Source organism: Camelina sativa, chromosome 5 (assembly GCF_000633955.1).
Source record: "Camelina sativa cultivar DH55 chromosome 5, Cs, whole genome shotgun sequence".
NCBI lineage: Eukaryota > Viridiplantae > Streptophyta > Magnoliopsida > Brassicales > Brassicaceae > Camelina > Camelina sativa.
In genome coordinates this window covers 6,310,371-6,376,986 of record NC_025689.1, presented here as the reverse complement: position 1 = coordinate 6,376,986, position 66,616 = coordinate 6,310,371, and the positions used below count along the sequence as shown (strand labels likewise).

General features: G+C 35.8%; 15 protein-coding genes and 2 long non-coding RNA genes across 25 annotated transcripts in view; 10 read left to right on the top strand and 7 right to left on the bottom strand.

Annotated features, from left to right (window-relative positions):
* The window catches only part of LOC104785819 (translin-like), a 2,333-nt gene extending 22 nt beyond the window's left edge, over positions 1-2,311 (top strand). Inside the window, exons 1-7 of the mRNA XM_010511103.2 lie at positions 1-401; positions 568-664; positions 755-870; positions 1,456-1,500; positions 1,616-1,641; positions 1,746-1,881; positions 1,993-2,311. The exon at positions 1-401 is cut by the window's left edge and continues 22 nt beyond it. Of these exons, the coding sequence (XP_010509405.1) occupies positions 1-401; positions 568-664; positions 755-870; positions 1,456-1,500; positions 1,616-1,641; positions 1,746-1,881; positions 1,993-2,105 (934 nt within the window). The 3' untranslated portion in view covers positions 2,106-2,311. The remainder of the gene's footprint in view (positions 402-567; positions 665-754; positions 871-1,455; positions 1,501-1,615; positions 1,642-1,745; positions 1,882-1,992) is intronic.
* On the top strand, positions 2,535-5,624 carry LOC104785817. Of its 2 annotated transcripts, XM_010511102.2 has the most exons (11): positions 2,535-2,702; positions 2,894-2,931; positions 3,539-3,587; positions 3,694-3,880; positions 3,976-4,028; positions 4,111-4,201; positions 4,280-4,574; positions 4,665-4,746; positions 4,834-5,064; positions 5,149-5,193; positions 5,275-5,442. In XM_010511102.2, the coding sequence occupies exons 3-11, from the start codon at positions 3,540-3,542 to the stop codon at positions 5,440-5,442; spliced, it is 1,200 nt and encodes a 399-aa protein (XP_010509404.1). In that variant the 5' UTR covers positions 2,535-2,702; positions 2,894-2,931; position 3,539. The 2 variants fall into 2 exon arrangements, with proteins under 2 accessions (XP_010509404.1, XP_010509403.1); XM_010511101.2 differs by lacking the exon at positions 2,535-2,702 and having other exon boundaries at positions 2,712-2,931; positions 5,275-5,624.
* Positions 7,165-7,849, top strand: LOC104785816 (auxin-induced protein 15A-like). Its single transcript, XM_010511100.2, has one exon. The coding sequence runs from the start codon at positions 7,226-7,228 to the stop codon at positions 7,598-7,600; it is 375 nt and encodes a 124-aa protein (XP_010509402.1). The 5' UTR covers positions 7,165-7,225; the 3' UTR covers positions 7,601-7,849.
* LOC104785815 lies at positions 8,330-10,135 on the bottom strand. Its single transcript, XM_019245733.1, has one exon. The coding sequence runs from the start codon at positions 10,112-10,114 to the stop codon at positions 9,221-9,223; it is 894 nt and encodes a 297-aa protein (XP_019101278.1). The 5' UTR covers positions 10,115-10,135; the 3' UTR covers positions 8,330-9,220.
* Positions 10,937-13,923, bottom strand: LOC104785814 (phenylalanine ammonia-lyase 1-like). The gene is made up of 2 exons (XM_010511099.1): positions 13,340-13,923; positions 10,937-12,878 (listed from the first exon to the last, which is right to left on the bottom strand). The coding sequence occupies exons 1-2, from the start codon at positions 13,768-13,770 to the stop codon at positions 11,129-11,131; spliced, it is 2,181 nt and encodes a 726-aa protein (XP_010509401.1). The 5' UTR covers positions 13,771-13,923; the 3' UTR covers positions 10,937-11,128.
* Positions 22,025-26,143, top strand: LOC104788940. Its single transcript, XM_010514700.1, has 2 exons — positions 22,025-23,069; positions 23,145-26,143. The coding sequence occupies exons 1-2, from the start codon at positions 22,025-22,027 to the stop codon at positions 26,141-26,143; spliced, it is 4,044 nt and encodes a 1,347-aa protein (XP_010513002.1).
* LOC104785813 lies at positions 28,007-30,396 on the bottom strand. 4 transcript variants are annotated; one of them, XR_002037935.1, is made up of 5 exons: positions 30,108-30,396; positions 29,717-29,916; positions 29,076-29,152; positions 28,932-28,994; positions 28,007-28,497 (listed from the first exon to the last, which is right to left on the bottom strand). It is a non-coding gene; the product is annotated as an uncharacterized LOC104785813 (long non-coding RNA). The 4 variants fall into 4 exon arrangements; XR_767415.2 differs by having other exon boundaries at positions 29,717-29,781; XR_002037936.1 differs by having other exon boundaries at positions 30,112-30,396.
* LOC104785812 lies at positions 29,046-29,710 on the top strand. Its single transcript, XR_767414.1, has 3 exons — positions 29,046-29,138; positions 29,215-29,401; positions 29,499-29,710. It is a non-coding gene; the product is annotated as an uncharacterized LOC104785812 (long non-coding RNA).
* On the top strand, positions 32,077-36,927 carry LOC104785811 (probable LRR receptor-like serine/threonine-protein kinase At1g67720). The gene is made up of 15 exons (XM_010511097.2): positions 32,077-32,529; positions 32,761-33,295; positions 33,391-33,896; positions 33,977-34,109; positions 34,194-34,265; positions 34,353-34,421; positions 34,500-34,571; positions 34,657-34,722; positions 34,844-35,007; positions 35,107-35,351; positions 35,433-35,559; positions 35,644-35,712; positions 35,812-35,998; positions 36,096-36,231; positions 36,312-36,927. The coding sequence occupies exons 1-15, from the start codon at positions 32,448-32,450 to the stop codon at positions 36,651-36,653; spliced, it is 2,805 nt and encodes a 934-aa protein (XP_010509399.1). The 5' UTR covers positions 32,077-32,447; the 3' UTR covers positions 36,654-36,927.
* Positions 38,370-40,476, top strand: LOC104785809 (nuclear transcription factor Y subunit B-8). 3 transcript variants are annotated; one of them, XM_019245732.1, is made up of 7 exons: positions 38,370-38,509; positions 38,646-38,873; positions 39,189-39,318; positions 39,511-39,516; positions 39,669-39,743; positions 39,869-39,925; positions 40,248-40,476. In XM_019245732.1, exons 2-7 carry the CDS (start codon positions 38,647-38,649, stop codon positions 40,287-40,289), a joined length of 537 nt encoding a protein of 178 aa, XP_019101277.1. In that variant the 5' UTR covers positions 38,370-38,509; position 38,646; the 3' UTR covers positions 40,290-40,476. The 3 variants fall into 3 exon arrangements, with proteins under 3 accessions (XP_019101277.1, XP_010509397.1, XP_010509398.1); XM_010511095.2 differs by having other exon boundaries at positions 38,621-38,873; XM_010511096.2 differs by having other exon boundaries at positions 38,617-38,873.
* On the top strand, positions 40,974-43,784 carry LOC104785808 (TRIO and F-actin-binding protein-like). 2 transcript variants are annotated; one of them, XM_010511094.2, is made up of 8 exons: positions 40,974-41,186; positions 41,315-41,485; positions 41,591-41,836; positions 42,090-42,127; positions 42,216-42,284; positions 42,401-42,470; positions 42,615-43,243; positions 43,324-43,784. In XM_010511094.2, exons 1-8 carry the CDS (start codon positions 41,030-41,032, stop codon positions 43,570-43,572), a joined length of 1,629 nt encoding a protein of 542 aa, XP_010509396.1. In that variant the 5' UTR covers positions 40,974-41,029; the 3' UTR covers positions 43,573-43,784. The 2 variants fall into 2 exon arrangements, with proteins under 2 accessions (XP_010509396.1, XP_010509395.1); XM_010511093.2 differs by having other exon boundaries at positions 42,401-42,524.
* LOC104785807 (interactor of constitutive active ROPs 2, chloroplastic) lies at positions 43,940-47,610 on the bottom strand. 2 transcript variants are annotated; one of them, XM_010511091.1, is made up of 4 exons: positions 47,376-47,610; positions 46,357-46,436; positions 45,983-46,163; positions 43,940-45,708 (listed from the first exon to the last, which is right to left on the bottom strand). In XM_010511091.1, exons 2-4 carry the CDS (start codon positions 46,374-46,376, stop codon positions 44,158-44,160), a joined length of 1,752 nt encoding a protein of 583 aa, XP_010509393.1. In that variant the 5' UTR covers positions 46,377-46,436; positions 47,376-47,610; the 3' UTR covers positions 43,940-44,157. The 2 variants fall into 2 exon arrangements, with proteins under 2 accessions (XP_010509393.1, XP_010509394.1); XM_010511092.1 differs by having other exon boundaries at positions 43,940-45,702.
* On the bottom strand, positions 50,818-52,733 carry LOC104785806 (probable beta-1,4-xylosyltransferase IRX9). Its single transcript, XM_010511090.2, has 3 exons — positions 52,036-52,733; positions 51,727-51,955; positions 50,818-51,271 (listed from the first exon to the last, which is right to left on the bottom strand). Exons 1-3 carry the CDS (start codon positions 52,731-52,733, stop codon positions 51,140-51,142), a joined length of 1,059 nt encoding a protein of 352 aa, XP_010509392.1. The 3' UTR covers positions 50,818-51,139.
* Positions 55,139-56,588, top strand: LOC104785805. The gene has a single exon (XM_010511089.2). The coding sequence runs from the start codon at positions 55,407-55,409 to the stop codon at positions 56,334-56,336; it is 930 nt and encodes a 309-aa protein (XP_010509391.1). The 5' UTR covers positions 55,139-55,406; the 3' UTR covers positions 56,337-56,588.
* Positions 56,795-58,446, top strand: LOC104785804 (cell number regulator 8). Its single transcript, XM_010511087.2, has 3 exons — positions 56,795-57,238; positions 57,445-57,647; positions 57,965-58,446. The coding sequence occupies exons 1-3, from the start codon at positions 56,944-56,946 to the stop codon at positions 58,199-58,201; spliced, it is 735 nt and encodes a 244-aa protein (XP_010509389.1). The 5' UTR covers positions 56,795-56,943; the 3' UTR covers positions 58,202-58,446.
* Positions 58,585-59,515, bottom strand: LOC104785803 (DNA-binding protein S1FA2-like). The gene is made up of 2 exons (XM_010511086.2): positions 59,345-59,515; positions 58,585-58,955 (listed from the first exon to the last, which is right to left on the bottom strand). Exons 1-2 carry the CDS (start codon positions 59,369-59,371, stop codon positions 58,752-58,754), a joined length of 231 nt encoding a protein of 76 aa, XP_010509388.1. The 5' UTR covers positions 59,372-59,515; the 3' UTR covers positions 58,585-58,751.
* LOC104782135 (peroxidase 21) lies at positions 61,714-63,678 on the bottom strand. Its single transcript, XM_010511085.1, has 5 exons — positions 63,530-63,678; positions 63,253-63,401; positions 62,970-63,158; positions 62,699-62,867; positions 61,714-62,268 (listed from the first exon to the last, which is right to left on the bottom strand). Exons 1-5 carry the CDS (start codon positions 63,603-63,605, stop codon positions 61,868-61,870), a joined length of 984 nt encoding a protein of 327 aa, XP_010509387.1. The 5' UTR covers positions 63,606-63,678; the 3' UTR covers positions 61,714-61,867.

Sequence of the window (66,616 nt, the reverse complement as noted above, 5' to 3'; positions counted from 1 at the left end):
TTCAGCGTTTCGAAACGTTCACTTGACTGCGTCTCGTTTGATAAACCCTAACCCCTTTTCTTCTTCGATTCTCCATTTCCTTCCTCTCTTCTCCGGCGACGCTGCTCCTCGGCGTTCCAATCCCCTCCGTCATCGAATCGTAGTTTCCCCTTTCTACTCCACTTCACCTTCTTCTTCTTCTTCTTCTTCCTTCCACATTCCTATGGAGGGAGGAGATGATCAGGTGCCTCCTCCACCTGCTTCTCAGTTGCTTGAGAAACAGTTCGAGAGCTTCCGTGTTCAGTTGGAAGAATCTGCAGCTTTGAGGGAGCAGATTCGTGCTGTGGTTATGGAGATTGAGTCCGCTACGAGGCTAATCCAAGCTAATCTTCTTCTCGTTCATCAGTCTCGACCTATTCCTGGTAAATCATTAGCCTTTACACAATTCTTAGCTAAATGTTTGAAATGGCTTCCTGGGTTTAACTTCTCTTTCAAGAGAAGCAACTAAAAGTGAAGAACTTGTGTACTCGTTCTTTAAAAATTTGATTTTTACTTACGAGAATGCTTATGTTTTGTGGATGGATTCAGAGGTTATCGAGAAATCTAAGGAAAAACTCAATGATTTGAAGAAGTTTTACGGCCGGCTTGCTGAGATTCTTCGGGAGTGTCCTGGACAGTACTATAGGTAAATTTTGATAGCCAGATGTAGTAAGTTTTTGTATTTGCAATGCACTTTCTGCAATGGTTTAGTGATTAAAAAGGTTTTGTAATTTAGGTACCATGGAGACTGGAGAAGTGAAACTCAAGCAGTGGTCTCCCAGCTTGCTTTTATGCACTGGCTTGAAACTGGTTCTCTTCTTGTGCATACGGAAGCTGAAGAAAAACTTGGGTGTATGTCTCTTGATCTCAGTTTTACTCTTTTTTTTTTCCTTGCTTCCAATATCATATCATGGCCTAGTTGTTGTACTAAGAACAGAACCTGATTCTTGCTGGTTCTCTCACATACTTTGGAAAAAGTACATAAACTTTGAACCTTTTGCCTGACCTGTCTCAGTTGAAAAATTGAATGAATCAGTCTAGTCTTCTCAATAATCAAATTCAGTTTGCCACTAGTCTCCTTCTTTTCGTAGTTAATTGACTCTCCTATGATTCTTTATCAGTTTGTTGATTTCTCTACCTTGGTCTTACTCATTGTTATTGATTTTATCCTAAGGCTTTGTTTCATCCTGCATTTTATCCTAAGGCTTGATCTTTCACCTCAATTGAGTGATTTGTTGCTGTTTTCCACAAACTCAGTTATTCTCTCTTAGGATGGATGATGATGCTATGGTTGATTTTACATTACTTTGGTGTAGAATAGACAGTTTCCCAAGTGTTGTTTTGTTTAAAATCTGGAATTGTAATTTTTGCCAAAATACTTCTCTTTGATGAAACTAAGCAGAATATTTCTTCTAATTCCACTTCATTGTATTTCAGTGAACAGTCTGGAGTTTGGATTGGAGACTGAAGATTATCTGACTGGTATGTTTCTGAGAAATAACTTTCTAATTCTATAGATCAAATAAGCCCCTGACCATTTTATGAATCACAAGATTACTTATAGTATTTGATCTTCCGCTTTTTCAACATTTTGCAGGAATCTGTTTCATGTCAAACGACTTGGTATGATCAATTTTTCACCCTTAATTCTTACTGTCCATCTTATCCCCTTAGCATCCCACTCGATAGTAAATCATTTATTCGGGTATGATGCAATGTTTGAACAGCCTAGGTACGTGGTTAACCGAGTGACAGCAGGAGACTACGACTGCCCGAGAAAAGTGATGAATTTCTTGACGGATCTTCATGCAGCTTTCCGTATGCTGAATCTCAGGAACGATTTTCTGCGCAAGAAATTCGACAGTACGTCTATATAAACCTCTCTGACTGCTCTTTTCTCCATATGCATTAACGAGTGTGAGATTGTATAACATAAAACATTTTGATCGTATGATTGAACTGTGTGACTGACAGGTATGAAGTATGACCTAAGAAGAGTGGAAGAAGTTTACTATGATGTCAAGATCCGAGGTTTAATATCCGGTGGAGATCTTCCTGGCGTCCAAGGAACCCAAGGCCAACCTTAACAAGTCTATCTATGTTTTTTTAGCTCCAGCAATGAAAACGGCAAGAAGTGTTGTAGTTTCAATCCCTGAAAACGACACGTATTTTTTCTTCTTCTTTTTTTTGTACCTTTTACGTTAACATCTGAATTGTGTGGGCCTATTGAGTAACAAACCAGAAGCCCATGTTTTAATCGTTTAGAATGTTAGTGTATGTGTGTGAATCGAAATGAGAGAGTCACTAAACGGCGTGAAAAGGAATCGCAACTTTTGCCGTTATCCGAGTCAGCAGCAGAGGGACCCTTTTGTGCAATATAACAGTAGATAGATTGATGAACAAACATAACATCTGTCATCGTTGCGGACTTGAAACGCACGTTATATTTAACATTAGACGGTGCCTTTGCCTTACGTGTCATTGTTTTGGATTTCAAAACTAAAATAAAATCTGCTTTTGGAATCCGGGGCAACAAAAACAAATCACATAAAACAAAAAGAAATAATAATATTCTTTAACTCCAAACAGCAGTCGTCGCCAGTCGCCATTAACCTCCTCCGTCAGTCAGTGTGTTGTGTTCCTTCTTCTTCTTCTTCTTCTTCTCCTCTCGAAGTCTCTGTTTGGTACTTTTTTTTTAGAGCTTTGTTTATGTTTCTCTGACATTGTATTTATCCCATATCTACAATGGATGTCTAATGTCTTTTTAAAGTTCAGATTTTTTTTTTTTTTTGTTTGAAATAGATCGTAATGTGTATGTATAATCTCCTTCGATTTTTTTTTTTTTTTTGTAATCTCGGATTGTTCAAAACTCCAGGTGTGTTCGTTTTAAGGAAGATTAAGCGAAGCAAGCAGGTAGATTTTTTATTTTAATTTTGTGGTGTAATGTAACAGATGTAACTCTCTGGCCCACTTTATACTACGTCGTATTTGCATTTGATTTGGTGATCTGTGTAAAAACAATAGTAGTATAGTATACATACGCTTCTCTCTGAAAGTTTTGATTTTTCTTTTTGGGTTTATTTTATTTTATGGAACTATCTATCTTCTTCTGATATCATCCGACACAAGTATATATATTTTGTTTTCTTTTTTTTTATAATCTGTATATTATTTGCCTGACTTTAGAATGTCTGTCCTTTGCTCTTCTCTCAAGTAGATTTATGGAGTCTTATTTTATTTATGCTTTTTTTTTTTCTAGACTACAGAGGCATGTTCAATGTTGACTTGTAAGAATGTATGATGAATGAATCTATTAACTGGGGAACACATGCCTGATTGATTTTTTTTTTTATTTTTTTTTTTTCCAATTTAGAAAATGAGGTCTAGTTTTTGTGAATCTAGCATGTAAGTTAAGATTGGGTTTTATGGGCAACATTGTTGTCTGGTTCTGTTCAATTATTTTGACGTACCTTTTAATTTCTAGTAGTGGACTTGACTTGAATCATTGTGGACCTTTTAGGATGGACAGGACACCCGGTTTTCCTGCTTCTGGATTCAAGTGTGACACTGTGAGATTCTTCTTCTTCACTTGTGTTCCTTTGGTTTTGGTTGTATATTAGGATGAATTTTCCTTATGATTTTTACTTAAATCTTTTTCTTTTTTTATCTTGATAGGTTGATGAGAATGTTTGCCATTCAAACGAGTACAAAATGAGTGACATGAAGCGTTTTCTAATGGAACCTACACATGACAATACCGCGGTAGACAGTTTCTTAGGTCTCGGTATGGAGACTATGGGCTTAAGCTCCACCATGGATGAATTTTCTCATGCATTTGACTTTAGCTTTCTCCCAGATTATGGTAATATTGAGTCAATTGAATGTTTTGTAACATTTTGTAAATCGGAGTATCGTTAATGGCTTAATGCTAGAGTTCTCTTTCACTCTGTTTATAAGGTGGACTAGACTCTTGTACCACTCAAGATGTGGAAGCTGGTTTAAAGTTCCAAGTATGTGTTCTCTCTTTTATAATCTCTAGTCTCTCTATCACATGGTTTCTTTCTTGAACTGAAGTTTCTTATCATCTCCTAGATTCTTGATGGCTTTCTTGATGAAGTTGAGGAAGTGGAAGATATCTACGCATCACATGATCTTTCTTCTACTAGTAACCATATCCTTCCAGGTAAGTTTATGTACGTGATTCTATCATCCTAGTGGATCTCTGTGCAATATATGGTTTATAATCCAATCTTACCTGCAGAAACTGAAGACATGAAGAAAGTATCTGAATTAGAAGATGGTGGCCCCTATGGTAATATAAGCTTCCATTCAGAATCTTATTCTCCTGGAATAAGTGGAAGCACCGGACTTTCAGAGTGGTCAAAAGAAACCGTTCCACATGCTGAATCCCAAAACGTATCCAGAGAAAAACTTAAAGATAGTTTGGATTCAAATGAGTCAGAAGATGACAAGAAACCACTATCCACTTTTATAGGCTCTTGGGCTAAACGAAGCAGGAATCGGAAGAAGAATTTTCCCAACACCGCTTACAGAAGGTAATAGTTCAGTGATTAAAGTCTTATTCTGAATATATAATCACAGACATCAGATTTCCTAGTGAAGCTCTCTCATTTTTAATGTTGCAGATTAGATTCTTCTGGTGAAAGAATGTCTTATGACTTTAGGCCCCGGAAAGGACCTATAAAGAAATACATGCATACTTCAACGGTTTGTCTTACTAGCTCGTTAAGACTACAGAGTTTCCCCATTTTTTTCCTTCTAAATTATGTAAACCAAACCCATTTCATATTGCAGGAGAATACATTTCCTGATGATCAACTAACTTCATCTGAAAGTGAGGATGACATCTCTGTGAGAAAGACATCCAGAACCAGAAGTGACAGGAGAAAGCATCAGAGAATGTGGACTGTTGATGAAGTTATGACGTTGGTTGATGGTATTTCTCACTTTGGTGTTGGAAAATGGACCGATATAAAGAACAACTTCTTTCAATCTGCGACGCACCGCACACCCGTCGATATCAGAGTAATTTACCGTTCACCTTAATATCAAACTCATCAATTAGTAGTGCTTAGTGTCTCAGTTCTTCTACTCCTTGAACCTATGCAGGACAAATGGCGTAATCTACTGAAAGCAAGTTATAATGCTGGAGAGGTTTGTTTTTTCTCTTCTTTTGTCAACAAAAATAAATCATATTATGAGAAATCCTCTGTAACACAACTCTGAAATATACAGGCTGAAGAAAGACGAAAGTCATCGTCTCGCCCTATGCCGAAGGATATTCTACATCGTGTAAGAGAACTTGCATCACGCCATCCATCTCCGTTCTCCAGATCATCGTGTTTGGTTTATGATTCCTCAAGAAGCCAAAGCACTTCAAAGAAGAAGAAGAAGAGAAGTTGATATAGAGAAAGTCTAGAGAAGCTGTAGAGATACTAAACTAAAATCGATTTTTATCTGTCTTGGAAAGTAAAAGTTCTCTTTAGGATATCATCACTATTATCTGCAACATCTAAGTCCTTCCATGTGAAGTTTCTGTTACTGAAACCGAGAACGACTTCGATTCACAAAAGCTTTTGCTTACTTCCTTTATATTCTCCATCCTCCAATGTGAATAAACTAACAAACAGCAGCGACACAATCCAATATTTTTGTCTGAAAATACATGTTCACTCACTCACACACACCTGTTTCTTGCAGTGTCTATGTAACTGTTTTAAGTAGCTTCTCATCTGGGAAAGAGCAGATGGAAAACAAGTAAAAGATTTGAGTGATTAGCTTTAACACTTGATGTATTTGATTAACCTTTAAAAGTTGAGTGTGTACATTGACATCAAATTAGATAGCAAGTCACTTTATTAAAAAAATTCCAATAATATATAACACACATAATATAATACTATTGAAAGGTTTTGGGATGCTAATAATAAAAGTACAAACATGAAACAAATGTCCGAGTCTGAGAGGTCAGTTTCGACATGTTCAATGGCCAAGATAAGATGATGATTAAAAATATATATTTTTTCTATACTCCATGAAAAAGGGAGAAGAAAGAGAAGTATAGAGATAACATCATAAGAGTTGCACATGCACGCAATAAATTCTAAAGTCAGAAGAAGCCAGCTTAGTTCAGAGTGGCAGTCCTTGTTAATTTACTTGACAGACCAAAACCAACTTCAAAACACACACACAACACAAACATAACAGATAGATAGATCTGAGAGAGACATTTTTAGAAGAGAAATGGTGTAAGAATGAGGATCTCTTACTCAATTGAAGGGAACATTTTTGTGAATCCTTAGGGGGATGAATCCTAATCAATGATACTCGTTTCTCTTCTATAATGGACCCTCCAACATTGACACTTCTCCATCTATGTACCCCTCCTAGAGACAATAGGCCTTTCACCATCCCTATCTCAACTTTGTGAACCACATTCATCCCCGCGTACTTTCACTGCACTATCTATGCGCTTTTGGTTGGTAAAAAGTTAAAAGCTCACTTGTTAAAGCTAGGCTACCTAATTATACTGCTAATGCTGATCATACTTAGCTAACATCATCGTAGGTTTCTACATTAGCCCATGTGTAGATAGTTCAAAAAGTCACCTGAGCTAGAGCACTGAGCTGTTTAGAACCAACATAACTCTAGGAAAATTCAAGAGATCTGGAGGCTGAGCATTTTCTGCAGATCAAACTGAAAGTGCCCATGCATGAATCATTAACCAATATCACACTATCTCCAAGAAGATTTAGACCCATCCCTGGACCCTGTTCCTTCAGATCTTATCTCCTCTCTATCTCTGTTCATCTTGTCTTGTGGGGTCTTAATTCCCCGTGAAACTTCAAGAACTCTGACACCAATGTGAACTAGGCAATTTTTTTAATCACATCTAACCATAGAGTATATGTTCGTACAGTTTCAGCAATGCAACTCTATCAACACAAGTAACAGAACCGCACGGTTGAATAAAGTACTGTATCATTTAAAAGTTGCCCATCTCACCCCCTTTGGCTAACTGTCATGTCCCAACATTTATTGGGGACCTCTGATATTTCTACTTCGGCATATATATATAGACTTGTCCTTCACCTTGTACTACTCATCAAAAAACATATTATCTCATCAAAACATTTTTTTTATCAATCTATCTTATACTAGATATTAATCGTCTCCTCCTACTAAAATGAAGAGCAAGTTCATTAAGTCCTGTGAAAAGAAACTGAAAAAGATGACAAGCAAAGTCATAATACCTTGTACGTCTTGCGAGGCATGCTACGAGAGAATTTGCTGGGCATTCAAGAAGGAAGCTGAGGTGACACCAAAAGATGTCCCTAAGGGACACTTGGTTGTATATGTGGGTGAGGAGTACAGGAGGTTTGTGATAAAGATCACCTTGCTTAAACACCCACTCTTCCGAGCATTGCTGGATCAAGCAGAGGATGCTTACGGTTTCAGTGCTGACTCCAGACTATGGATTCCATGCAATGAGAGTACCTTCCTCAATGTTGTCCGTTGCGCTGGTGCTCCCCAGCATCAGAATAACTGCATATGTATCTAGGAAGGTTCTTGTACAGGGAACTCAAGACAGTCATTGATTTCTCCGGCTCCACGTTTACAAAAAGAATATTGTTTAATGCTAAGCTATCAGGGTACACTAATAATGTAAGACTTTTTGTATTAAATGTGTCTTTAAATTCAGTGGGGAATGAATTATTAGCTACAAGGAAAGCAATAAAATACGATTGAAGTTCTGTGTCACACTTCTCCAGCTCCAAAGAAATACATAAGCCACAAAAGCAGAGCTTGTTTCTGAATAAGAGACACTAAAACATGAAAAATTACTCAGAAACATGGCAGAGCTCCATTGTTTTCAATTAAACTGAACCAACAAACAACTTTACCTTCCCTTTGTTTCTAGTGAGGGCAGAGGGAGAGAGCATATAAGCCGTGTTGAAACAGCTTTACTTTCTCACACATCTCAAGACAAAGGCTAAGCCGTGTTGAAAGCAATATTTCTGAAACCAGATGGCTTAGTTCTGCAATACATTTCAAATTAAAGAACAAACTGAAACTCTCCTCTGATGCAGCTGTTATACAGTCACTGATTAATAGGAACAACCTCCAAATTGGGAATACTCTTTCCTGCTGTTATATCCTATCACTACAAGAACGTAGAAGTAAAAAACCACGGAAGAGTTCTTGAAAGAATCAGTCAAAAAGAATTATGACCAAGAGTTAGGTCTTTCATTGGAAGCTAAATATGTATGTTACCCATTGCATCAATCGATATAAAAATGTTGTATCCACATAAAGAAGGTCAAATGGCCAAAGTACATTTAAGCTTGATCTACTATTATCATTACCAAAATGAAAAAGAAAAAAAACTTGATCACCTCGTGGTATTGATATCAACAACTGCAGCAAGATATATACAAAGGAAAATCTTGCAAATGAGTATACACAGTAGTTGTATCATTCTTCCTCTTTCACAGCTCACAAGTAATCCTAAGTGCGTACATACATTGAATTGTTGGCAATCTTATCAATCAACATCACTTCTAAAACCAAAGGAACCTCAGTTCATGACACCTTCTGGCGCAGAGATTTAGCCACTCGCATTGAACATCGAAGCCAAGGTTTTCTCCTTTGACAACCCGAAAGATTTATCCTACAGATCCACAATTCATTATCATCTCAGCCCATCGATCAAGTTCTCCATTTCTCTTCTCCCAAACCTCCTACCGTCTGCGTGCGCATCTTTACACCTAGCTGCTAAGTAGAACACTAACCAAGCCGCCATGAAGTAAACTTCCAACGCAGATTGGACCACAGAAGCAAAGCTTTTCCCTAGGATACGAACCAGAAACCATCTGAAGAAAGACCCACAAAGAATAGCTTCAAGACACTTAAGCTGCACAGCCTGATGCAACAAAAGAGAAATCAAATAGAGACCTTCCTTCACTATCTCCCTGCCCCTCCTTCTTGAATCCACAATAGCAACAAAAGCATCAACAGCTAATATCAAACCAACAAGCGTATCAAGTAGAAACCAAGCGAACAAGAAACCAGATATCTCCTTCTCGAAACCTCTGATCCATGGAGGCATCACAGTGAAAGGCATCAGCTTTAACCTCACAAAGAGCTTAAAAAACGAGTACTGATCTTCAACCTCTCCAAATTACCATAAACCAAGAAGCTGTGTCAAAGCATCCTTCACGGCCCATCTCATCAAAACGAATCCTGTAACTCTCCTAAACCCCAATCTTGAACCAGTCCAAACAACACCAAGAAACGAAGGAAACCTACCGAGCAAATCGTTGATTACAGTAACGAATATAATCGCCAGCACCAATGAGTAAACAGTAGTAAACCCTATAATCACCCATCCATACGCAGCGGATAAAAAGCTCACAAGAAAGAACAGAGCCGCAGCATCATGACGACCTAACTCCAATCCTTTGAACAACATCTTCAGATCCACAAAACTCTCAAAGTCTTCACCTTTCTTCTTCTCAGAGTCATCCAATTCTATTTCTTTATCATCATCATCTTCCTTCTCAAGCTGCCGTAAAACGACGCCGGAGCGGATGATCTGAGGGAGGAGAAGACCATTATCGGCGATAGGGCGAGAGAAGCCAGAAATGGTCTCAAATCCGGAGAGAAACACAGTCGTCGCGTTGATAGGCGAAGGAAAAAAAGAACCTTGAAGAGATCGGCGATGAGGATCGTGTTCGTCCGTGGAGAAGAAGTCGTCGTCAAGGGTACCAAGGCGCGTGAGCTGAAGAAAAGGAGCACGTCGGTGATTGTGGAAGCGCGTAGGAGCGTGGGAGTGAGAGTTGAGAGGGAGACGAGAGAGGAGAGAGCGAAGGGAAGGGTCAGTGTCGACGAAAGAGGTTAAAAGGAGAGAGCAATGATCGACGAGGGAGTGGAAGGAGAAGAGGAGGAAAGTGAGGAAGATGAAAGTGAGTGGGTGGGTTGAGAAGGAAGCTGTGGTTTGACGGAGGAGCTGGGTTGTTGTACGGAGGCGGTTCAGCCGCGCGTGGTGGTTGTGGTGGTGGTGTTGATCGGTCATTGTTGTTGTTTCACTATTCGCTCCCGCTACTTTGGGGGTAGATCGAGAGAGAGAGAGAAGAAGAAGAGAGATTAACTCTGTTTTGTCTATTAACGTATTGGAGCTGTATTGTTTGTATTTGACTCTAATGGGCTTCTAATTGGGCCTTAATTGTATAATTTTGCTTCATTTATCTTTTTCTGGTTGGGCAATTTCACGCTATAGAATATATGTAGTTCCGGTCTTCCGAGTGCAAATAACATTGTGTTATTTTTTTGGTGATTTTAGATAATATAAACAAAAAAAGAGTTATCGGTGTGGGGTGTGATGATCATTAAAATTCGTATTTGATTGTGCATTTTTTATGTTTGTCAAACATACTTAAAATTAAGTTTTTGGCTTTGAAAACCAAAAAAAAAATACATAGGGAAAAAAGTTTACAAAACAAAAATCCTAAATGTTACATTTTAACATGATGCATCACTGTTAGTGCTACCAAACAAAAGATAGAAAAAAAAAAAACATTGAAGTGTTATGATTTTTCGTTTTATTTATGGTTTCTCTTATAAGAATTGTTTTATTTTAGTTTCAAAGTTCTATATAAGAAATCTTATAACCGTAGAACGTGTGATTAATCAATACTTTTTGGAAGATTACAATTTACATTAGACTGGTTAAGTTTTCATTTTTAGTTGGTAAACATTTTCTTGTTCAAGTCAAATCGATTTTTTTCCTTTATAGTAAAGAGAAAAAAACATTTTCCTAATTAATTTGTGGTGTTTTGTTATGGAGACTTCAATATAATGTGGAATTTGAGAAAGAAGAAAAAAAAAAGAAGTATGATTCACACTTTGTAACAGAAAAATTGTTTCTTCATCTGATGAGAACTTACAATGAGTTTTACAGCACAAATTTTAATTTAGACAAACATAAATCCACTTCACAGACAATCATTTGGTAAAATTATTCAGACATTTTTTTAAAAAGTAAAAAAACTTTTCAGTAAAGTAAAAAAACAGAGGAGTTTACTCTTAGTTAACAAATGGCAATGGGAGCTCCGTTCCACTCATTGAGACATTCCATCATCGGATCAATGATTTTGCCTTCACAAATAGCCGTGAAAACCTTGTCGAACTCTTCTCCAGGAGACGTCACTTTCTCACCAGTCAAAAGCTCTGTTCCAATCTCTTCCCTCACGAATCTGTACAAAGGATACGACCTACACTCCTTGATCCTGTTCGGGATAGCCGATGTTCCGTTATCGTAAGCCGCTCTCGCCGCCTCAACTTCTTTCGGTAGAACCGCCTTGAGCTCCTCCTCGAAAGCTCCAATCTTATGGAAGATCGAAGTCACTGCGTTCTTCTCACTCTCACCATTGATCAAAGCATGATCGACAATAACCTGTCTTAGCTTCTGGATCAACGGGTACGTCGCGCTACAAGGATCGTCAGCGTAAGTGTAGACTTGTTCACGGTCCACGACTTTGAGTAAATCTTTCTCGCAGAAACGAGAAGGATGAAGCTCACCGTTGACTCCAGTAGTAAGAACTTTCTTAGCCACTTGAGAGACAGTGTTCTTCACAGTCTGTCTTAGATTCTCTTCCAAGTGTCTCAAATCCACAGCTTGGCAAATCGCAACGAGGAACGTTGTTGACATAAGCTTGAGAATATCAACAGCTTCAGAAGTCTTGCGTGAAGAGATTAATCCAAGAGAGTTCACGTCTTGGTTATGTTGCTCTGCTGATTGAACATGAGTAGTCACAGGATTAGCCAAGTACTGAAGCTCTGAACAGTAAGAAGCCATAGCGATCTCAGCTCCTTTGAAACCGTAATCCAAACTAGGATTCCTCGAAGCGGTTAGATTCGAAGGTAAACCATTGTTGTAGAAGTCATTCACAAGCTCAGAGAACTGAGCAAACATGAGTTTACCAATCGCAGCAATAGCCAACCTCGTGTTGTCCATCGAAACACCGATCGGTGTTCCTTGGAAGTTACCACCGTGGATCGCCTTGTTCCTCGATACATCGATCAAAGGGTTATCGTTTACAGAGTTGATCTCACGCTCGATCGATTTAGTCGCGTAACGGATCACTTCGATCTGAGGACCTAACCATTGAGGAGATGTACGAAGAGCGTAACGATCTTGTTTAGGTTTCTGTAACGGATCCATCTCGTGAAGCTTCTGAGCTAACTTCATATACGAGCTTCCGTCGAGTATATGTTCCATGATCGCCGCAGCTTCGATCTGACCAGGATGATGCTTAAGCCTGTGAGTGAGATGATCGGTGAACTCAGGCTTACCACTCATCACCTCCGCGAACACCGCTGATAAAATCTCAGCTAAAACAGAGAGAACGTTAGTCTCGAACAACACCATCGACGCCATTCCTGATCCAACCGCCGTGCCATTGACAAGCGCAAGACCTTCCTTGGGCTGCAAGTCAAAGAATCCAGAACTGATTCCAGCTAATTTGAAGGCTTCTTCAGCTGTCAAAGCTTCACCGTTGGGACCGGTGGCTTTGGAGTTAGGACGTCCGGTTAAAATTCCGGCGATGTAGGAGAGAGGAACGAGGTCCCCTGAGGCGGTGATCGTACCGCGGAGTGGGAGTGATGGAGTGATGTTGCAGTTGAGGAAACTTGTGATTGCTTCGAGGATCTCGAATCTGATACCGGAAAAGCCTTGGAGGAGTGTGTTGATACGTACAAGCATGGCTGCTCTTGTGGCGGAGTGTGGCAATGTGTGGCTCGTTTCTTTCGTGCTTCCGAATATTCCGGCGTTCAGGAATCTGTAACGAACACATAAACATTCGAATTGTGTGTTAAATTAGTTAGTTATATAAATTTAAAAAACTCTTAATTAAAATATAACCCGACCCGACTTGACCCGGATATTTGACTCGACCTAACCCGGATATTTCCCATGCAACGTCATAATTAAGTGATTTATAAACCTTAACGGAGTTGTTGTTTCCCGTGATTTTAATAATTTGAAAGATTCATTATAAATTTATTTAAAATGTAGAAATATTTAATAAATTAATTAGAAGGTAAGAAAAATCTAGATTAGAAAGAAATTAAAAGCAAAAATCTTGAAAAAGAAATATATCAAAACAAACTAATTCCTAACATTTATAAATTTTCACTGCAACCAACTAGAAACTGCCACGTATATGCCTATATATGTTACCACTAAAAACTTAAATAATTTATGATAAGAGAAACAAAAAGGAAATGATTTATTATTTACCTAATAAGCTCCTTTTGAAGTGCGACACCATTTTTGGTCCTGCGATGAGAAGTAGCACCAAAACCAGTGGTAACACCGTAACTATCAGTGCCTTTGTTCATACTCTCCATAACCCAATCACTGCTAGCGTTCACACCGGCTCTAGCAGTCTCGGACAGCTCCACTTTCACACCGTTACCAATGGTTGAGATCGCAGCGACTTGTCCAATGGTCAGAGTCTCACCTCCAAGATTCACAACTGGCTTCCTAAACTCCTCAACCATTCTCTTCACTTCATCCAAATGGCTACCTTTCATTTGCTCAGCTGCAGCTCCCCAGTTGAGAGGATCAGCCGCGTTGATCACCATGTTCTTTGTCTTCATATCTCCACCGCATAACATAGCTTCGATCGATCCTCCTCCATTGATCTTGTGTGCTCCGTTAACCTCCATTTTAGACTTCTTAGTTTTACAAAAGAGGAGATTAAATTTTTAAAGGAGGAGGAGATTACAAAGATCTCTAAGGAAGAGAAGAGAGATATGTAATATTATGATCGATAATATATTGTGTTGGTTAAGGAATTGTATTTGTTCCTGAAGAAGATTAGATGAATGAAGGGTGGTTTAAATAAGGATGGTAGTGTTTGTTGGTAGGTAAGCGCATACAGAGCTAGTTTTTTTTTTTTTTTTTCCATATAATTTTGATTTTAATTTTTTTTTTTAAAATGAATATTAGTGAGAAAGAAGGAGTTGGTTGAGAATTAATGATGACCGTTAGATGGGAGAGTGAGTGGTAGAGATTATAATTCGTGGATTTGGTTTAAGTCGTATATAACTCAACGCGGTGGTGATTTTGTTATTTGGGGGGGGGTCAAACGTCACGGTGGTAAAAAGTGGTCGTGGCTGGTGGCTGACGATAGTTGCATTTCGCGGTTGGTGAGACTATGAGAGATTTTTGTTTTGTTTTTATGAAAGTTATTTTAGTTTTTATTTTTGGAGTAAAGCGTTTTCATTTGTGATGGGAGTAGGTGTGTGTAATGTATGAACGTAATTGAGTCCAATTTAACGTCCCCACCAAAACACTCTTTTAATTTCATTTTTGTTTTTCTTATTTTGATATTTTTCGATCTTGTTAAAACCTTTTATTTTTGTTTTTGTCATTTTGGATATCATTTTAAATTTGATAAGGAAGGGTTTTTTTTTTTGTATTCATTTTAATTATTGTGTTTCTTATTTGTACTTTTCCGAAGTTGTAATAATTCGATTGACTTTTTTAAGTATTGACTTTGTTTTAAAGTGACTCTTTTTACACATTTTCTTTTGTTTATTTTGAGTACAGTTTATATGCACATTTAAATGATTATTTAACTCGGGGAAAAAACTTAATTTTAATGGGTTTTTTTCTGCAAAATATCTCCAAAACAACTAATCTGTACTTTTACTTTTTATTTTTGAAAACCTGCATGCCAATCTCGTGTTTTCAAAAGTAATATATATGCAATGTAATTTTTTTTATCACCACCGTCAATTTTGTAAAATTCTGATAATTTGTCTCATTCTATTCATGACAAAGAATCAGATTTCATACTTGGAACTTTTTAAAAAAAAATTCTTAATGTATATAACCATAAAATTCTTCAAATATATATTCATATATGACATTTATATGTGTATTAATTTTGAGTGAGTCAGTCACACTGTATTTTTTAAGGTAGATAGTAAAATTGTAAATAAGAGCAATTTGAGAGTTTTTTTTTTTCTTTTCTCCCTTTGCAGACAGCCCTTTTTGATTAAATGCTATAGGTATTAGGTGCAAGCAATCATTAGGTGAAAACTGAGAAATTGGAAGTAAGAAGTAAATAAATATTTAAAGCATGCATATATAGCAAAGTTTGATACGTAAAAGTTTCATAATTAGTAATGTCTTGATAGATAGAAGAAATGTACATGTTTAGTTGATTTTGTAATTGAGAAAGATAGATAATTATTGCGTGGATAGCTAGATTGCAAACGATAATACTCACGCGATTATAAGATTCTCAATAGGAGCCGAGTGACGCAACACGCCGTTTGCATGACAAAAGCAAATGTCATTTATATATAATTAATTACAACCCCCATTTTCGTATCTTATCCTAAGTTCATGAAACTATAAATATAAGCACAGATTATTTTATAGTGGACTTTAATGACTTATAATCAGTTTACAAAAAAAAAAAACTTAGAGTTAAGTGTTTATGATTTTTTTATTTTTCTTTTATGATTTACTATTCAAGGAGTATATTGTTATCTTATGTCATTCTTGTCAAACCAAGCATGGAACCATAAGCTAATAATTAAAGTATGAATTCATCATCAAACTCCATTCTTTGAATTAAACGCGTTATATTAATCGAAATGAGAAAATGTAATAGTCATAATCAGTGTCGAAACAAAAGAATAATAGAAACCAATGACCCGAAGGGAGTGCATGGTTGGTCGCAATGATATGGGTGGAACAGGAGAAATGGTGGGTCGTTGTTTAGGCAAGGCAGGCGCCTTCATTGAAACATTTGCATGTGCATGTAAGTTTCCTCCATCGTAGCAGCCTACGCCTAGCAAGCGAAAGTCTCCTATTTATATATTTTTATTATCAAAGGTTAATTATAATTTCGTTGTTTTATACTATATTTTGTTCTGTGTTGACTTCTTCCTCGGGGGAATGACTCAAAACACTGAAGAGTTAACTTGTGGTTTCCTTTTATAATTGACTTTGAGTTTGATTTCGGTTTATAATTTGTAAACTGTTTTGTTTCAAAGATAAGGGTCCAAATGAAAGCAAGAGGAAAGGAGCTTAGCTTCAAAGTGGACGGACTGTATTATAATATACAAGTAAATTTATTTGAAAATGCAGGTGGATTTGGGTCAATGTGAAAGGGAAACTTATGTCAAATATCCGATTTTTGGGTTGGTCAATTTATCCGGTTTACTCTATCTCTCTCTTTCTAGGCTTCTAGCTTAACTTTTTAAGATTTTGCTGTATATCTCTAACTCTTTTAGTGTTGATAAGAGATTAATCGACGTTTCTTCAGTTTTTTTTTTTAGAATAACAAATCGATCATCAAACAAAGATGGATACACGGAGATAGAGTAAAAATGTATGTAGAGTCCACAAATGATTATGGTCGGACGTTTTCTATTCTCCTCCTTGGAACTCGTTAAGGAATAAACCATCATCTCCACTACCCATTTCCTTACCAATAAAGGTGACTGAACATTTCTTCTGGTCGTTGCTTTGCCACTCCCGATCACATGCCAAATTTGCATTATTGGAGAAAACCAGTATATAGAGTTCAAATACAATGATAATGCATGATTTCGTTTCTTAGCTGAAAATGACGAATCCAATACCTTAGCCTTTAGTTGATTATGGGGCAGGTGTCTAGAAAAATTAATGTTTCATTACTATAAGATAGAGAGAGTGCATTCCATGCATGAAAATTGGGATATTTTGCTTTTCACTGTTGAAAACAAATGTGTGGGAGCGTTTGATCAGAGAGCTGTTGTCATTACGATTCACGACTCAACTAGTGTTTTAGAAATTTTCATAAATGCAGTTTCCTATTCTATTATTCATATTTTCTAAGAAACCAGATAAATCAAATAAAAAATTATATGACTTATGTCTTTATGTGTCTTCATTAAAATTAATTAATGATTCAAAGGAGTTTTTTATTTATTTGAAAAGGTTATTTTATTTGTTTATTAAACTGTATCGTTTCTACGTTATGTTTGTGGATTTTACAATCTTTTAAGCTATAATATGTAAGTCCTATGGGCTATGGTGAATTCTATCATAGGCTTTTCAGAACAAATATTTTTTCTAGTGCTAAGTTTGAAAAAAGCTGGAGTCGATCTTTGTCTTCGGTTTTAATGTTAAAGGTCTTTTAATGAACATATTGGTTTCTGTACAGGTTTCATTAATTTTTTTTTTTTTTTTTGAATATTTAAGAAGGTGGTAAGTACAATATATATAAGCAAAACATTTATTATAGAACATGGCGGGCCGATATAATTAAATACGTTATTTATCAGACTGATCTAATCAGAATGGTTTTCATATAGACACCAACCACACGTAAGTAAATCATGAATATATTATTTACATAATGCATTTTTCTCTTTGTGCCTGATCTAGCCAATCGTCTTTCACGAATGATATTGATATTGTTAATGGTTTATCGTATTCTTTACCGGGACAAAACATAAACATGGAAACTTTGTTTCATATCTAAGGATTCCTACATGAAACTATATAATATATATAGAAAACGTCAAGAAAGAATATTTGTAATCGGGAAAAGACAATATCTCTAGGGAACACATATACAGAATTAAAGTTGTTAAGCGAATTATTTGGTCGAAAATATTGTTATTTTAGTGGATTTTTTAGGATGTCATCATCTACATTAAGAAATGACTAATAATTTTTACTTTTTTAAATGGAGAAAAGGGAATGACTAAAATTAGGCCACCAAACAAACAAAGAGAAATGGAGAAAAGAGGGGTAACAACAACCATAGTCGCGAGGATCCATCGGACACCACTCGTCTCACCAAACCCTCTTTTTTTCTTGATCAGACTTCATCATTAGGTCCCACTTTCACATTTTCACCAAACCCCTTTCCTCTTTGCTGTCCAAATCATACTCAACTTACAACACCCCAAACCTAATCAATATGTACACGTCATATATCGAGTTATATCAATACATATATATTACTAATTAAGGAAGTTTAGAAAAGAAGATGGATCCAGTTCAATCATTTGAGTTTCAGGTATTACCCATATATATTCTCAAAACATGTGGTGATTAAGGCCCTCGTCGTTTCATCATTTGATATTTCCATCCAAATGTCCATCTAAATAATGCATCTGAATAATGCACCTGGATGTCAAATGGTCTAACGAACAAAAAAAAGTATAAATCATCTAGATAATGCATTTGAATGATGATGTGTTTGTTTGGTATAGTTTTATATCCATCTAGATGACTTTAATAAGAAAAATGATTAAAATACCTATGTTTTTCATGTTTTAAAATTTTCATCTCAACCATATTAATTCAGTTATTAATCTAAAATAGATTTACAACTACATAAATTATAAATTATTATTTTGACACTAATAAATTTTAATTCCTTTTTTTTTGTCAAAACCTTGTGCCCTTTTTCATTCAATATAAGTAGTAATTACAAGTACAGAGAAGAGGCAAGAGGCAAAGTTTGCAACAATACAAAAAGGGCATTCCCCAATGCCAACAAGTGATATAAAGTGTGATAAAAGGAACTCATTGATTGTAGAATCCAAGAGAGCTGTGAGCCACAGGCTTGGGAACCTAATGGTACATCGAAGGACTATCCTCGAAAGCTTCAAAGGACAGTTGAATGGTCACGGTCATCTGACGCTGTGACGTTGACAAAAGTATCAGTGCCTCAATGTCCACCGGGGCGATAGGAGCCCATAGTAACAGGACGGCAAAGAAACTGGAGACTATGGTGATGTAGTCGGTTAGGGATTGCTTTGAGACCCAAAGCATGAGGATTGGATCACTTTGTGAACTCGCGATAAGGACTGTTTGGTACAGGATCCATGATGTGGAGATGGTTGGGGGGTGATGCTTGGAATCATCAAGAAGCCAGCTTTGTTGGTATCCGTCAATGAACAAAATATGTTCAAGATCAAGGGTGCCAAATTTACTAGTGCAGTTTACAGAGCGAGGGCCATATAACCGTATACTTTTATAACCAAATCTCAATACCCTAGAAGCAGCTAAAGCCAGGTTTCGTGCAAGAGGAGTGAATAAAAAAAGCAATACTGTCATTACCTTTCTCCAATGGAGTCTTCGACCAAGGAGCAAAGGGAAACGAAGCAGAACTTGACAGTGGTGATCCATGAGCGATGAAAGGGCGGGCCCTGGCTTACTAGATTGACCAACCTAGAGAAATAGATGGATTTGATTTGATTTTGTACTAATGGGCTTGTTTTGAGGCCTAGGTCCACTAAGGGAAACCCTAGGTTTCCAAGAAGGCGCCACACATGAGGGTCTGAAAGTCGGCCACCCGAGACTGACGGAGGGATCTGCACTGCAGAAAGAGTCTCCGATAAGTGGGAGGACAGCGGGTTCAAATACTGGCTGTGGCAGGAGTCATCGTTGGTTAGTAAGTCCACTGGGGAGAATCCTAGTATCAAAACCGATTGCCGAGATGAAGTCTGGTTGCAGCGGCTGTCCGAAAAATACCAGAAGCGTTCTCGAAGCAGGAAACATCTCCGGTGAAAGGAAGTTCGGCGGAAGCAGTCGGTAGCCTCGATTTGAATCGATGACGGAAGATAAGTCCACTGGGGAGAATCCTATATTCACAATAATCTGCCATGGTGAGGGATGAGAATAACGGTTTCCCGAGATAAGCGAAGAGAAACTCTACGGTGGAGTGGGGGTCGGCGGGAGCATACAGCGGTTTTGGTTTAGATCTGGGGGAAATTTTTATTAAGGTTGGGGTAGGGTTAAACAAAAGGAAAAAACGGGGAAAAGCTTGAAAAGAGATCTACTAAAAAGAGCAAATAGTAATTGAGCAGGTAAATAAACAGATGGATCCCGACGCCGGCGAGCAGGAGTCTCACCAGCGCCAGAAGGATTGGTTGGAAAGGCCTCCTCGATAATCGTGTCTGAGAGAAAGCTTGAATCCAATTATACTTCCAAGTTTTGAAGAAGTTGGCTAGAATTGATTTGTTAGCAAACAAGGTAATTCGATTTTGACCTAAAACCAAATTGTTCTCAATCTGCTCTATGTATTTAATAAATTTTAATTCCATGATTTTTTTTTTGTGGTTTTAACTAAAATGTGGTTTTGTAGTTTTGGCGATTTTGCAATTTTCACTCAAATGTATATTTGCAATTTTAATGGAAAAATTGATTTTATATTTTAGGCGGGAAAATTGTAATTTCACAGGTCCGGTGAAAAAAATATGATTTTACGGTTTTGGTGGAAGATGCTAACGAACGAACTTGTACGGAAAGAAATGATCTTGCTATGACTTTTCTTTTTTGAGTTAACTTTTCATGGTGGATCCAAATTATTATCGTCCATAAACTTGTACACCCATCAAAGAGTGGAATGAGAAGCTTTAAACTTGTTGAAAGTTTATAGGATTGGACATATCTGACCTCTCTAGATAGATTACAATTGATTGACGCCCTAGAGATTTTTTCTTAGTTTAATATAGTAGGTGGTAGATAAGAATGAGACGTACGTAAAATTTTAATAGACTACTACTTGTCGTACTGGTATATATATATTTGATATAAGAACACAAACTAGTTAACTTTAAAGTTAATGTATAATGTATCTAAAAAAAAAAATTGAGCGAGGCGATTTTGGTTCTCGTACCGGTTCATAATTTCTTTGTGTCTCTTCTCTTTTGAGCGTCGATTTCGCCGGTTACCGGCAGTTTCTTCAGGGGTTGGTAACGGTAAAACGGTTACCAATGTTGTAACCGCCCTTCATCGAAACCTATATAAACCTTGCGTTGGTCTCTGGTTTCCACAGGTTGATCAGAGTGAAATTAATCCTTTTCCTTTGTTCATATTACAAATGGCGGATCGCATCAGACGCCAAATGCAAGAAATTGCTTTGGGTATTGAGGATACTAAGATTACTCTCCCCGCTGATCTATGTGCGAAAGCGATCCAAGCGACACAATTTAGTCTTATTGTGAAGCCGGTCAATCTCAAGAAGCAGAACCTGAGTGCGATGCTGAACACTCTACCCAGACTCTGGGGGAGTAATGATGATGTCTCTGGTCGAATTCTAGAGAATAAGAAGATTCAATTCCTGTTTCCTTCTGAGGAATCCATGGCTGCGATAGAGAGGAGGGGACCTTGGTCTTTTAACGAATGGATGTGTGTCACCAAGCATTGGCATCCTAATCTTTCTGATGAGGATTTGAATTCAATTCCCTTTTGGATTCAAATCCGAGGAATCCCGGTTCACTTTCTCACTCTCCGTATGATCACTTTCATAGGAGAAACCCTTGGCAACTTCATAGAGACTGATTTCGGTGGTGATGGAGCGGTCCTGGTAGATTATGTACGCATCCGTCTCCTCTGGAATGTCAATACTCCACTAAAGTTTCAACGTCAATTTCAGTTTGGAAATCAAACTTGTGTCCTTAAGTTTCGATATGAAAAACTTCGAAATTTTTGTACACATTGCGGTTTGATGTCCCATGATGTTGCTGATTGTCCTGCTGGGAATAACCCTCCCCCATCACCAGCGGATGAAGATGACGATGACCCTGATTACAATCCAGAAGATCAACCGGGAGACCGCAATAAAGATTTGCCAGAGCAAACAAGTGTAAATGTTAATGCCCAAAAGGAGTCTGACAACAACCCTTCTGCATCAAAGAAGCGTAAGACTGAGTCATCGTCTACTTCTGAATACACTGTGATGTATCCTATCTGCTATGATACACGTCACACCTTTGCTTCTGAGGACACACAACAATGTTATGCAAAGCGAAACAGACGACAATCTGAGACACTTGAGACTCGCAACTGGTTTTTGGTACAAACGGTACCAACAGAGCAGGAATCTGAAGACACACAGGGAGGAGTCCCGATCAACCAAGGTGAAGATACGGTGGGCCATAAGCCACCGGAGGCGCCATGAATACAGCCTTTTGGAACTGCCGGGGCTTGAAAGGGTCCCTGGTAGTTCGACGCCTCAAAGGGATTAAGGCAACTTACTCCCCGAACATACTCTTTCTGATCGGGACGAAGAACCCTGATGATGTAATCCGCGACGTTGCAGCTCAGCTGGGATATGAAGGTGTGAAGTGTGTATCTCCTTTAGGTATAGGAGGTGGTTTAGCTATGTTATGGATGAAGACTGTTTCTGTTTGTTTTTATGATGTAAACAAAAGGATCATTGACTGCAAAATCAATAATAAAGATGTTTCTTTCTACTTCTCTTGTGTCTATGGGCATCCAATACGCAAATTGAGACACCATCTTTGGGAACGTTTACAACGCATATCAATAAACAGAAATGGTCCTTGGTTAATGTGTGGTGATTTTAACGAGATATTACACAACAGTGAAAAAAGAGGAGGTCGTGTAAGAGAGAATTGGAGTTTTACAGATTTTAGAAACATGGTTAATATCTGCAAAGTCTCTGATCTTCCTTTTAAAGGTAGCAATATGACTTGGTCTGGTAAACGAAGGAAACATAGAGTTCACTGTTGGCTTGACCGTGCCCTTGCTAATGATCAATGGAAGGCTACATTCCTAGCATCTGAAGTTGAATACCTAGAAATGGTTGAATCTGATCATCGCCCTGCGATAATCAAGATTAAAAGAACAACAGACAGGGGTATGAAACCTTTTCAGTTTGATACAAGACTATGTAAGATTCAAGAATTCCAAGATGTAGTGCAGCAAAGCTGGAATGGTGCAGACTCAACAGATATGTCTCTCTATGAGCGAATCCGTCACTGTAGGAAAGATATCTCAGCCTGGAAACGGAATCACAATACAAACTCTGCTATTCAGATCAAGGAACTGACACAAGAAATTGATGCAGCTCATTCAAACCCGTCCATATCCACAGATCAAATTCACGAACTACAAAGACGTCTCAGTGCTGCCTACAGAGAGGAAGAAAGATACTGGCAATTGAAAAGTCGAAATCAGTGGCTACACCATGGAGATCGTAACACTCGATATTTTCATGCGTCCACAAAAAATCGCATAGCAAGGAATCGATAGACATCAATTCTTGATGAAGATGGCACAAGAATATATGGACATCGTCAGATTGCAACAGAGGCAACTAGATATTTCAGCAATCTGTTCACTAGTACTCCTACAACAGACATCTCCAAGACGATACAGAACATCAAACCTATTGTAACTGCAGAGATGAATAAACTACTTGTGTCAGACGTCACTGATGAAGAAATACGGTCAGCTCTGTTCTCTATTGGTGCAACACGAGCCCCAGGTCCTGATGGGTTTAACGCAGCATTTTATCAACACTACTGGGACGTCGTTGGTCCTGCAATAATATCAGAAGTCAAGAATTTTTTTACTACAGGTGAGATGCAGCAAGAATGGAATCATACTAATCTTTGTTTAATTCCTAAGAATGACCCTAAAACGATGAAAGACTTCCGTCCTATCGCTCTATGCAACGTCACATATAAGATTATTTCGAAAATTTTAACCAAACGACTGAAGCAAGTCCTATCCGAGGTGGTTTCTGAAACACAAGCTGCATTTATCCCAGGCCGATTCATCACAGACAATGTATTAATTGCCCATGAAGTACTACACTCCCTCAAGGTCAGACAAAGATGTGCTAATTCATACATGGCTGTGAAAACTGATATTAGTAAAGCCTATGACCGAGTTGAATGGCGGTTTTTGGAAGCAGTGTTGATAAAAAAAGGGTTCCACCCAACCTGGATCAAATGGATCATGGGATGTGTTGAGACAGTCTCTTTCTCTGTACTGATCAATGGTAGTACATATGGTTACTTTCGACCAAGCAGAGGAATACGTCAAGGAGATCCTTTATCTCCCTCATTATTCATTCTCTGTGCGGATGTACTCAGTTCTTTATTATCTCAAGCTACACGAGAAGGACGCATCCAAGGAATTCAAATTAGCAATGGTGGTCCAAGAGTGTCCCATCTGTTATTTGCTGATGACTCATTGTTTTTTCTCAAAGCGAATTACCGCAATAGTGTCAATCTATTACAGATTTTCAAAGATTATGGAGATGCGTCAGGGCAGATTATCAACTTTGAAAAATCTTCAATCACATTTGGGAGCAGAGTATATCAACAAACAAGAGATCGAATCAAACATATATTGAGCATTCCCAATGTGGGAGGAGGTGGTAAGTATTTGGGACTTCCAAAACAATTTGGAAGAAGAAAAAAGGAGATGCTACAATATATTCATACTCATGTTAAACAGAAAACAGATGGATGGCAAACAAGGTTCCTCAACACAGCAGGTAAAGAAACACTTATAAAATCTGTGGCATTTGCTATGCCTGTATACTCGATGAATTGCTTCGAGCTACCAAAGAAACTATGTTCTGAATTGGACAGTCTGATAGCCAGATTCTGGTGGGGTTCAACACAAGAAAAAAAGAAAATCTCATGGGTTGCATGGAAAAAACTGGTTACGTCAAAGAATGAAGGAGGTCTGGGTTTCAGGGATTTTCATCTCTTTAACCAAGCTTTGTTAGCAAATCAAGCATGGAAAATTCTCCAGCGCCCTGACAATCTGATTTACCGTTTGCTTAAAGCACGATATTTTAGAGATACGTCCTTCTTTTCAGCATCGTGGGGAACTAAACCGTCGTACAGTTGGAATTCACTTAGATTTGGACGTGAATTATTAAAGAGTGGCATACAATACAGTATAGGAGATGGACGATTAACAAAGCTGGGTGTGGATCCATGGCTACCAACTAATCCTCCTCGACCTCCTCTGTTGATCCGGGCAGAAGATGCTGAGATGCCAGTGAGTACTATAATTGATCCAGTTTCTTTTCATTGGGATGAACTTCAGGTCCAACGGTTTATTGATCCAAGGGATCACCATCTGATCTATAAGACATATCTCCCACAAATTCCAGCGTTGGACTCTTATATTTGGAGCGGAACAAAACATGGGATGTATACTGTTAAATCTGGTTATTGGAAGGCATTAAGTTTGGATAGAGATGATGACGCTCCTGTAGCGCCGCTTAAATCCAACCCAGATATAGCCGCTCAGATATGGAGATTAAATATAACACCAAAGCTTCAACATTTCCTATGGCGCCTTGCATCACACGCAATTGGTGTGGCTGATAATCTAAGACGACGTAATATCAATGTATATCCTTATTGCTCCCGCTGCTGTATGTCTTTTGAATCCAGTGATCATACATTTTTCTTCTGTCCTCAAGTGATACCGATATGGAGACTGATTGGTATACCTACCACCTTGATTGGAGACCCACATATAACCATTGAGGATAAACTGAGGTATTTGTTCCAGCTTCACCAAGATAATACTATTGGTCTGATACATCGTTACGCTCCATTTTGGTTAATGTGGAGAATCTGGAAAAGCAGAAATGATCTAGTCTTTAACTATAGATTGATAGAAATCACTGATATAGCCAAGAATGCGCTCACTGATACAGAAGAATGGTTAAATTGCATGGTAACAGAGGAACAACCTTCAGCAGGACAATCAACTGGTCAACAATGCCCTCGACCACGAAGAATTCAATGGAAAAAACCGAATGATGGTTGGGTAAAATGTAATTATGATGTTTCACATTACGAAGGAGACAGACACTCTGGCCTAGGATGGTTAATTCGGAACACCAATGGCATATTTCTTGATGGAGGGATGGGCAAATATCAAGGCCGAGCAACTATAGAGGAAGCAGAATGTACAGCGTTAATATGGGCTATCCAATCAGCTTGGGGTTTGGGATATCGTTCGGTGGAATTTGAAGGAGACAATGAAGTGGTGAATAAAATTATTAATAACCATGGATCCTATTCTCGACTGCAACATTATTTGGAGACAATCCGGGGCTGGTGCACAAAGTTTACTAACATCCGTTTTACATTTCAACGTCGAGAACACAATATCTGTGCAGACCTACTTGCAAAAACAGCTATTACTAGCTCTCATATGTATGCTCTTTATCATTCATGCCCACAATTTTTACTTGCTGCTGTAAACAATGATTGTGACTATGATTCTTAACAAAGTTCTTGGAAGGAAAAAAAAAAAAAAGTTAACTTTAAAGTTGTGCATTTATCGCGATACATTCCTTACCATAAAATGGATACTAGTTGTCGTCTTTTGTAGTATTCTATCCACCCTGCTCCCACATGCTGTCGCAATTTTGAACATTAATTATTAAATATTCGTTTAAGAACCTAAACGATGCGACCTTTCTATTTCGTTCGTTAGAGGTTGTACCGTTGTAGAGTTCTCAGTTTATTGGGCTTAGTTTAGTTATTCTTTTATTCCATGGGCTCTTTTTTGTAGATGGGTTTTTAAAGGTACACACCATTTTCTAATTGCCTTGCTTGTAAATCCAAGTTGATTTCTACTCTTATCACATGATTCTTAAAATTTCATCATAGGTCGCTAATCTAACTCAGGCAACAGGCAATAAACAAAGTAAAATTATGCTTCAGTTATAAATTTTATGTTGCCAATGTATATTCATTCGACGTTCATGAATATCATTTGTCACTTTATTATGATTATAAAATTTCTATTCTATCTCAAAAGACAAAAAGATTTGCTGTTAAATTATGGAGTTCATGTTGATTGACAAATATTGGCAACGGCCTGGAACTAGAAATGGCCAGGGAGGGAATCACTACGTCTCCACTGGGATCGTTCTTTTGAGATGCATCACTTTTAGATTAGAATGAGGCAATAAAAAAAAAAGTCAGATAAGAGAAAAAAGATAATAATGAGAATATTATCTTTATGAATACAAAAAGTTGGAGTTTGCTAAAGTCGATACACAAGGAGGCGATAAAGGAATTCGTCATTTGTCCACATTTTATACATAATAAGACCCATTTAGTCATCTTCCCATACAGATCATTTCTATTTATGCTAAGACTTGTTTTTAAAGTCTTTAAACTAAAATGATTAAACTAATTAAAGTTTCTTTTACTTTATCTACCAAAATCGAAATTAGAAAATTAGAATCCAACATTTTTGTTTTACAAACATGAAGAAAATGTGAAATTGGTAGGAATGTAGTGTTCGATCACGCTGTAAAGAAGACTAGAGAAGACTCTTGTCATGTTGTTTTGTCTCGTGACAAAATATACAAATAGATGATCCAAAGGAGAAAATACAATAACTGTAAGGAAAATAAAATAAAATAAGCATATTGATGATAACTAGGATACGAAAGAAACTAAACAAAAAAGAAGATGATATTGGAAAAGGCAAAGAAGAAGAATAATCCATTTTAATAAAGCAATAGAAGAGATTGATTCAAAAGCTCATTAGCCGATGCGATGATCGATGTTTTTAGGAAGACGATAAAACAGTAAAACAACACTCAGATCTCTAGTTTTTGTCTGCTCTCCCAAAACCCGATTATGTTTTCTTCTCAACGTTTTGACCGTTTCTCATCTTTGCCATAGTACAACTTAAGTTAAGTATAAACTAGTACTATATTTTGGTTATTAAAACACTATTTAGTACAGTATTTACTAATAAAATCTAATGAACATAGATGTTGTGGAGACCGAAGAAATATGTACTGTAACAATAAATTTTCATTAACAAGATCAGATCAATCAAACTGTATGTCATTAAACATTTGAAAACGATATTTTTGCGGAACTCTTGATCTTAATTTTGTTGAACTTATCTCTAAACCTTTAATAACTCTATATATTAAAATTTAACAACTCTAGACTATATCCATGCAACTTGAAACATAGTTATCTAATTATTTAAAGCTATCTCTACTCGAGAAAAATCTTTTTACAACTTTTATCCTCCACTTTATTTTGTTAACGCAATTTGAATTACCAATTTCCCACTATAATTATGATAAGATGTACACTTTCTTTTTGGGGTACAATATCGCTAACATTTTTTCTTCTTGAAAACAAATTACAAGTATCTTACTCTAATTACATTCAACATATCAACAAATAGTAACATGTGTAGATGCACACTAAAACACATAGACAAAAGCGTACGTGGTGGACTTATTTTGGGAATTTTGTCACATGTGTACAACTCGATTTATTTATTTAACGATTTTTTTTCCCCGGGTATATTTATGTGACATCCCTATATTAGTAAAAAAAAAGTACAACTTCTCCTTTGGACGAAAATGACCCTGAGACCAACGACCAAAAACAACTAAGCAAAGGTTAAATGTGACAATATATCTTATTGAGTCGGGTATAATTTTTGAATTAACCCGAAATTTTGCAATCGGATTTGCAATCGGATCTTTTAGTTAGATGACACGCGCGGATCCATTTGATATCCGATATATATGAATTCGGATCAGGTCTTGCTATTCGGATCTGGAATCGATACTCGGATCCAAACAGATTCCAAATCTGCAAAACAATTTACACAAAAAAAAGTTAATATAATCAATTAAGGAAATCTTAGTCCAAAAAAAACATTTAAGGAAATCAAAACCAAAACAGTATTCCTAACTTTTAGCTGAGAGATTCCAAATACTAATTTACCTCCCTATCACGAAAACTAAGCCAATAATTACGCTAATCAATCTCATCAATATACTAAAAAAGATAGCAATCTCTGAAGCAAATTTGGAAAACAACCAAAATCGCTTTCTTAGATTCCCTAATTCGAATTATACTGAAAATCGACCATTAACTATATCTATAAACAATATCAATATTGTCATTAATTGAATATCTGAAGAATATACTCTAGAATATACAAATAATATTTTACCTAATTCTTGATAGGTAAACTCTTCCTATAAATATGATTGTGCTATTCAAAGATGCAATTAACATACCTATTTTTAGCTTCATCCCTCTCCCTATTACCAAACCTTCTCCGATGGCTCCCACAATCACTCCTATCAGAGAGATATTGTCAAACCATTCAAAACTGGGTGGAGAATACAAGAGAAAATCATTCATTCTTGGAAGCAATATACCGTCTTTTCCGGATGGTCATTTAACAATCTTCTCTTCAGCTTCTGGATGGTCATTTAGATGAGGTATACTATCCATCCTATCATGATAGTTATACGAAAAACCAATTTATACAATATAACTGTTTTATATCATCTGTAGATCCAAGATCCAACAAACATCCCTAAAGGATTGAAGTCTTTGGTAGGCAAGACTTTTCAGTTTGTAGTGAGTATTGAGAAAGATAACATCAAAGATGGGAGTGATGTCTACAAGGTTGCTCATGCATGACTCCATCTAGCCATCTCAAGGTGCCGATAATTTAACTACTATTGTGAGTTTTGATCAGGTATAATCAGGTTTTAAAATCATTCTAAATTTGTCATCCTTATTTATCAAATGTATTTACATGTGAATAAACCTATTTTGGTTGAATATGTTAACAGGAAACAATAATGTTAACCAACTGTGCTGGACAACATGATGCATTATCACCACCTACCACTACTCCATCTTCTAAAAGGAAAGGAAAATGATGTCTTTGATCATTCCTCTTCTTCGAATATTTTCACATTTACTTTAGGCTTCTATAATACTTTAAGAAATCACAATTCAAAACGTTAAAATGCATGGCATCAAAAAAGTAAAAAGATTAGAAGCTAACCTTACTGTTTGTCGCTTCGTCTACAGGAAAGTACATCTCATTTGATATCCTGAATATCCTGAAGTCTAAAGGGAAACAAATTAAGCAATAAGTTTATATTCTTCATAATAAAACAATCTAATATTTTTTTTTAAAAACCACTACTCATCTTATCGATATTATGATGTCTTCGTATATATGCTTCGGTTTGATTGTATAGGCTTGCACATGTAATGCAAAAAATATATAATATATCAATTAATCATATACGGTATTGCTAATCAAAAGCCAAATCAATTTGGAATTCAAAAGAAAAAGGGAAAGTATTTGGAATTCGGGTTTGGTAATGAGTATAGACCTATAAAATTAAAACAATATAAACGAAAGCAATTCAAAATCAAAATCAACTTACCAACCTAATTGAATTGATTAATCAGTTCGAAAAACTCATGGGTCAAAACTGAATCATAAGATTGAGAATTTTATCAACCCCATTTACACACCGAATTGCTTCGACTAGCAGCTTCTCCCCTTTTCGGATTTAACAGTTTTCTCAAAAAGATTTTGTGTAAAGAAAAAGTAATGAATTTAATTATACCCTGTAATTCGAGAGTCAAAACTCACGAAGTAACTTAGATCGAATCAAAGATGGAGATGAAACGATGGTAGATGTTTTCTTGGATGGAAGAAATGAAAAAGAAAAAAACGATTCATTTTTCAGATATCAAGATAGAGGTTAAAAATAAAACTTACTTAGAAGGCCAACAAAGCCCAAATCGGAAATCTCCAAAAAATTAAACACAAACCCAATTGTTTTAAGTGTAGCAATTAAAAATATAGCCCAATTTCTGTTACTCAAAAATAATAATACATTTTGCAAAACCACAATTAAAAGTCATAAACTACAAATTAATTATATATACTATGATCAATACATTGGAGGAATATATTTCCCATGTATATGATGCATAGAAATATAAATACATATTATTATTATATATATTAGTATAAATAAACACAAACTTTTAAAATAATATTCAACTACTCATGTTTTGACAACCCCGTCTTAAATAAATTATTATTTAATTCTATTTATATACTGTCTCATTATATATTTCACTCATCTTTGTTCCTTTTAATAAAGTAAAATCTTTTTTTTTTTTAAATAGTGTACATAATCTCAAATATTGACGAAGACAAGATTGCTCTATTTTAATCTATTTTTTATAACAATAGCAAATAGGACGAACAGAAACAGTATAATAACCAGATATTATAACATCTTATTTATTTTTATCCGCTTTAATAATATCAAAATATTCCCCCACGCTATAGCGCGGGTCCGGTCCTAGTTAAATGTGGAACTTCCTTTTTTCGTTGGGTTCATTATGTTTGTTTCATAGTGTACACGTTATTGCCTAAATATAAATATAAAAAAGTAAATAAAAATATTAATAAATATTTATCTTTTCTATTGACAAAATAAAACCAAGTAAAGTATCTCCGAATAACACTTAACTGAATCTCGAATATAATAATTTAGGGATGAAAAACAGAAGCTCGAATATAGTTAAGATATTACCAGATTTATGTTTAGCATATACTAGAACTAGATCATTTAAGAACGTTATCGTGATCATCAATTTTCAAATTTCCTACTTGATTTCATTATCTTTTAAGTATTTTTCTTTTCAATAATAATAACAATGAGAACTTTCATGGGATGTATTTAACTTAATATCTTAAAGTGATTTGTGTAAAATTTACAAATCATAAATTTTTAAAAGTTAATTAAAATCTACTGTTATTAACTGATGATTTAAAAATCTACTTAAAAATCTATTGTTATTCAAAAACAGTGGGTAAATTTGGATTTTAATGATTTTGAAAGATTTGAAAGGATTTCTTTAGTTAAAAACACAGAAATCCAAATCTCATGGTTTCATGTGAGATTTGAAAGAATTTTACAATAAATCATATAAATTTCTCTAAAATCTATCAAAATTTTAAATTTTCTAATTAACATAAAATCTTCCAAAATCATTGTTTCAGTACACCCCTTAATCCCTTTATATCTTTCATGAAATTGTATTAATTTTCCATAAAAGATAAACATGCGGATGTAACTATAAATAATTAAATATTCTCAAGAAACAGAAGAGAATGTCACTGAATTAAACCTGAAAATATCATTATTAACTAAAATGGCACCGTTTCGCTGGAGACTGCGGGGGTGTGAGAATCCCCTACGACAACGCTAAAGGTGGACCACAAATGATCTGGACCATTAAATTAAACGTGAAAAGCCATACGAACGGTTTAGATGTAAGTAGTAGAGTCCAGGACTTGTTAAAAGGGTACATATGGACCCAACAATTGCAACTTTACCACTTACCTCCACTGCCTTTGAAGCTCCTTCTCTCTCTGCTCTCTTCTCTCACATCAGGCAAAAAAGCAAACACTTAACGAGGAAGAAACACACTCATTTCTCTCTCACGTTCCCCTAAATTTTTTAACTTTTTTGGTTTTGTGGTTAAACCATTTTCTCTCCTTAGATCTCTCTGTTGGGGAAAGTAATTATATTTTAGGTTGGACTACTCTGTTTCTGTGAATTTTCATTTCTTTTTTTTGCTTTCTTTCACTTTTTTTTCTTTCTGGGATCACATTTTGCTTTATCTCTTTTGGCTCTTTTATTTTGTAACGCCATTTATGTGTTGAAACTGTTACCAAGTGTTTGGTCTCTGAGTAGGAGATGGTGAGAATCTCGCTGCTTTTGTTGTGTCTACTGGTTTCTTCTACTTGTCTTTTCCATACTTCATCAGCACAAACTCCAGGTAAATTCACTGCTTCTCAGTACTTTTTTTTTGTTGGTTGTTTCCTTTTTTGAATTAGGATTACAGTTTTATGTGATGCAGTAGAGTAACAAGGGTTTTTTAAAAGTTTTGCCTTTTTGTTAGAGCTCTGGTGTTTGAGATTTGTGTGTATGTTTAGTTGGACTGTAGTAGGCAAAAAGTTTGAGTCTTTGTGGTATTTGAAGTGAGTTCTTGTTTTTGGGGTAAGAGCAGGTTTTGTAAGCTTGGATTGTGGAGGTGCAGAGCCATTTACTGATGAGCTTGGACTTAAATGGTCACCTGATAACCATCTTATATACGGGGAAACCGCTAAGATATCGTCCCTTAACGAAACTAGAGCTCAGTACACGACTTTGAGGCATTTCCCTGCTGATTCAAGAAAGTATTGCTACACACTCAATGTCACTAGTAGGAATCGTTATCTCCTTAGAGCTACTTTCTTGTATGGTGATTTCGACAACAGCAGCAATGTGTATCCCAAATTCGATATCTCCCTCGGTGCGACTCATTGGGCGACCATTGCTATCTCTGAAACCTATACAATCGAGACAGCAGAACTGGTGTTTCTGGCTTCTACTCCTACTGTCAGCGTTTGTTTGTCCAATGCCACAACTGGGAAGCCGTTTATATCTACCCTTGAGCTTAGGCAGTTGAATGGTCCAATGTATGGCACCGACTTTGAAGAGCGGTTTTACCTGAGTGTTGCAGCTCGGATTAATTTTGGTGCTGAAAGTGAAGCTCCCGTGAGGTCAGTATATATAGTTCATGTTCTGTTAGTTGTGTGAACAACATTGTGATTTTATCAGGATGAGTTAAGAAAACACTAAGTTGTTGGTATTGCAGGTACCCGGATGATCCGTATGATAGAATATGGGAATCTGATTTGTTAAAGAAGCCTAATTATCTTGTGGATGTTGCTGCTGGGACTGCACGAGTGTCGACTACATTGCCTATTGAAAGCAGTGTCCATGAGAAACCGCCTCAGAAGGTTATGCAGACGGCTGTGGTTGGAACGAACGGGTCCTTAACTTACAGGATTAATCTGGAGGGCTTCCCTGGTTCTGGTTGGGCATTTACTTACTTTTCTGAAATCGAGGATTTGGCTGAGGACGAGTCAAGGAAGTTCAGATTAGTTCTACCTGATCAGCCTGACATTAGCAAAGCCATTGTTAACATCAAGGAAAATGCGCTGGGACCATATCGTGTTTATGAACCTGGCTATCCTAACATAACCCTTCCATATGTGCTCAACTTCCGGTTTGCCAAAACGGCTGATTCTTCTAGAGGACCCCTTCTGAATGCCATGGAGATCAGCAAATATCTGCGGAAAAGCGATGGTTCAGTAGACGGTGAGCACAACAACTAGCCCTTCCTCTTAGAGTTTGTGTCTTCTTCACATTTGATTCTAAGATGATTGCTTGTGTTGCAGCAACCATTATGGCTAATGTGGCATCTCTCTATTCTTCCACTGAGTGGGCTCAAGAAGGCGGAGACCCATGTTCACCTTCACCATGGTCGTGGGTGGAATGCAATTCGGATCCACAACCAAGGGTTGTTGCTGTGTAAGGATGTCTATCTTTTGTAGCTTTATTTTGCTATCGGTTGTTTGTGTATGTGCTTATATGTCATGCCTGTTATAACTGCAGCAAGCTTTCGAATATGAACTTGACGGGAAATATACCTTCTGACCTGGTGAAATTGACTGGATTGGTTGAGTTGTAAGTTGCTTTTCTTTAGACTTTTTGAATTTAGGAGTATACAACTGATGTTCTCATTATTGACGTTGCAAATTTTGTCAATGGTAGATGGCTTGATGGGAATAACTTTACAGGTCCAATACCGGATTTCTCTCGGTGCCCTAACCTGGAGATAATGTAAAATCACCTTCTTTGAAGTTTAAGTTTCTTTTCTTGCCTTCATTTAACTATAAATATATAATGAACTATTTGCAGACACTTTGAGAACAACCGACTAACTGGAAAGATCCCTTCCTCGTTGGCGAAACTCCCAAACCTGAAGGAACTGTAAGCTTTTTGAACATTAATTCATGTGGTGAGAACTATTTTATAATCTACATTCTTATGCACCTGACCTGCTTTATGTTTCCAGGTACCTGCAGAACAATTTTTTAACAGGAACAATACCATCAGACCTTACCAAAGATGTGATCTCAAAGTAAGTATTTTGTCCTATCCAACTACGGATTTAAAGTGCTTTCGCATGAATAGTTCCTAGCTAGAGTGTCTTAAACGTGCTCAATAACACTCATGCATTCTTACTTTTTGGTGGGTTTCAGCTTTTCTGGAAACCTTAATCTTGAAAAAAGTGGAGATGAAGGGAAGAAGCTCGGTGTTATCATCGGTGCATCAGTTGGTGCGGCTGTTCTGCTAATCGCAACCATCATTTCTTGCATCTTTATGTGCAAAAGCAAGAAGAATAACAAGATGAGGAAAACTTCAGGTATGTTATTTTTTCTGCTAGTATACCGGTTTCATAGTGTATCTTGATTCTAGTGTTTGGATGAATGTGCTTACCTTTCTTTCTTGGATTAAATTTCAGCGGAGTTAACTAATCGTCCCTTGCCGATTCAGAGAGTGTCATCTACCTTGAGTGAAGCTCATGGAGACGCCGCACATTGCTTCACACTTTATGAGATCGAGGAAGCCACCAAAAAATTTGAGAAGAGAATTGGGTCCGGAGGTTTTGGAATCGTATATTATGGGAAAACAAGAGAGGGTAAAGAGATTGCTGTTAAAGTTCTTGCAAATAATTCATATCAGGGAAAGAGAGAGTTTGCAAACGAGGTAAATATCAATATGCACCCTCAAGTACGAGTTTTTTATTTTCTATTTAGGAGATAATCCAAGTGATTGTGGTTTGTTCAGGTTACATTACTCTCAAGGATACATCACCGGAACCTTGTGCAGTTTCTTGGTTATTGTCAAGAAGAGGGGAAAAACATGCTTGTGTATGAGTTCATGCACAATGGGACTTTGAAGGAGCATCTTTATGGTAACATGTCTTTTTAAGATAGGAATGGTGTATTTTGCAGCGTTTTGGTTTAATGTTATGTTAAACAAGCGTATTTTAATCCAGGTGTGGTACCCCGTGACCGAAGAATCAGCTGGATTAAACGACTGGAGATAGCTGAAGATGCAGCCCGAGGTCAGTGAATCATACTAAACAAAACTGAAAGAGCTCTTGACCTCTGATCCTGAGGCCACTTCAATATTTCATTTTGCTGGTTTTGATTGTTTTTTGTAGGGATCGAGTATCTTCACACAGGGTGTGTTCCAGCAATCATACACAGGGATCTCAAGACGAGTAACATCCTCATCGATAAACACATGAGGGCAAAGGTTTCAGATTTCGGATTGTCTAAATTCGCTGTTGATGGGACCTCACATGTCTCTAGCATTGTCCGTGGCACAGTTGGATATCTTGATCCCGAGTAAGCTAGACTTAGCCAAGAACTTAACCCCACATGTCTTTATCGATAGTAACATAAATGTCAAGAACTCACATTTTTTTATTGTTTGATATTAAAGGTACTACATATCGCAGCAGTTAACAGAGAAGAGTGATGTATATAGCTTCGGAGTCATTCTTCTTGAGCTTATGTCCGGTCAAGAAGCCATATCAAATGAAAGCTTTGGTGTCAACTGCCGGAACATAGTCCAATGGGTTAGTTCATTTTCTTTTAGTTGTTGCTACTCTTTTTTTGGGGGTATATATAGATCATTCCTTTGATACCTTTTCTGTAGGCCAAGATGCATATAGACAACGGGGACATCAGAGGGATCATCGATCCAGCACTGGCAGAAGACGATTACAGTCTCCAGTCAATGTGGAAGATCGCTGAGAAAGCATTGTTGTGTGTGAAACCGCATGGGAACATGAGACCCTCGATGTCCGAGGTGCAAAAGGATATCCAAGACGCGATTAGGATCGAGAAAGAAGCATTGGCCGCAAGAGGTGGAGTATCGGACGAGTTTTCTAGGAGCTCGGCGCATTCGTCATCACTCAACATGGGAATGCTTGACCTGGCTGGATCGCAGAATTATGTCTCCATTGATGAATCTGTTTTGCAGCCAACAGCTCGGTAGTAGTAGATTTTGGCTTTTGTTTGTACAGATGCATGCACCACTTCCTTGTGTTTTTTTTTGACCGTTCACGTTGTCTGGTCTTTTTTACTTCATTAGGTTTTGAGCTTAACAGCACTTTTGTTTTAGTCTTTTCTTTTGGACTCGAGCTTACAAGAACTGTGCTTCGAGTTTGTTTGTTTTTATTTTTAACTTTTATTGTTTCTAGACTAACTCGGTGATCTATCTGGGGATTGTGATATTTATGTTTTCACATTTTCAACACATTTTGTGATCATATCACTTTTTATTACGTTCTCGTGGAAATGGTTCTATTGACACCTTTGAGAGGTGTAGTTTTTGTTTGCCTCTCCCAGTGGTTGAGTTTTTGTTTGCCTCTCCCAGTGGTTGAACGACTCTCACCAATCGCCCAAAGTAAAAGTCTCTTTAAAAGTTGTTTTAGATCAAATTGTCAGCACGATCAATAGTTGCTTCTTCCATTGAGGGGAAAAAGAAACTACAAGGCAGCAGAAGAGCAGAGCTAGCTGATACTTACTCTGAGGACGACCGATGCGTAGCCCGTTTTGGCGTTTTGCTACTGCTATTATTAGTCACAGAGATCATCATGACCGTTGTAATAACAACATATCGGATCTGGACAAGGACTAATGACATGGATTTCTATCTTTCTCAGTTTTATTTAAAATTTCTATTTGCGTAGACACGAGTCTTTCATGTTATTATTTATATATCAAATCTTCTCTAAATGTGAATTCGATTTTTTTTTTTTTAACATATCAAACCTATCCAATTGTGAATTCATTCATTTTAAAAATGTTTATGTTTCAATACAACTTTTAATTAATACAGTCTTTAAAACCTTATAAAAAATGTTTTTAAAAACCTGAAATCTACCCAAATATGTGTAACCTTGTAATCATACATAATTGTTTTTATACATGTGTAAAACTTTATAAACTTTATAAAGACTTGGATCGAGTCTCCGAACTCCGAGAAAAAGTTACCATCGAGAAGTACCTTACTTATTTGATATAAATTTTTTAGATTTAACGAGAGTGCGATATTTTTGAAAATATACAGCTAAGAGATGCATTTAAAAAAAAGACGCACCAAAAAGAATATTTCTAAAAATGTTCTATAAATAATATAATGCGTGTTTCACAAGAAAAATTAGTTATATTTGAAAAAAATTAGATATATGTTGTGTATTGAAAAACACATTATATGAGTAAATTATTTTGTCTCTTTGAATTATCACAATCTATATATTCTTGGCCCTTGGTATAGACAAGGTATTTAAAATATTAAAAATATCATAAATATTTTATAAAAAAAACTTTTACAAGTTACTATATTTCAGAGATATACATTTCTTTTGCATTTTTTGGTTGAAAAATTACAAATGGTAAAATTCAAAATAATCTTAGTTAATTAATTTCTTCTCTGGGTTTAATACAAAAATAAACTTTTAAAAAGAAAAAATTCCCTACTATTGAATAACAAGTACCACTAATCAAAATCAAAATCAAATTATAATGATTAGAAGTGAATTAATAATACATACTATATGTACCCTTGATAATAAAGATAAGAAGAACACGTGGCGAATCTGGATTTGGTAAAATAAGAACCAGAGAGAATAATAAAAAAAAAAAAAAAACGAACGGTGATGATAAAAAGCTCATTAAAAGTGAAAAACCTAATCTCCCAAATCGCAGACGTCTCTCTTCTCTCTTCTTTTCTCAAGCGTCCGATCAATCTCTCCTCTCCCCTCGCTGCCTCCCTCCCCCAATCTCTTCCTCCAATCAACGACACCTCTCTGTTTTCTCACTCCCGCCCTTTTTTCGAATTCATCTCTGGTAAAATCATATCTTCTCTCTGATTTCATCTTCGATTTCTGTTTTTTCTAATTGTGATGTGTTTATGTTGATGGGTTTTGTCTGTTACGTGTTTGTTGTTGGGAAAGTTAGGTTTTTTTTTTGTTTGGGGTCTTGAGATGACGGAGTCACAGGCCAAGAGTCCCGGAGGCGGTGGAAGACATGAGAGTGGTGGAGATCAAAGTCCGAGGTCTTTACACGTTCGTGAGCAGGATAGGTTTCTTCCTATTGCTAACATAAGCCGTATTATGAAACGAGGTCTTCCTGCTAATGGCAAAATCGCTAAAGATGCTAAGGAGATTGTTCAGGAATGTGTTTCTGAGTTTATCAGCTTCATCACCAGCGAGTATGTCTTCTTTTTTTTTTTATAACCTTGTCAACATTTTGATTTGCTAGACCTGTTTAGAGGGGAACATGTATGTTCACCACAATTTTCAAAAGTCTTAAACTTTAAGGTGATTAAAGTCCACTTGGGTAGTTTGAGATTGTTGGGTTTTCTTAATGTCTGCTGCTTTGGTTGGTTGGTTAAAATTTGATGTCTTTTAAGTCTTGACATTAGTTGGATTTGATGTAGCATATTGGATCATCCAGGTTAGGTTTCTAGTTTTACAAAGATCCTTTTGGTAATGGTGCAATGGGTTTTTATGACTTTGATGAGCAGAGCGAGTGATAAGTGTCAAAGAGAGAAAAGGAAAACCATTAATGGAGATGATTTGCTTTGGGCAATGGCCACTTTAGGATTTGAAGAATACATTGAACCCCTGAAGCTTTACCTGATGAGATATAGAGAGGTATGTTCTGGTGTCCCCATTTTCAGCTTCCATCTTATCGATTACCTAACTTTTTCCAGACCACGGAACAAAAGATACAATTTTGATTACGATGTTAATTAGTTCTGCTGGAAGTTTTTGGAGTTCACTCACTTACTCTGTTTTCTCCTTTTCTTGTTTCTTTTGCTACTACCTGAACTGGAAAAATCTCAGATGGAGGTCAGTAGCTTCTCATCTTTTATTTCTTGTTCATTCCTAATACTTGCAACAAACTTGATAGTCTTCGAGAATCATCTATTGTATATTTATCTTTTAGGCAACTAGTGTATAAAATTATTGATGCTTCCCTTATCCTTGTTAATGATCAATAGGGTGATACAAAGGGATCAGCAAAAGGTGGGGATGCAAATGCAAAGAAAGATGGACAATCAAGCCAAAATGGCCAGGTAGATAGATGTCTCAATACTTTATGCCTCATGTCTTTCCATTTATCTGCGCGTCTTGTCTCTTTCGGTTTAGCTATGAAGCGAGTTAGTCTTGACAGTAACGGGGTTTGTTTACCATTTGGCAGTTCCCGCAGCTTCCTAACCAAGGCTCTTTCTCACAAGGTCCTTATGGGAACTCTCAAGTAAAGTTTCCTCTCTTCTCTTTTCTTTCACACTCATTGCACGATACACATCCTTCTCTTCTTTGCTTAGTATACCTCCTTGAACCCTTGAGTGTTGTGGATACCGATAGGCATAAACAGAACTGAAAACTATTAGCTTAAGCAGAATCCCAAAACGTTACAGATGAGTGATTATTTCTCAGTTAACACAAATCCGATCAGTCATTTAACTGATGGATCATCTTTCTGAATCCCCTCCTTGAACCCTTGAGTGTTGTGGATACCCATAAGCATAAACACAACTGAAAACTAATTGTTACACATGACTCTTGGTATAATGTAGGCGCAGCAGCATATGATGGTTCCAATGCCGGGAACAGACTAGTGATGAGGATTTTATTAAACTGTGGTACCAAAAAGGGTTTTATCTTTTATCTGTATATTATTTGTGAGTAAGAGTTTTGCTATATTATATATGCAGAACTTGTGACAATCATCATCTCATTGTTTATTTCTTTTTTTTTTTTTCTATGAATTTGTTCTGAATATGTTAAAAAGAAGTCATTTTTATATTTGGTTTTGTGGATTTTTATTGCATAAATTGATTCAAAATTTCAACATGTTCAAAGAATGATTTCTGATTCATTCAACCAATCAATACACAGCAAATGACAAAAATGAATACTTCATATCAAAAAACCTCGATGCCTAGTGCTCTACAGCAAAATGTTCACATAAAGTAGTGATTTTGTAATTTGTGAATTTAACCTTTTTTTTTTTCCTCGAGAAAATTTAGATGCTTATTGTTACATGTTGGTTACAGTTGTTTTTTTTTTTAAACACGGCGTTATCTGTTAAACCAAATTAGAGAGATCCTTTTCTACGAGAAGAAAAATAAAAAATAATAAAATCCAACGGTCACAAATTGAGAAATCAACGGATCACGTTTATCTCGAGAACGCACTTCGGTTATAGAAGAATTAAGACAAAACAAATAAAAAATGATTTATTATTGTAATTAAATAAGCAAATTAACAAAACCGCCGATTTGTTTCGTTTCAAATTCTTTGACATCTTTTTTTTGCTAAATCCTTTAGATTGGTAAAGGTACTTTCGTTTCTTTCTATGGGAGGAGGAGACAACAACAACAAGGAGAACTGGAGAAGCGAGGAGCTTGGAGACATCGATGGTCTTGCTCTCATTGATGTCTCCACCGAGGATGATAACCTCCTTTTCTTCTCTTCTTCCCTCCTCGATCCATCCACCTACGATAAATTCTCTGGTAATTTTATATCAATTCTCTTGCTTACAACATTAGATCTCTCAATCGGATTCTCAAAATTGTATCAATTCTGAATTGTCATTTTATGGTTCATGATTGTGTTCATTGTTGTTGTTATTGATTCTTAGATAAGGAAGACAGAGGTCTTTGTTTGTTTGGAGATACACATGATTGTTGTGATAATGATGAGGTTGTGGTGTCTTCTACTACTACTTTAGAAGAGAAGGAACCTCATACGATGATGAAGACTCATCTACGCAAGAGTCTTGCTTGGGATAAAGCCTTTTTCACCAATCCAGGCATGTCTTCTTTTTCTTTTTTGTTGCTGTTGTGTTTCTAATTCAGTTAGTGTGTGTGTTGTTTAGTTTTGATTGAAGATGCGTTGTTGCTGTTGTCGAATTTAGGTGTTTTGGAACCGGATGAATTGTGTAGCATGATGGAGAGGAAGAATTTACCAACCATTCGAGAGGATTTGCATAGATCAACAGAGTCCATATCTACATTGAAAAGTGACTGCACTGTTGAGGAGACTGGTTTGTTTGAAGATGTAAGAGCTTCAATCCAAAGGTCTGATATATCGTCTGATCCAGCAACACCTGACAAGACTAAAGAATTGGGAGCTAATGAGGCAACAACACCTAGCCCAAAAAGTAAGTTAAGTCTTTATATTTGGTTAAGACAAGAAAAGGAAAAAGCTTTACAATTCTAAGCATTTGCATCTCTGGCTATGATTATATTCTATTTGTTTTGGTGTAGATGGAGCTTTTAGTCTAACAAAATGGTTCTTCTTCTTTTTTTTTTTTATCTAACAGAAGAACTTATGGGAAGTGTTGTTTGAAACTGTATATAGTTAATTTCTGCTATCTATGAATCTCTAATTGACCGTCTTTTTAAAATTTGTAGCTACAAGTACAGTAGAGGATCCTGGCTCTGAGGAAAAGGTAAGTGCCAATAACAAATTTAAGCTATGGTTTGAGTTTTGCACTCTTTCCTTGATTAACCATGTCTTTGTTTTGTTTGTTTTCTCAGATGAAACTCAATCCTATTCGTAAAAGGCCAAGTATTAGGACACAAGGATTAGTAAAGGCGACAAAGCAGGTATGTTTATGACTCTCTCTATATGTGCTTGTCTTGTTATAGCATCTGACAGGATAAGTAAGAGAGATAGAAAATCTTGAGCTGTACTAATGAATGTTGTGATACATTTTCTACAGCCCATTGCTTCAAAAGAACATAATACATCCATTTCCAGGCCATCAACTGGACTCAGCAGAACTACAAGAGGTTCGGTAGATACTAACAAAGCCAAACAAGAAACGAATCCTAAATTATCTGGCTGTTAGTCATAACTCTTTCTTAAAGATGTCTTTAAATGTCTTTTACAAACTATCTCTTTCTTTACTTCTGCATCTTACTGTGATCTTACAGGTAAAGAGCCTTTCGCTTCCAGAGTTCCAGTTTCAAGAAGAACTCGACCATCAACACCTGTAGTGCCTTTTAAATCTGCTTTACGTTCTTCAGCTGCCTCCAAGAATGAACTGACATCTTCTTGCTCTTCACTTGAGAGCTGTCTCAGTGTTTCCTCAATCGCTTCTACCAACTCTGCTCTAAATTCAGTAAAGCAGAAGAAAGATCAGAGTTTAAGAATAGCTTCCCATTCTTTGGCAAGTAGACCAACATCCAGAGCTGGATCTAGAATTATTGGACAGCCTAAAGTGTCACCGCTCTCAGCCAGTAAGACATACAAGTCCAAGCTTAATGTATCACGTCTTAGTGCTAGCGTTGACTGGTCATTCGAATCACCGCGAGCTTCAACACCTAATAAAATGGCTAAAGGTATCAAGAAAACAGTCTCTGGTGAAAGCAGCCCTGCAGTTAATGGTACAACTCGGACTTTGAAGCCTTTTAACAATTCTAAAGATGCATCTGCTGTCCAAAACGACCCTAAGTTGGAGAAACGTGTTTCACTTGTCAATGGTGGCTCTATGCCTTCTGCTTCCGTGATGAAACCAACAGGACTCCGCGTGCCGTCACCCAAAATAGGCTACTTTGACGGAGTAAGTTCCCAAATTCAGAGTAACGTTGACAAAGAAATGTATCTAAGCCATTAAGTATATGAATGTTTTGTTGTTAACAGGCGAGGAGTAACATTGCACGAACACCCACTGGATCTTGTACTGGTATGGTAAGTGGCTTGGCAAAACATGGAGCTCGTACTCCCAATGGATCAACTGCTAGTAGAACCACGTCTGCAAAGTCCCAACCTACAATGTCTAAAGCAAAGGCCAGTCCTCTTTCAAGGAGTTCAAGGCTGAGTGTCTCGGCTTCACCAAAGGTTACCAACAAAATGTATTCAAAAGTCAGTGCAGAGGAACAACTTGGATAATATAGGTACGGTGATGAAGCCAAATCATTTGCAACTTGCTATAATTTACAGCTTTTAAGTAAAGAACAGATGGACAACAGGACAAGTGCTGTCATGTATAGTTTTGATTTGTACTTGCAGTCTGGTTTGTTATGGATTTTATAAAGTAAAAATATCAACTTGTATATCAAGTTATATTACCTTCTTTTGAGTAATACAGTATATTTCCATTATCATGATGTAGTAGCTTTAATATTTTCGAGCCTGTCAAATAGCAAGATGTGCAATCACGGGAAGAACAAGAGGAGAGGAGGTAGAAAGAGCTATGGAAAAAAGATAGGAGCTGGTTAGAGGAAAAAGCAAGCAATAGCAGTAGATGTGGAACAACTTTAGGAGCAATATTTTCTGTATTGGAAACAACCAAGCTCAGCTTCATAAATGTTGATCAGAGAGTTTCAGCTACGTCAATAGAAAAGAAAAGCAAAAGTAGTTCACAATACAACTTTCTTAGCAACAAAAACATGTCTACACATAGAAACTTATGAAAAAACAAGCGAATATTACAGACAGACAATGGTGGTTTCTTGTTTCCTGAACTTTCAAAGATCACTTCTGACTTTTCTTCAGTAACACACCAATTTTCTTCAGCATACTCCCATTCTTCTTCTTTGGTGATGACAATTCATCATCCGTTTCATCCATATAAGGCGACATGTTCACGTTCCTCCTCCTTAAAGGACTCTCTAGCGATCCTGTTCTCTCCACGTACTTCCCGTTACTGTTATTGTTGTTGTTACCACCAGAGAGCATAGTAGCTGCGGCTTCAGCTGCTTTCCTCCATTGATCACACTGAACCTTGAGTCTTCTCAGCTCAGCTTCTAGTTCTGTGTTGGTGACTTGTGCTGCCCCTAGCTGTTCTGTTGCATTTTCCGCTCTCTTCCCGCTCTTATCTGCTTCCTCTGTCAGACTCCTGAGCTTCTCTAAGGCCTCATTGATAGCCTTGTTCTTCTCGCTCTGCATTGTCTCCATTTCGCTCTTGAGACTCTCATTCTGCGACATTACGCTCTGCAGCTCCATCTCCTTGTCCATAAGATTCGCTCTCAACTCCATCACATCGGATTCTAGCTTCTTGAGTTCGTCCGTGTGCTCAGGCTCTTTCTCGTTCAAGCTATTCTCCAAGTTTAAGTTCACTTCTTCTTTTTCTTTGATTTTCAAGTTCAGTAACTCGTTTTCATCGATGAGTATCCTCAGCTTAGCTTCCTTATCCATCAACCGTTCATGCAAAGACTCTCTTTCAGCTTTGGTTCTCTTCAGTTCTTCCCCCAACTCAGCCTCTCTCTCCGCATATCCGGATTTTACTACCTCGACTTGTTCATAAGCTGTTCTTATCTGCAACGTGCTCTGGATATACTCTTCATGGTACCTTCTCTCAGTTACTTCTACTGCAGATTTCAATTGGCTAATCTCTTGCTTTGCAGCATTTATCTCTTCTTTGAGTTGTTCCACTGATGATGAGTCCTCGATGGTGTTTCCTCGGGATTCATTATCTTCCTCAAGCTGTCTCACAAGTTGCTCTAGTGACTTTACTTCAGATTTAGACTGCTCTAGCTCGGTTGTAAGGGAATTACAAGCTTCAGACATCTTCATCCCATCTGAGCGTAACATCTCAAGCGTCAAGTTCGCTATTTCTAATTGCTTTTCAGTTCCCGACACAATTTCATGTGCCCGAGCTTCCCCTTCCTTTGCATCCAACAGCTCACCTCGGAGTTCCTCAACTAGAGACAGTGTCTCGTTAAGTTCCATCCTCAAGTTTTCAATAGACTCAGATTCAGACAGCTGTGCTTTCAGTTTCTGGACCTCGTTCATGCTAGAAGCTAAAGCAGCAGAATCCATAGCGTGCTGTCTCTGCATTGCTTCAAGTTCAGACTGCCATGCTTTGTCTCGTTCTTGAGAGAGCTTACGAAGCTCATCAATTCTGGAATCCTCAGAGTCATTGATCTCCATCAAATGCTGCTTTGTCTCCTCTGCTTCATCTTGAGCTTCCTTCTTCAACGCTTCTGAAGCACTTAGCTGTTCCTTTGCCCTCTTTAGCTCCTCTTGCAGCTGAGATATCTGAGATGCCACTTCGGCTGTTCTCCCTGTCCGCTTCTTCTGAATCTTGCATACAGAAGCAACGAATATAAACAACTCAATTACGAAATGGATGCATTACATATCACATATACACATATCAGTTATTGCAAAGAGTCCAGATTCAACAACTTTCAGGTTTAATTAGTTGTTGTAAGATACAATACATAGACCAACTTCATACACCAAGAATAAGTACCAGGTTCTCGACAACACAACCAAGAATACACTTAACTGAGACCAGTAGGAGTCAAATCAAATAGGCATTGATTTACAAAGCATTGAACAAAGCTAGTAATACCTCATTTACAGGAGTTCTTGGAGAGCGGCGATCAGCAACTACTTTTGGGCTTTGAGTTTTAGGTGTCCTGATTTTCGGGTTGGGAGACGAAACAGGATCAGATTCTGAAGTTTTGAGCTTACGAGCAGTTTTAGGAGTTGCTGTAGGAGATTTCTTTTGAGGCACCTCCAACGATCCCGGCCTATCATAATCACAATGACTCTAAAACTTAGTCAAACAAACCAAGGAAGAATGACTAAGCCACCCCCAAGTACCATTGAAACAAATCAAGACTTCAAAAACTACAACCAAAAATCTCCAATGACCACATCAACAAAGACTCTAAAAGACACACAAAAAGAGAAAGCTTTGGACAAGAGTGAGGGGATTATCACCTAGGTTTTGGAGTCTGCATTGCTAGGGATTAGAGTTCTAAAAACACCTCCTCTTCTTTTGGGTCCTCTGAAGAAAGAACCTGACAAAAAGAACATGAAGAGAAACTGTGTGTGTAAGAAAGAAGTAACAAACACCAGTCCAGTATTATAAGAATATCATAAGCATATACAACAAACTCAACGGAAGTACAAAGCTTAAGCAAGTGTACAATAAAAACAAAAAAAACCCTAACAAACTAAACAATACAAATACATTAGCTTCAAAGAGACTCCATTTGAAACTACTACCACTACCACCAAACCAAGGCGGCAACAAGAGACAAACATTAAAAAGAAAGAAACTGTTCACAGTCAAAGCAAATAAAAAAGGAGAAGTTTTTATCAAATTGTAATTCAAACTAATGACAGAGATAAACCCAATTACAAGCAAAGAAAGTACAAATTAATATTCCACATAAAATCTTTTTTTAGTTGTCAAGTCATCAATCTTAGTTTTGTTTTCTCTATAAAAAAAATTTGGAATCTATTGAAGAGGAAGAAAATAACAAATTTCAATATATGTCATTTAGTTAACGTGGGTTCTGGTTTTATTAGGTGGATCTTTCCCTAAAATAGACAACAGATCTTAAAAGAAACTAACCAACTTACAAATTTTCAATTTAAACCTAAAACTAGAAAAAAATCAAAATTTTAAAAAACCCTTTGTTTTTAGAAAAAAAAACAACAACAACTATATTAATTTCTTTGGCTGAATCTTCAACTTGAATAACAACACACAAAAAAAGAGAGTAAACAGAACAATTATAACCCAAAACCCTCAAAGATTTAATCTTTCTCCAATATAATAATGCATAAATAAATAAAAAACCCAGAAACATAAGGAAAAGTTTAGGGCTTTTTCGAACCCATCAAAGGAACATCTTCTAAGAAACAGAGTTAAAAAAAAACCCATTTTTAAGTATTTCAAACAGATAAAGAAGAGAGAGAGAGAGAGAAGTGGTGTTGGGGGTGTTCTTCACCTGCACAGTGTGCTTTAGCTTTTTCTCTTTTGGTCTGAAATGTTTCTTAGAACAGAGCGATCGGAGTAACTAAGAAACGAAACGGAGAAAAAATGAAAGATTTTTAGAAGCTAAACCAATGGAGCTTCTTCGAACATCAGCTTCTTCCTCTCTCTTTGTCCCTAGTGTTGTTCTCTTACTGACTCTGCTCGTTTCCCAAGTCCTTTTTTTTTGTGTGTACCAGTGAACTGTCTATTTGTTTACACATTTAATATCCAGAAAGAGAAAAGAGAGAGACTGCGAACAAATTGAGAATTTAGGAGAAATCATGATTTTGCCCCGTTACTTTTTGTTTTATTTCAATTTAGTCCCTATTTTATTTACCACCTCTTTCCGACCAGGTAGGTCAGGTGATGTTCGTTATCTTAAGAAATAGTAATATTTGTTAATAGAATTTTTTTGAAAAGTTTAATGCCAACACCAATATATAGCATAATCAAGTTAAATACGCCAAAATTTGTATAAGTAAAATTCACACTATTAATGGTGTTTACAATCATTAACTCCATTAACCATAACTATGTTGTTTTAACATGTACCCACCCACCATTCAAAGCCTAAAAAGAAATGTAACGTCTACCTCTTTCTTTAATTCCAACTCACTACCTTACAACACAAATAAAACAAAAGTCTTATTGTAATTAAGAGTGATTTACAACAGTAATAATCAGTTACTATTTTCTTACGGCTTTGTGCTTGACACGTGCTAGCATGCATTGACACTCTTAAGAAGTTACTATTAGAAACTAAAAAAAACTAAAAAAAAACATTCAATAGACGTTCTAAATGTTGTTACTATTTGGCTGAAAAACATTATATGCACTACCAATACAATTCTAATCTAAAACATGACGGAAAATATTTTTACACCTTCACCATTAACCTTCTTCTATACTACGTACTGTTACTTTAAAATATAATTACTTCGAAAGGAAACAAATTTCTTGGGACTGGTAATTGCATCAAGTTGAGGAAACGAGAGAGAGGATCCTTGTACAATACAAACAAGAAAAGAAATGATAAAAGGCGTCGCTCTTGTTGACGCGCCAGTAGAGTCACGTGCCATTGTTCTGCCTCATGTTGCTGCTAGCTCTACTTAATTTCTAACGGTAATATATGCTAAGTTGCTAACGGTTATCTTTTTATTGTTTAAGTAAGTGAAGAAGAAGATACTAAGCATGCATTTATCTGTATACTTAAAACAGTACTTTATACTCCCTCCATTTCAAAATATAAGATGTTTTAAAGAAATTTTTTGTTTCATAATATAAGATGTTTTCAAGTTTCTATGCAACTTTTAGATTAGTTTAGTATTTTATATTATGCAGTATTGTTTTTGATTGGTTGAATTTGTTAAAAGTAAAGATTTCTTAATCTGCGTGTTTTAGTTAAAACATCATATATTTTGAAACGGAGGGAGTATATTTTAATTCCCATACTCCACCTTTTTTAACCCTCAGTACAGTTTCTTTCTCTATAATTAAACAAGAGTTTCTTTGAATTGCTTTTTCTCATCATATATGTATATTATATAGCTAGAGTTTCCTGAAAATACTTATATGTATCTTCTCTGATTTTTTTTGTTATTAGACAGAGACATCATTTTGAGTTTACTATTGGAATTAAAGTAGAGTAAGTAACGCATAATATAGACCTAGTCATCACGCAGGATTGGTAGAAAGTAAAAAAGTAGAAAACCATCTCAAACACACACGAATAAGTGAAAGATTATTCTACAAACTTGATTAGGTGAGTAATGGTATTCGAAATGGTGATTTTGAAAGCTCTTTTTTAGGTGGTAAACAAGTATCATCAGTAAAGATCAGCTATTGACATCAACCTTAGAACTGCACCAATTGAAACTATATATGATGCCGAAGTATTCGAGTAAGTCACTACTAATTCAAGTCCACTCTTCGAAAACCATTTTATCTCACGATTGAAAAAGCTGAGTCGACCTCCTAATGTCAAACTACTAAGTCAAAATAGACTATACTACCACTGACCAGCTAACAACCACATATAACTGCCGTTGAAAAAACAAAAAGTGGACTCCTATGTATATAGTATTAGCTAAAAAATGAGGTTAGATGTAAAAAAAAAAAATACCTAAAAGGTTCATCGAGTATGTTTTGGTTCTTTTGTTTTTGAATTATACTCATAGTTAATAATAGAGTTTGTGACTTTGTGTGGCCATTATTGTTTTTCTATTTTCGGGGATCCTAGGAATTCCCAGTTGCCACCGCAATAGGTTACCGGGAGTTAAATGCAACCTGCATATTTATTATTTAATACATATACTATATGGTCGGATTATGTAATTAGATTTATGGACATTGATATCCCAAAATTTTGGTCGGTCCATGTCCCTTGCACTACATTTAATCAAAGAGTTTTATCGGGACTATTATTCCATGTGCACAAGCTAATCTGACGCTATTGACCTTGACAGGTCGTTTCAAACTATATCGGCTAGTAGATGCTACTTAGTTACAAAAACTATATATACTAGTTATGTTAATTGCATATAATAAATTTATTTTATTTAAATGTACTTTTGGCATTTAAAAATCTACACTTTAGATGGCTGTTTTGAAAAATGTGTTTGTATCTTGGTTAATATAAACGACTATTATTTTGTGATCTGTCTGGCGTTAGTCGTAAGTCTTAACACAAACAATATTTTAGAAAACATGTAATTTCGTAACATGGCTAGACTAAAATATAGGAACATGTATCATGTATGGATGATCTAGTGGTAAATGGTGTTCAATTTAGTTGTTGAACATCCATCTTGTTACCACTGCATGAAATATACAAACTTCTTAACCTTACAATGCCCTAATTCAATTTTTTTTTTTTGGTAGGATCATCCGGTTATCAAAAAGAAGACTTGTCTAAATATATTACCCTTAAATTGAATACATGAAAATATGTTTCAGTACTCGTAACTAAAACTTTTTGATAGTGGATGTAAAAATGTTACCTGATTATGTTACATGTAATGGATACCAAATTGATACCTTACTAAAATAATTTTTACAGTACTTACACAAATCCAACAAAATCATAAAAAAGGGGTCATATAATAAGAAGTTGTTCTTCGAGTTCTTTTAGGATCAGGATCCCATCCAAATCATTTTAGCACTCCAATACTTGAAAAATATATGGACACCGATCCACGAATGGTCGCCCTATGAACTCGTCAGGATCTTCATGACCAAACACTAGTGCATGCATGTGTCTTATTAAGATTAGACTAATGTACTTGTTGCTTCGCTTGGAAGATTCATATTCATGATTATATAAGATTATCCTTATCAATTGCATGTGATTAGCAATTGTTCAGACTAACAAACTAAAACAATTTAAACAAACACACGGTTTCAGAAATTTGGCTAAGGAAAGTATACCAAACTTATTAACATTATTTTGTCTCTGAATTTTTTTCGTTTAAGAGCCTTTGGAATACATGAATTAGGATTTGCTTATCTTCCCATTGTGTAGTAGATTCTGAATTCCTTTTGTGTTCTCAATTCTTTGTAAGTTCTAGCTTTAACTATTACTATAGACAGACGAAAATTCTTCAAGCTCTGTTTCATGACAGATCCAAATCCATTTTTTTTGTGGTTCCCTCTATAAGTGTTTCTTTTTCTGTGATGTATAAATCCGAAAAAGAAAAGGAAAAGGTCTAATTTGGATTAGAGAACAAAAAATAAAGCAAATCAGGTGCTTAAACGTGTTCTTGTGGGAAAATTGAGACGCCAAAGCATAATCTTGGAACAGTCTTGTGCCGGAAGCCCTTTCAACTTTGTATCGTCCTCCAAAACTACTTGCTTCACATATTTTATCGAATCCTATGCAAAATATAAAAAAAACACAATATACAGTATAAAAAATGTTACTTCAAATGAAAATAAATGTGAAATACAATGTTTATATACAGGCTATGAAATGCTATGTCTTTATAGACAAAACTTTCTCGGTAACGATCACAAATAAGGGGTAGCTTGTACTTCGTAGGTTTTAGTAGCTATTCACTGTGGATGGAAGACAGAAAGACGTAACAACCCTTCTGTTAAATGGACATGGGATGTTTCTGCTAAAGACAAATGCTATGTGTAATGTGTTTAATAAGCCTATTTCAATGATTAACCGAATCAATTGGTTATAGAATACTTTAAGACCGAACAACACTTACCAACCCATTCCACTTCCACATTTACGTCTATCTTCAACCTCAGTTTTTACACATTCATCACAAGCAAAAAGTTTGAATAGATATTAAACTTGGGGTTGAAGCTCAAATTACCTGTTTGGTGCCTTCAACAGAAGAAGGACGACCCCATCTCTCAGGGTCCCAAAGTATGGAACTATTGAAAGCAAAGCTTGATATATGAATCGGAGGCTTTGTCTCCGTCTCGTTATTAATTTTCCTCAAATGCCACCCCAATACTTGTGAAGATTCACAAACTGGCCCTTCTACTACAACTCGTTTCCTATTAGCCGATAGTAACGCCATTGGCCAAGTACCGAATACCCTACAAAACAAGAAAACATTTTTAAAAAAATCTCTTTATAATTTAATGGTTAAAGAAAATGTCGTTTAGTTTTTACGTACTCAATCTCTCTTATCTTGTCGAAAAAGTCAAGATCATATATGTTGTTTAGTCCCGCGAAATGAACTATCCCGCTTAATTTGTGATGCTCGATGTGTCTCAAAGCTAGATTCCTCTGATGATCAAGCTCTGATTCCATGCTAGTGAAATTCTCTTTAAAGACTATACGTCTATACATGATACCAGTCTTTCTTAACATTGTAGAGGAAGATTTTTCGTCGGAGTCCGAGTGTTTCTCCACAACTATCCACAATAACGGAGGTGGGACTAGTCTCAAGGTGTTGGCCATTCTCCTAAGAAGAACGTTTTTGTAGCGTTCTTTTGTCATTATCGGAGTTACAACAATCACTAGTCCTCTTGGTGTCACTTTAACTTGGCTCTCATCTTTTGTAGTCTCGGAGAGAGATCTGGTTTCTGCTTCGGCTTCTCGCGATTCTGCAGGAGCCGGGGCTTGGACTTGGGAATTGATCAAGGTTGTATTGAGGAGGGAATGGCGTGTGTAGGTAGAGTTTTCAAAAGGTTGGGGTGGATTCTGAGATTTTGTAGAAGTATAGGGTGTGGTTTCGGAATTAGAGAAAAATGAGGCCTTACCGGCAGGAGCAAAGCCAGTGAAGAAACCCATCACAAAACAAAGAGAGAAATGGATCACAGCTTTCTTCCATACTTGAGCTTTCTTCTTTGATCTCTCTAGAGATCCCATAATAAAAATTTTGTTTAAAGGAAGATGGTTTCTTGAATGAGTTCCTTTCTTGTTTTTGGGGAAAACAATATGTCAAGTTAGTGATATATAATTAAGAACTTTTATGAGAATTGTGTAGTTTTGGTGTGTGATTGAAACCGGTGAGCTACGGTAAGAGTATTTTGATGTTTGATGATTGCTTGTTTTGGTTGTCTTTTGCAACAACCAGTTGTTGGGATTGGAACACATTAACTGAAACATATTTCAGAAATTAATCAAAATCATTGCTAATATCAAATATATATTATAATAATCGATCGTTGCTTACTAATGAATCTTAATCCCATGGATTGTTTGCCATTTTGGCGGTGGATGTATATAGTAGTAGAGTAGATTGCTAATAATAAGTACTATATATAACCTTTGATGATTTCATTAACTAAGTAACTTACTTTAATCTTTTATCAGGTTTCACATTGTTAACGGTTTTGTACGAGTTATCACAATTAAGATATGTTATTTTATATATATGATATCACGTCATTTTATTCGGTAACACATTGTTCTACATGTAGTAGATTCATTGATTTGCAAATATTATTTTACTCGATGATTTTTTTTTTTTTAAAACTATCTGATCTACCTATTTTCTTAACCCTTGATTGAGAGTACCTAACGGGGACAATAGTCTTGAATGGTGAAACCGAGAAAGTGATGGGAAAAAATAAATTAAGAAACTATGCAAGGTCATACAACTTAGTAACATTTTTGGTCCTAAAAGTAAAGATAAAAATTGATGTTAGCTAGTCTTTGTTAGACGTAGAATAGAACTATAGATAAATTAATGACCTATTAATTCTACTAATTAAATGTAGACAGAAGCTCTGAATAAATTTATGGAGACCCCATTCTGAATAAACATATGGAATTTAGTACACTCTCCTAACGAAAAGGAGGTTTTGTCAAAAGATCTTAAATCGAGAACAAATTCTTTAACTTACAAAGATTTCTGTGGATATATAGAAACTTGTTAAAAGCTTTGAAACTGAAGTTTTCAACCTACTTTGGTTTAAAACCTGGCAATGGATCACATTGCTGTATTCTATATGATTCATGTTCATGGGCATATATATATTGGCTTTCTTGATTGATGAGCAAGGTCTCTAACTCAGTTTGAAAGTCCATTTGTATTTCAAATATCTCATATAGTCGCTTCACTTATAAGTTTTAACCTAGAGCCATATGCTTTTCTTATATGCAGTTTAATTTAATTGTTTGATTTTTGTGTATACTATCAAACATGTAATCTATCCACTACTGCATTGTTAAAAGGTGATGGTTTCCAATTTTAAATCACTTGTAAATGTATTAGCGCATGTTATTTATATTTTATATTCATTATGATAGTATTGCTAGCAAAAGCCTGGGTTCGGGAGAGTTTATGGCTTCACTTCAACAAAAGCTTAAACTCAAAGAGAAATAAAGGACTTCTTAGTTCTTATCATGTTTTAAATTTCATTGAGATGATGATGCTTATTGTTCATTTCAAACGAAATATTATTTGACAATTAGCAATACCCTAGGAATCTCTTAAGGTGTATCTAACATATCATATGATTATAAGATCAAAGAACATGGATCTTGCCTCGCTCCTAAGATCCATACCATATAAAGACATTACACAGCTTTCCAATGTAATGAAACAATAACTAAAAAATGGAAAAAGAAAACAACCAAAAAATTTACATGTTATAGATAACTGAGTAAACAAGTTGTAAGCAGACAGAGCAAAGACATCCATAAGGAGATTTAAGCTTGGTAGTCTTTTAGTTTTAAAGTAATTAGCACAATGCCAAGATACTTGACAATTAGAGAAGCACTAGCTAGTTAGAGACCAAAAACATTTATAGCGAAGAATTTGTTGTTTTTCCAAATGAAAAGAACTGATAAAGAGATAACAACATGTGATATATGTATATGCAAATTAGTTGGTGCCAAAGTTATTGCCGTATCACATACGAAGGTGAAGCTCAGATTTTAGTGGAAGCAATTTAGATTTTTAAACTGATATTTTCATTTGCTAGTCCACATACCTTTTGGGCGTCCAAGTGATGGGTAGATTTGTTTAAACGTCAGACTGAAGCAAGTTAAGCTGATATAGTAGTTTAGAAAAAAAATATACATACAAATCTCAAGTTTCTTGGCATATTTGTTTTTTTTTTTTTTGACAATCATTTCTTGGCATATTTGTTTATCAGTCTATCAGTCTATAAAATCACCATGTATTTGATAGATTCATTATGGAATATACCACTGTAGTACTATTAGCACTCTTTATTACTTTTTCTTCTTTTGACTCAAGTTCTCTTTATTATACTTAAAAGTTCTAGATCTATTAACTATATAGCTTCAAACATAAAAAGCAAGATGTCCCGAAAAGAGAATCCAGCAAGAGACAAAAAGTACAAATATAAAACTTCTTTGTAAAAAAGGATTCAGCCAAGCAGAACCGCCGATTTCCTCTTATAGAAAAGATCTCAGCCGTCAAATTTTCTGAACCCAACGTGTGAACAATTAACAAAACATAAAATAATAATAAAAACACAGTCTTCGATCTGAATCATATAGGGAGAGGGACCAGAATCACCAAAATAAGAGTGAGAGCTTCAAAAATCTTCACTACTGAAAAAAAAGATGAGGTTTTCTTCATCAAGACCCGTTTCAAGTCCGGGTCGAACCGAAAACCCGCCTCTACTGATGCGGTTCTTGCGGACCAAAAGCAGAAGCAGAAGCAGAAGCCGTTCTCGTTCAAGAAGACCAATCTTTTTCCGGCGGAAGAACGCGGCGGCGACGACTGAGACACAAGAACCGACTTCACCTAAAGTCACTTGCATGGGTCAAGTTAGGATAAACCGGTCAAAGAAAACCAAACCCGGAACTAATCGGGTCGTCGTCGGAGGCAGTGCAACAGGTCAAAGCCGTCGGTGCGGGTGGGTCAAGAACGCTTTTTCTTGTCATCCTTTCACCGGAATAATCAAACCTACTTGCTTTAGTCCCGTGTGGCGCAAATGGAAATCGTTTTCTAATGTAAGTTTCTCGAGAAAATCAGAAAAGAGATCAAGTTCGTCGCGAAGTGAACCTATCTTTGGCCGCTCCACGGTGGAGCCAGAAGAAACAGAGGAGACTCGTACAAAAGAAAACGAAGAAGAAGAAGCAAGTTCATGCAAATCTTTAACAGCTACACCACCAAGAAACGCATTTTTACTAACTCGATGCAGATCTGCACCATATAGATCTCCTTCATTGGCTAATAAAACTAGCTTCTTTGAAGATCAAGAAGAACAGAGCAGTGAAGTAAAAGAAGACCCTTTCAGACGACACGCATCGCCGGGAAATGTATTAGTATTGGTTTCATCAGGAGACTCAACGACTACGAGCGTTACAGAAACAACAACAGATGAGAGATTGGATGGTTCAAGAAGAGAATCAGCTGCGAGTGATGAACTACCAAAACGAATACACTGTGTGATCCTCACGCGCAGTAACTCGGAGCCAGCTAGAATCGGAGAGAAACTCGTTCCCGAGATGAGTTATCGACAGAACCGAAGGTTTGGATTTACGTAATCGGTTTACTATTATTATATTTATTTCTTTGTATTTTTACGAGAAATTTTATACAGTAATGAAATTACTACAGTATTGTTGGATTTACTTTGGGAAGTTTCACTGAAATTGATATAGAGCTTTAAAAGTTTTATTCACCCTAGAGAATCTTTATGGTTCCCTGACCATGTAATAATATTTTTCAATTGTAATAATTAAACAAAGGGAACCAGTTTCGTTCGTACACTTAATAATAGATTCGTGTTTATAGAATCCTAGATCTCTTCAGACAGATATTTTTCCGAGATTCATTAAAAAAACAAAAAAAGTCTACTCATAAATTGATGAGTAATGGGCTTTACAAGAATAAATATTTATGGGCCTTTATGAGGCCCAGATATTAATGAAGTAAAATAATTATTTTAAGGAAATGGGGATGAAGGTGTCTTTTTGACTATCTCTATTAGTTAATTATCTAAACGCGTACGAGACGCTCATTAAATTGGTTAAAGTCTCTCTCTTTCTTCTTTCGTCTCGAACCTTTTTTGCTTCCTCCTTAAGATCAATCAAAAGAGATCGTTTTTGTTCCAGAATTTGACCTTTGCGTTAAATAATTTCTTATCACAATATGGCGGGAGAAGATAACCGTGAAGCTCAAAGAGAGGAATCGAGTCCTCTCTTGCAAGGGAACGAGAACGACAGCAAGATCTGCTCGAAAGGGGATGATGATGTTAAGGTTAAGGCGGCGTCGGTTGTTGTGCCTCCTCCTGCGGCGACGGAGGAATACGGTTGGACGGCGGATGGGTTGCCTGTGAGTCATGGTAGCGTGATTGGCGAGCCTATTAGGAGAAACCAGTGGAATTCTGGTCTTTTCACCTGTCTTGGTCGTAATGATGAGTTTTGCAGCAGCGATCTCGAAGTTTGTGAGTAATTTTGAATGATTTGGTTTTTGAAATTTTGGGGTAATGGGTATGTTAATTTGGTTTAGATTGAATTGATTTCTGATTGAAAAATTTAATCTTTAGATCTGATTGAGTTAAGAGATAAATGGGTAAAGATGAGATATTTAATTGGGGTTTGTTATGTGTTTGATGGAACTTTTTAGTAATGAGGTTATTGGTTTTTGTAGGTCTTCTTGGAAGTGTGGCTCCATGTGTGTTGTATGGAACTAATGCAGAGAGGCTTGGTTCTGCTCCGGGAACATTTTCAAACCACTGCTTGACTTATTTGGGATTGTACTTTGTTGGTAATTCTTTGTTTGGTTGGAACTGTCTTGCTCCATGGTTCTCTTATTCTAGCCGTTCTGCTATTCGCCGAAAGTTTAACCTTGAGGTAATGGTTTATGTTTCCTTCATTTGAAATAGACAAGTGAACTTGGGATAATTAAAGATGAAATTGATCACCTCTCTGTCTTTATCTCATGATGATGAGTGGGGGACATAGCCCCAAGAGATTGTAGTTTGCCACTTCCACCAATTCCCTAGTATTTAGCACCCATAGAAGGGCTGGCTTGGTCTCGTAGATCTCCATTTTACAATAGTCTCGTTTCACAACCTTATTGCCGTTTTCGTTCTATATTTTGCCACTTTGTAAGGGCAAATTCCATCATCTTCTGACCTTATCTTTCATTTTGGTTTGGGTAAAAACAGGGAAGTTTTGAGGCAATGAACAGGTCGTGTGGCTGCTGCGGTAGCTGCATAGAGGATGAGATGCAAAGGGAACACTTGGAGACGACTTGTGACTTTGTGACGCATGTCCTTTGCCATACATGTGCCCTTTGCCAAGAAGGACGTGAGCTACGCAGGAAGGTTCTTCACCCAGGTTTCAATGCTCAGTCCACCGTGGTTGTGATGCCACCAAGAGAGCAAACCATGGCTCGTAAATGAAGCTTGCTTTCGAGTCGAGTGGTCTAAGTAGCACTTGTATTGTTGTGTACACGTTGGTGAAACAAGTGTCTTGTGTGGAACACGAACCATGATGTCTCTTTTGCTTACTTTTTTGTTGTTGAATAAAACCTAATCTGGATGTAACCTGTCGTGTGTCTTATCTTTTCTCTTGAAAACGAACGTATGTATATCTTTATTGTTACGAACTTGTTTTGATATGGTCTGAAATGTTCAATTGTTTCACAGTTCGCAGAACCTATAAATAACGAAAACTGGATTGGTTTGACGTAAGCAATTGGATCAACAAAGCCAACAATATATGGACAAATAATGTTAAAGTGATCATGAGAGACTCTAATGACAACTTCTACCAAATTTGTGAAGGGCAAACCAAAAAAAAAGCTGAGATTTAAATCTTGAAGTCTAACGAAAGCAAAACAGAGGTCGTTTGTACGGTCCCATATAAAAGTTTCATTGACATTTTTTTTCAATACAAAAAAAGAAAAGTAATCTGGTACTGACACAGTCGAAGAAGTAAGAAGTTGGAAATCTATTCACCGGGCACGGGAACTCCCTGCTTGAGCTTCTCGCGCTTGAGCTTCTTTTTGGAGACGGGCTTCTTCTTCTTTGGGGGTAGATTCTTCTGAGCATACATGTACATCACGTAATTGGCTATCAGCAATGTCACAAGCAAACCTCCAACAACAAGCAACACTATCAATCCCGGATTCAACCCTTTGGCTTCAACAGCCGCCTGTCAATACATACCAAAAGTGAGATTTATGGTAGCATGCAAACGAAACAAACACTATTAGTAATTCCAAGGGCAAAAGCTTTTGATTTTTTGATACACATTAGCATAATCATGTACAAGTTGTGAAATCTATCACGGAGAATTTGGGCATTGTGAAAGCTTAACACTTTTGACACTAATCCATGAGTAGTACACAATTGAAATTCTCTGTAGAATTCCAGATCATGTTTCAAAATAAACAAGGATCAACATGATCAAGACAATACAACAAGCTAACAGCGAAATTCAGATAATCAATATAAATTAGATCTAAACCAATTATGGATCATAAACACACACACAGCTCGATTTCACTGAAATTACAAAAAAAAAAAAAAATGGAGACGTACCTTTCCGGCGGAACCTTGACTACTCATACCTACGATCCGAATCTACGAGACCCGATGTGGCAAAGAAACGAGTCGGAGATTCTATAAGAAACTGAGATCTGTGTTTCCGACAAGAAGAGATTCAGACATAAGACAAAAAAAAAACAAAAAAAAAAAACATGTACACAGAAACAGACAAATATAATAAAATATAGTATTAATTCATTTGCATCCAAGTAAAGTAAATAGAGAGGCCCAATAAATAACAATCAGGCCACAATTGTAATGGATATAGCTAACCGACAAAAAAAATTACTAAAAAACAGTCAATTCAAAAGAGTTATTAATAAAAAGTACGAAGTTTGAATTCTTATTACAAATATTATACAAAACCATATCAATTCAACAAAGGAGGACTTGTTTTTAAGGTGGAATCCTTTTATAAAACCGTGTATGATCTGTCCATAAAAAAAGAATTCTTGTTTAACAAATGTAGTATATTCTCTATTATATTTTATATGGTTAAATCAGTCAAACTGTATACAGATTAAAAACTTTCAAATAATTTTTACGAAAAAAATTATGTAGTGAATGCTTAATTTGTTCTTTGGAGCAAGATTCAACAGAAAATGATCTGTATTAGTAAATTTTTTAAAAATTTATGAAAGCTTATCGATTAATTATTTTTCTAGTGATTTTTACCAGTAAGAATGAAACAGAGGAACGATCCAAAGTTGAACATGTCAGTTATTTTTCCTTTGGTTTATCTCTTAAACTACTTAGGAGCTCTCCAACAAGCTATCTTATAATCATCTTTTATGTACAAAGTTTAACCTATCTTGTGTACCAGGTAGATTACAAATCCTAAAATCACCAATTTTAGCGGTTAATTGGTTTTTACATCTTTCCTTATATAGATACGTTGAGAACGCAAGTTGCAATGCACTATGCATTATTCATGGTTTTGTGTAATCAACTGCTCCTAATACTTGGCATTATTCAAACTATTGTAACTATATTGTTCCTTAACTAAACCAATAATCACCATATAATTTGATACCATTTGCATTTGATTTTGATTATTCTTTTTAAATCTAAATTTGGTAAATAAGTACTTGATTAAGTTTACGTTTAATTTCACAAACCTAAGTTGTCATGGCCATGGTTTTATTATTTATTTAGCTATTTTTGTTATTTAGCTGAAATTATTCCTTAAATTCAATTGTTTACATAATTTCTTTTTATTTGTAGATTAGTAGATTTAGTTGTACTTTAAATAAATCACAGACTAGATTAAATAATATCTTTTTATTTGTAGATTAGTAGATTTAGTTGTACTTTAAATAAATCACATACTAGATTAAATAAACCTTGGCAATAATTTTTAAAGTAATTGATTTATTTGTATTTTCAAAGAACACTGTTAAATAGTAACAACTAAAATTGACAATCATATTTTTAGAACATCAGATATTAAATCAATATTGAAAAACAAATAATTAACAAAAACAAAAATAGGAATTGTAAGAAACAAAATTCTCTCGGCTTATAGTGTGTAAGATATGTTCATTCCATGTGATTCGGACCGGATATATATATATATATATATATATATATATATATATATATATATATATATATACTTGTTTGGTTGCTTCAAAATACTCCTAACCTAAAATTTCTTATAGTTAGATCATTTGTAATAATAATTTGATTAAACTAGTGATAGTTTGACTCCATGAATTTAATTCGCATGTGATTTGACTTCAATAAATTGGTATTGAATGTAGATGAGTTTATAATTTTTTTTTGTGAAAGAACAATAGAGATCAAGATCTATATCTTGATATATTATCTTATCTGTTAATATTTTCCATTTTCTTATACAAAAATTAGGTCTATTAATTAGACCCCAAATGAGACTGACCAAATAATTCGTCGATAATTAAAAAGAAACAAATTTTTCAAAGCTCTTATCATAATGAAAATGATTGTAAAAAGATTCAACGGAGACACATGGAGAAGTACCCAACTCGTTTGGCATCTCACAACTAAACAAACACGATCATGATTTGGCTTGGAGCCAGCAAGTTGATGACACTAGCTAATTAAATTCCCCGAAATTGATATATATCTTGTTATTGTTGATAGGTATAAACTTCAAATAGCTCGACACTGTAGATAACAAAAAAAAGTTCGAAATTTTAAATATATGTATTAAGATAGGTTTGGATGATTTCAAATGTCTGGTTTTAGAGAATTTAAAATCTAACCGTTCTGCTTAATTAATTTACATATGGGTTGGTACTACTATTTATATAACTTAGAACTAAAATTCGAATAAGTCCGAATCGGTAGTTGCAAAATCACTCACGGAATACACCAACAAATGACAAAATATTAAAATACCATCGGAACCTTAAGACGATACAAACATATCTCAATCCACAACGGTTTTGGTGTTTCTTCTTCTTATTGAATCCAAAACATTTAAATACATACATTCATATGATTATTGTCTTTCACATGCATTTATAACCAATACTAGTTCACATAACGACAATCCTTCCTGATCTCCCCTTGGTCTCCGGTAAGCGGGTTGGTCTCGGACAAGAGCCTGACGCCACGTGAGAACTGCTCGTGGAAGTAACCGTTGTCCGCAGCCATCTTGGCTACAAACGGTGCAGTCCTCGGATCGGTGGCTAGCTCATCATCGATGACAAGAAGCCCCTTATGGGCCATGATGTTCTTGTAATACATGTTGTCCACAACCATAGGGGTCTCACGATCGTTGCGGGAGTACAAGACGGCGTTCGGGTCAGGTGTTGGAGTTGGGCAACGTTTTTTCAAGTAAAGAGCGTAACTTGGGTCGAGAGTCGGGTCAATCGTTGGGTATAGTCGGTGCACTAGATTAACGCAATGGACCCTACCCACTGAGTGAGCACCTACGGTAACATAAATTGACTGATCAATAACAATATCATTTTATCTAAGAATTCATATTTCTAAGAAAAATTCTATGATATATCTTTTTACTTCCGTCTCTATCGTTAGACATTATCTCAAACACCGAATCAATACCAAATTTATATAACAAAATAAATTTTCTTTACAATGATCGGAAACTTGCAAAATTTAACTATTAAAGTCACTTTCCAGATTAAAGATTATTGTATACTTTTCTAAATTTATAATTAATAAGAAAAAGATTAATTGTGATTAATCTCAAACAACCAAAAGATTAATAATCAAATATATATATTTTTAGATCGAACTAAACTCTTCTCTTTTCAAAATTTTCGTTTGAACTAAACCGTGGAAATGCCATCCTAGTTAAGTGTTCAAATATAGTGAAATATGTCGTTAAAAGGATACCTAAGAGAGCGACGGTGGCTTCAACATCGATACCAATGGAGTCAAAGGTGGAGAGAACAGAGGAGAGAGAGTCATTGTGGTTAGGGATAAGAGTCTCAACATCTCCCAAGTAGCTTCCTCTGCTGTCTCTCCTTCCTGTCTTAATCATCTCTATCTTTGGCCCTTTCAACTATTAATATCACCAGAAAATAATTAACAAAAAATTACTATATGCCAGCTTTATTATTAGAATTAAATGTAAAATGCATGTAAAAATTTGCCTAAAACGCACCATGACAATACCGTCTCTAGCAGAGAGAGCGACGATGTCAGCGCAAGAGACTGTGGAAGGACACTCTTTCTCGACGGCGTCTTTGATAATCTTAACGTACTTAAAGTTTCTCATACCGAAACTCCTCGTCGATTTCTGCTCAGACTCCACACCTCTCGCTGTCTCCAGCAGCAGCGACGCATCACACGACTACGAAATAAAATAAAAAAACACACGAACATTAATATATGTATTCGTATTACTTATGGTGAATATGTAAAACTAAAAGAGTTGATTAATTAACCTTGACGACACAGTCATGGAAGAGATTACGGAGCCAAGATACGGCTGTGTTGCCGTGTTTGTAGTAAAGCGTCTCGACTTGTTGTCTTATTATCTCTTCCGCTTTTGGACAACTCTCTCTGTAATAGTTCATCTCCAACTCCCCATTTCCTACATGTTTTATTATTATTATATATGTTATATGTGCGTTTACTAGCGATCACTAAAAATAAAAAATAAATGTTGATCAATTTTTAACGGTGGCATAACGTGATTAGATGAGGGAAGAATGTATTTACCGATATGGAAGAAGGAGAATAACTGTAATAACAGACAAAAGAAGCCGAGGAGGCAGAAGGGCTTTGCACTGGCCATTGCTCTCTTTCTATTCTCTCTTACTCTTTTTTCTACTAGTTAATTATTGGTGTGTGTCTCTATGTGTTCCAATGTAGGGTTATATAGAGTTTGAGAACCTCTCTTAATCGTGTATTATATAATTAAATATTTTTTAGTCATAGTGGTTGCAGTCGCTATTAATTTTTTTTTTCCTCAATAATCAGGGGTTTTCTTCATTATTCTAAACGCATATTAATACTCAAATATATAACCACTAGCTATATTTATCTGAAGTCTGAACTCAATAGTTGTTGGACACGTGAATTCAGTGAGACTCGATTTCAAAATTTTATTCGATAATAAATAGTACAAAAGTAGTAGTAGTAGTAGTACTAGTTTATTAGTTTGGCTATTCACTTTCTTCTGTTACATTTCTGTTCTATTTTTTCTTCATAAACTACATTAGTTAGCCATTATCTTTAAACAATTCCATGTTCCACGAGAAGTAAACGAAGAGATCTAATATGAACATTTGAAAGAGTTCTTAAAATCAAAATTATTACAGAATATAATTGTTTGCAAATGATTATGAATACTATACACGTCAACGTCCAACTTTCTTAATAACTAACCACCATACTAGTCTATAGCTTTATACTATATTTGGCCTATTATTTTCATTATGGTTATCATTAAGTTAATTAATTAAATTTACTAAACATAAAAAATCTCATAAGCCTTTGATGCTGCTACGGTGCTACCTGCTGAACTGGTAAAGTGTGCACGACCACAATTCTAAACATATTCAACCAGACTTACAGGCTTCTTACTTTCCGTTTAAGACATCGTTACAAATTTAGAATCATTAGCCTCACTTTAGAAACTTTATGTCTTCAGTACTGTTGGAGTTGTTAAAGTTAATTTTCTCAAAAATGAAACGAAAGAATTGGACTACTCATTAAAATATTTATGTGCATGGCCCAATTTGTAACACATCATGCCAAAAGTATCGAATAAAAACCTTAAACTCTTAAAAACTAGATGGTTGTCCACGCATTCGCAATGCGTGGATGATGTATTTTTAGTTGTTTACAAAATTTTATTGATTTGTGGTTATAATAAAATCATATATATATATATGATCAGATTTGATTTGATTGTTTGATATGTATTTAATTAATATCTTTCATATATTTTTTAAAAATAAATAAGTAAACTAACAAAACAATAAGCAAAACATATGTGAAATATAAACAAAACATAAGTAAAATACTTTTACATATGTATTTTTATAACAAATAAAATAGATTTTCAAATGTCATAATTGTCACGTTAGTATTTTGTTAGTTTATTAAACATATATCTTTGTATAAATTTTTAACACAAATTCTCAAGTTTCATGTGCTATGCCTTATTTAAATCATTTGAACCTCTTTAAATATAAAAATATGAAATATCTACAAACTAATTTTAATACAAATTCTCAAGTTTCATGTGCTATGCCTTATTTGAATCATTTGAACCTCTTATTTTAATATGTATTTATTTAGTTAAATTACATATTAGTGTATTTAAATTTGAGGAAAAAGACACATGTATTAGTCTATTACTAAATGATTTTAATTAATTTAGGACAGGTGTCAAACTCTCATGCGACATGTGTCAATCTCTAGTTAAAATCTTTTGGAAAACTCCCTACTTTATTATATAAGGGGGGGTTATTGGTTTAGGATTTAGAAAGAATTTGAATGATTTTAAAAGTTATGTAAAATATGTTGTTATTCAATCAAGACTTTTTAAAACTCTTTAAAAATTTGGTGTTATTGGTTGTGAATTTGTAAAAAGTTATCTAAAATCTTGATAAATCTAGTGTTATTGGATTAAGAGTCTTATAAAGTCATTAAAAGTTTTATGTTATTCAATTAAAACAAAAGAATCATGGATTGTTAATGAATTCAAATTTTGTGTTATTGGTTTAGGATTTTATAACATTTCCTTCATAACAAAAGTCATGAAAACTCTTTCATCAAATAGANTTTAAAAATTTGGTGTTATTGGTTGTGGATTTGTAAAAAGTTATCTAAAATCTTGATAAATCTAGTGTTATTGGATTAAGAGTCTTATAAAGTCATTAAAAGTTTTATGTTATTCAATTAAAACAAAAGAATCATGGATTGTTAATGAATTCAAATTTTGTGTTATTGGTTTAGGATTTTATAACATTTCCTTCATAACAAAAGTCATGAAAACTCTTTCATCAAATAGAAAGATTTTGAAAGATTTTATGAAATATTTTACAAGATTAGGAAACACAAATCAGCAAGATTTAAAATAACTTCCTAAACAATCTCTTATAGAATCCTTCATTTTTACTTTCTAATTTTCTATGATTTAAAAAATCAGCAAGATTTTTAAAAACACAAAGTCATTAAAACTCTTTCTAAATCCTAAACCAATACCTCCCCCTAAGATTATGTATAACATTAATAAATATTTTTTCAAATAAAGTTCAAGTGCCTCAGTACAACTTTCTTAATAGTATATCTAGCAACAGTTGAAATGTTTTGTTGGGAATTGGAAATTTGGATCTGATCTTACAAAAAACCATTTGTGTAGTGTATAATTTTTTGAAAAAAACAATATTGTTCTAATCTCGAGTCTGGTTGGATATGGTCTCAAACTCGGTGCCGCTTAAGAAAAAATGGTTAATCGTTATTCAATGGTTAAATATGAATTTTACGAGAAGTCTGATCAAATTTGAAAGATCATATAATTAAATAGCTGTTCAACGATCCTCTAGTCGACTAATGACAGGTATTAGCATTAATTATCTCTGTCACCCGACGCCATAAGGATGTTGCGCGGAAGAATACAGTCAGGGTCAGAGTGAGATACGATGTTGTGAAGGATACACCTCTTCCTGTGACATTTGATTGCATGAAGGAGCATTGCTTTCACCAGAAGTACATCAGCTGCATCTGTCTTCCTCTCATAAGGATCATCTTGAAACAGAAAGAAGATGAAATTCATAAGAAGAAAAACAAGAGATA

Coding starts and splice junctions, on each gene's coding strand:
- LOC104785817 (XM_010511101.2), top strand. CDS start 3,540: ATGGACAGGACACCCGGTTTTCCTGCTTCTGGATTCAAGTGTGACACT. Junction 4,029..4,110: donor AAGCTGGTTTAAAGTTCCAA/GTATGTGTTCTC, acceptor ATCATCTCCTAG/ATTCTTGATGGCTTTCTTGA. Junction 4,575..4,664: donor CCCAACACCGCTTACAGAAG/GTAATAGTTCAG, acceptor TTAATGTTGCAG/ATTAGATTCTTCTGGTGAAA.
- LOC104785816 (XM_010511100.2), top strand. CDS start 7,226: ATGAAGAGCAAGTTCATTAAGTCCTGTGAAAAGAAACTGAAAAAGATG.
- LOC104785815 (XM_019245733.1), bottom strand. CDS start 10,114: ATGACCGATCAACACCACCACCACAACCACCACGCGCGGCTGAACCGC.
- LOC104785814 (XM_010511099.1), bottom strand. CDS start 13,770: ATGGAGGTTAACGGAGCACACAAGATCAATGGAGGAGGATCGATCGAA. Junction 12,879..13,339: donor CTTCAAAAGGAGCTTATTAG/GTAAATAATAAA, acceptor TGTTCGTTACAG/ATTCCTGAACGCCGGAATAT.
- LOC104788940 (XM_010514700.1), top strand. CDS start 22,025: ATGAATACAGCCTTTTGGAACTGCCGGGGCTTGAAAGGGTCCCTGGTA. Junction 23,070..23,144: donor GTGGCTACACCATGGAGATC/GTAACACTCGAT, acceptor TTCTTGATGAAG/ATGGCACAAGAATATATGGA.
- LOC104785811 (XM_010511097.2), top strand. CDS start 32,448: ATGGTGAGAATCTCGCTGCTTTTGTTGTGTCTACTGGTTTCTTCTACT. Junction 33,296..33,390: donor GAAAGTGAAGCTCCCGTGAG/GTCAGTATATAT, acceptor TTGGTATTGCAG/GTACCCGGATGATCCGTATG. Junction 35,352..35,432: donor AGAGAGAGTTTGCAAACGAG/GTAAATATCAAT, acceptor TGGTTTGTTCAG/GTTACATTACTCTCAAGGAT.
- LOC104785809 (XM_019245732.1), top strand. CDS start 38,647: ATGACGGAGTCACAGGCCAAGAGTCCCGGAGGCGGTGGAAGACATGAG. Junction 38,874..39,188: donor ATCAGCTTCATCACCAGCGA/GTATGTCTTCTT, acceptor TTTGATGAGCAG/AGCGAGTGATAAGTGTCAAA. Junction 39,926..40,247: donor GTCCTTATGGGAACTCTCAA/GTAAAGTTTCCT, acceptor GGTATAATGTAG/GCGCAGCAGCATATGATGGT.
- LOC104785808 (XM_010511093.2), top strand. CDS start 41,030: ATGGGAGGAGGAGACAACAACAACAAGGAGAACTGGAGAAGCGAGGAG. Junction 41,486..41,590: donor AGCCTTTTTCACCAATCCAG/GCATGTCTTCTT, acceptor TGTCGAATTTAG/GTGTTTTGGAACCGGATGAA. Junction 42,285..42,400: donor TAGTAAAGGCGACAAAGCAG/GTATGTTTATGA, acceptor CATTTTCTACAG/CCCATTGCTTCAAAAGAACA.
- LOC104785807 (XM_010511091.1), bottom strand. CDS start 46,376: ATGCAGACTCCAAAACCTAG. Junction 46,164..46,356: donor ATGCAGACTCCAAAACCTAG/GTGATAATCCCC, acceptor TGATTATGATAG/GCCGGGATCGTTGGAGGTGC. Junction 45,709..45,982: donor CAAGAACTCCTGTAAATGAG/GTATTACTAGCT, acceptor TCTGTATGCAAG/ATTCAGAAGAAGCGGACAGG.
- LOC104785806 (XM_010511090.2), bottom strand. CDS start 52,733: ATGGGATCTCTAGAGAGATCAAAGAAGAAAGCTCAAGTATGGAAGAAA. Junction 51,956..52,035: donor GACAAGATAAGAGAGATTGA/GTACGTAAAAAC, acceptor CTTGTTTTGTAG/GGTATTCGGTACTTGGCCAA. Junction 51,272..51,726: donor CTGTTGAAGGCACCAAACAG/GTAATTTGAGCT, acceptor TATTTTGCATAG/GATTCGATAAAATATGTGAA.
- LOC104785805 (XM_010511089.2), top strand. CDS start 55,407: ATGAGGTTTTCTTCATCAAGACCCGTTTCAAGTCCGGGTCGAACCGAA.
- LOC104785804 (XM_010511087.2), top strand. CDS start 56,944: ATGGCGGGAGAAGATAACCGTGAAGCTCAAAGAGAGGAATCGAGTCCT. Junction 57,239..57,444: donor CAGCAGCGATCTCGAAGTTT/GTGAGTAATTTT, acceptor TGGTTTTTGTAG/GTCTTCTTGGAAGTGTGGCT. Junction 57,648..57,964: donor GCCGAAAGTTTAACCTTGAG/GTAATGGTTTAT, acceptor GGGTAAAAACAG/GGAAGTTTTGAGGCAATGAA.
- LOC104785803 (XM_010511086.2), bottom strand. CDS start 59,371: ATGAGTAGTCAAGGTTCCGCCGGAAAG. Junction 58,956..59,344: donor GTCAAGGTTCCGCCGGAAAG/GTACGTCTCCAT, acceptor ATGTATTGACAG/GCGGCTGTTGAAGCCAAAGG.
- LOC104782135 (XM_010511085.1), bottom strand. CDS start 63,605: ATGGCCAGTGCAAAGCCCTTCTGCCTCCTCGGCTTCTTTTGTCTGTTA. Junction 63,402..63,529: donor ATTCTCCTTCTTCCATATCG/GTAAATACATTC, acceptor TAAAACATGTAG/GAAATGGGGAGTTGGAGATG. Junction 63,159..63,252: donor TCCATGACTGTGTCGTCAAG/GTTAATTAATCA, acceptor TTTATTTCGTAG/TCGTGTGATGCGTCGCTGCT.